Here is a 72,089-nt window from a genome sequence, read left to right on the forward strand (position 1 = left end):
CGGTGAAGTATTTATTTCATACAATAATACTAGTATGGTGAAGTATTTATTTCATACAATAATACTAGTATGGTGAAGTATTTATTTCATACAGTAATTCTAGTACGGTGAAGTGTTTATTTCATACAATAATACTAGTATGGTGAAGTATTTATTTCATACAGTAATTCTAGTATGGTGAAGTATTTATTTCATACAGTAATTCTAGTACGGTGAAGTGTTTATTTCATACAGTAATTCTAGTACGGTGAAGTATTTATTTCATACAATAATACTAGTATGGTGAAGTATTTATTTCATACAGTAATTCTAGTGCCAAAAAGGTAAATTCATGCACTTAAAGACAAGCCAGATAAAGCTTAAAGACAGATGATAGTTCAAAACAACTCATATTTATTCGTTTCTCTTGTTCCCATGACGTCAGTGTCATATCTATTATAATTTGTTAATGTTAAGCACATCCAATAAATAAGGTGGTGTAAGAAAGCATCTTTTCACCTGTTTCAACACCAAACATTTGTATACCCTTCTTGTTATATGAGAGTCAAATTATCGACGTCAAAAAGTTTTGTCAATGGAAGAATATTGTCAGTAGAGGAGTTAGGGCTGAGTGTCTCATCAAGAAAAACTTTAGAACTTGCCAGTTAACACTACATACTACCAATTATTAGACTAATCTGTATCATCAACATATGACAACATCCCCTTCCCAGACAATGATTAAGTGGTCTCATGAATGTGCAGCGCCCTCTAATCCTTACTTGTTTTATCACTGGGAAAGAAAACAATACAACCAAACGAAACAAAGTTTGTTTGTTTTGGAATTTCGCACAAAGCTACTCGAGGGCTATCTGTGCTAGTCATCCCTAATTTAGCAGTGTAAGACTAGAGGGAAGGCAACTACTGATCACCGCCCACCGCCAACTCTTGGGCTACTCTTTTACCAACGAATAGTGGGATTGACCGTCACATTATAACGCTCCCACGGCTGAAAGGGCGATCATGTTTGGCGCGACGGGGATGCGAACCCGCGACCCTCAGATTATGAGTCGCACGCCTTTACACGCCTGGCCATGCGGGACCAGACGAAAAGAAACAAGAAACACACAAAGTAGTTTGCATTAATTTATTAAGTCACCCATATTTAGTCGCAATGAATAGTAGCAATGAATTATTCTTTTCTACTGTTATGTGGTGTCTAGAGACAATAAACACGTTCCTATGATTATCTATGGGTTAAAAAATATTTAAAATATCTGTTTAAGGTAGCTGAGAATCAGTTGAATTGCAGGTTAAAACTTAACTGGATCCAAATAATCCACAGTTACTTTTCACCCCTTTCAGCTAATTTCGCTGCGTCTGAACGTGTAATGATATAATTGCTTATATCTCTAACATGGCCTTTTTCAGATGTTACAGAGAGAACGATTAAAGTCCTATTTTATTACAAACATCAACCGTGGAAGATTAGTTTAATAATTATTAAGTAAATTAGAATTTCAACTTAAGTTGTCCACACACATCTTTATATTAACAGAAGAAATGTGTGATTTTGTTTACCACATGAGAAAGATAGGTCTGATCTTCAGTAAAATGACATTGAGCTCGATATAAAGATATCTTATTTTTACAGGCGGCGTTCTTCATTGTCACTCTGTTAATAAATTAACCTGTAGTTTAACCACCTTTCATGGTTTGGAATGACTCAACCAATTATCATGAGAGATAAAAGTTCAGTTTATCTAATACCGTCCTGTCAGCGACACAACATTTTAAAAATGAGCAAGGGTATGAGAATTGTGACTCTGATAGTGGAAACTATGAAGCGTTCATTTAGTTTCAACCTATACCATTCATTTAGTTTCAACCTATACCATTCATTTGATTTCAACCTATACCATTCATTTGATTTCAACCTATACCGACACAATCAATGCAACAACGTTCTTGGAAATCACCTGTGATACAGAAAAGGTTTTAAAATTGTGCGGTAATTCGTTTTCTAGTACGAAGTAACAACACCAAAAAACATTCTCATTAAATTACTTTGTAGCTCTTGACTTGATTTTGAATTAAATAGAAAACAATGGAGTTTTGGCTAGAGCCACAAGCTTTCAAAATATCATAAATTGAGGCACTTTCTTTCAATATTAGAAAACTTCTAAAACCACATAATGTTATTTTATATTACTCAATGAAACGGCTAGCATTTTCGGTGACGGGATTCAAACCCACACCATGCAGATTACGAGGCGTGTATTCTAACCACCATCTACGCCGAACCTTTCATGGGGAGTTCTGGGCCTTGGAATTTTCCTTAGAGTCACAAGCTTTGAAAATACTGTAAATTAAAGCAGTGTCTTTAAACAATGGAAAAACTGCCAAAACCACATAATGCTAAGTACTGTAACCTCTTTATATCAATGTTTGATCCTTGTTTATCAAGAAAGGCAATACACAGAACCCTCATTATAATGCTAAATATTAAGGCTGAACGTGTGTGAGAGAAGGAGCATTTTTCCTTTCTATTTTCTTGATTTTATGTCTCCTAACTAATTAATTTTGAATTTTGGTAAAATAAAAAAAAAATGCCATAAAAAAAGCCCTTGTCTTGAATTGGTGATAAGTCTTGGGAAGATTATTGGTAAAAGGAAGCTTATGGCTAGCTACATATTTAATTAAATCCAAATATCTAAATGAACATTAAGAAAGATTAAAATCATTTATATTATGAGAAATAAAATCTGGAATTGGCAGTTGAAGCTGGTTACATACGACATCACTAATGGATTCGGTGTTTGTTAACAGAAAAGCTACGCAATGGGTTATCCGTGATATTGAAACCCGATTTTATACGTCGTAGAAAGTACTGCTGAGCTATTGTGGAGGCTCATTATTCGGTAAGAAAAATTGATTTTGAGAAACCAGTTAGAACCGAAAATAACCACTGTGACTTGGTTCCACCAACAGAGGTTAGTTAAACTTTTTCAAATCGGTTTTCTGATGCCATTAGATAGAAATCTATATTTCCGGATCTGATTTTAGACAGTCTGATATAAAACGCATGGTCTGATCTTTCCAAAGAATTAAACCGATTCTCCCGCTTCGTTAACTTATGAATTATGTTATCACTTTAACAAACATCCGAAATAACGTATGTCATTCTTACAACTTACAAATTTGTCGCCTCTCTTAGCTAATTCTTAGTAGTTGTCACTATTTTAAAAACATACAACTTAAAAATTACGACTTCATTATCAATTTTATTTATGGAAACAAATCCATTTTAATGCAATTGACTATTAGTTGTTTTGTGTATTTGCTTATTGTAAAACCCATGGCTACACAATAAACTATGTGCTGCTTCCATTACGGGAATCAAACCCAATTTCTAAACTTACCACTGAGCCACTCACGAGCTAGTCGTTCTTGATAATATTTCGAACCAATAAATAGATACTGTTTTATCATTTAAAACTTATGGTCTATCTAAAATAAAATTCTGCTGAATCTAATAGGTAACAAATACATAATTTTCACTAAACATGCCCAACATGGCCAGGTGGTTAGGATGCTTGACTCACAAAATCTATGAGTCGCCGGTTTGAATTCCTGTCACACCAAACATACTCGCCCTTTCAGTCGAGGGAGCGTTATAACATCACAGTTCATCTACTATTCGTTGATAAAAGGGTAGCTCAAGAGTTGGCGGTGTGTGGTGATGACTAGCTGCCTTCCCTCTTGTCTTACACTGCTAAATTAGAGACGACTAGCACAGATAACCCTACTGTAGCTTTGCGCAAAGTTCAATAAACAAACAAACGTACTACATACTAATTTACGCGTAAAAGAAAGCTTTACATTATACGTATACCTAACAGCATATTTTCGCAAAATGCTAAGCTCACGTAATGTTTTTATTAGAATATTGTGAATAATTATTTTTTATTATGTTTACGCTAAAAGCGTGCGACAGCTTTAATTTATCCGTTTTTTACTGGAACCTAAAATAATAAACAATTTAGTTGCTCATCTGAACGTTTTGAAAACACTTAATGACATATTTTATAAAAAGTTTAACATAAAATAGTTTCTTCTTTTAGCTTGTAATAAACAATAGCGAAGTTTATGACCACGAGATGGGTGAATAAATTTTAAAAACCTGGTTGAGATTTAAAATTAGGCATCAGTTAGTAAATCGCCTACACAAAAAAAGGGAGTCGTAAGGAAATGTAATAACTTTTAAAATTTTAGGGTTATAAAACTATTTAATTTAAAACAAAAAAATTTCACACCGAAAATAATTTTTCACAGGAAACATTTAATGGAGCAGAAACTTTGTCGACGACTTTATTTTTCCATTGCTTGATGAAATTACAAATGCGTTTTGATAAATTGGTGGATAGTAAGTTTATTACTTTGCAGTTGTTTGAGTCATGTCTTCTTGGTTCTTTCAACGGTAACCAAGCGTTTAAGCTAACTTAATGTAATGGAACTATAAGTTAGAAAAAGGACTTCTGAATCCATAAGGCCTCAATGTATCATTGTTACGCACGTAAATGTAATATATAAATTTGTGGTAACAAAATAAAACAGAATAAAAATTAACTAAAAAAAATCTTTGAAAGTTTCGGAGATGTTTCTATTATTTCAGAAGCATTAAGTGAATTTTCTTTTTTAAATTTTACAGTAAATGAGTTGTCATTTTGGAGTTTTTAAGTATATCATTAATACGCGGTTTAAAGATTTTGTTACTTTTATGAACTCGTTAAGAATTCTGTACTTAATTGAATTATGCAATATTCTGTTTTTGCATGAGTTATGTTGTGAATATTTCTGTGTTTCTATAACTAATTAGAACTATGTGATAATTCTTATTTCTATCATTTATGAATATACACACATTAATTTGATTCGTACTCGTAAGGTCGTTTAAATATAAATACATATATGCGTAGTTAAGGAGATACTTGAATACTTCTGTTTTTAATAAATTTATGAGATAGCAAAATTTATTTTTTGTGACTATGGTTGTCTTTATAGTTCATTTACGAATGTTTAGTTGCACTGCAGTGCAACTCGCCTTTTATAGAATCAATTATATTTTGAGTAAAATTATATGTCACGTACATATACTATTAATATAGCAGAAGAGTAAGTAAATTTATGATCATATGAGGTGACTTATTCTGCAAATAAATATCATACTGGTGAAGGTATAGTTACTGCTGCTTGCCACGTTTTATTGATATATTAAAACGTATTGTTTGAATATTGTATCTGCTATATATATATATATAGTTTTCCTTTCTGGTTTTTTTCCTCATTCCAATATTATAGATTTATTAATATTTATGATAAACTGTTAATTAATATTGGAGTGAAGTTATGGCTAAGCACTTTTATTAACTGTGTTTTACCAAGCGTTGACTTTATTTATAAGTACTGTTATTGTGAATATTTTTTTGTTCTTGTTGAACTCTGATTGTCACGGGATATTTTTTATACCTGTAAAAATTATCGTATTTTTTACCACTTTTTTGCACTTTCTATTTAAGATATTACTTTAAAAAACTACTGATTACAAACTAACATTTGCCACGTTAGTTGTATATTAAGTATTATGTTTTTTCCTAAAGTTTCATTTTGGTTTCTGTGAATTAACTCATGTATATATTTGTTTCATTGTGCATGTGACATTAATTACGTTAACTATTGGGTTGAGGAATAATTCGTGAGCGTTTTTTCAAGTTAAAAATATATATTCATAAATGAAACGCTTTCGCAAAATATTTTATGTCATTTGGTAGATAATTTTTTGCTCTAATAGATGGTGTGTTTGATTTTCATATGTCTTTAATTTTTGCTTTCATTTTCAGCTAATTAAATGGAATGTCAAGTGGACAAAATCGAGCATTTTCGACACCATCTGCTTTTCGCATTTAATTTCTTGCAATTTCGTTTAAAACAATGCATACTATATACCTAGGTATTACATGAAATAAAGTATCATAATAAATGTTTTGGGTGTAATGTGTTCATGCATTGAAGTATTGTATAGTCTTGCATGTAATGCTTGAATAAAATTATTTAAAAACGCTCACGAATTATTCCTCAACCTAATAGTTATTCGCAAATTGATATATTTACTGTAACGACCATAACTTATATATATTTCCATTTAAACAGATTTATTTTGTATTTACAAGTAAGTCGTTTTGTTGTTCAAGCATTCACCAGTAGCCTAGCAGATAACACCACACTGAAGACCGCCACCTAGCTTTTAAAAAAAAAGTGATGTTTATCAAAGTCAGCGTTTTCAACAATCTATCATTCCAGCCCGGCACGGCCAGGTGGTTAAAGCGCTCGACTAGTAATTCGAGGGTCGGGGACTCGAATCCCCTTCACACCAAACATACTCGCCCTTTCAGCCGTGAGGGCGTTATAAAGTGATAATCAATCCCACTATTCGTTGGTAAAAAAGTAGCTCAAGAGTTGGCGGTGGGTGGTGGTGACTAACTGCCTTCCCTCTAGTCTTACACTTCTAAATTAGGGACGGCTAGTGCAGATAGTCTTCGAGTAGCTTTGCATGAAATTTAAAACAAACCAATTTATCATTCGGATTCAGTATTTTTTTAACTAATATAAAAACATTTATTAGAAAACAATCATCACTCTAATTCTGCAATTAAAATTTAAAAGTGTATCGTAAACGATTTTGAAGAACAATAAGTAGTATTCGAAATATATCAGGCAACATCAATACGATGAAAAACATAAAATATGCAGAAGCTCTGTATTACATTCTAATAAACTATTATTTAATTAAACTGATTATAATTTGATATGGGCTTCGACAGATGATTTACAAAACTTAGGGATATGAGCTGGAATGATTTTGAATAAGACCTGATTATGATAAATTCTTTTCGTGACTAGATTAAATGGAAATGCGTTTTGTTACAGCAAAACAACAGCGGGGTATCTGCTGAATCCACCCCCTGATTTTAGCGTTGTAAATCCGTAGACGTACCGCTGTACCAACGATGGACTAAAGGAAAATAAACATAAAACTATTCCAAACATAGTATGACCCGATAGGTAGTGTGTCGAAGCGTGGCGTGGGAGGTCCATGGTTCGCCTCCTGGTGCAACAAAATCACGTTCTACGCTATGGGGCAGTGGGTACGTCACAAGAGTGACGGTCAGTTCCGTTATTCGTTGGTAAAAGAGTAGTCCAAGAGGTGGCGGTGCGTGGTTATGACGCTGCCTCCCCTTTAGTCTCACACTGCTAATTTAAGGACGGCTAGAGCAGTAGACCTCGTGTAGCTTTGCGCGAAATTAAAGAAAAAAAATCCATTCCAATATTCAGCTTTCTACTTTTAGTTTTATTGGGAGGAGCATGTTTTAATTGAAATTAAAATAAATGAGTTATTAATTTTTCGGTTTAACATGTATCTGAATTATATATCAACAATAACCGTTGGGGACCATAATAAATCTCTCTATGATACCCTTATCTAAGGAGTATTTCACTACAAATAATCCCTCCAAGACATGTTGGCCCGAGGGGCCGCCCATGAATAACCTATGCAAGGCATGCGTAACCTGAGGATGGTAACTGCAATTTCTTTATGACATGCTTATCCGAAGTATAGCGACCACGAGTAACCCAAGACATGCTTACCTTGAGAATGGTGACCATGAGTGCATTCTCCAACATATGTTTGCTCTGAAAGCATCTGGAAGATATGCGTGACCTAAGGCTGGTAACCACGAAAAATCTATTTAACATATGTTTATCTTTAGTAATCAAGTATACATCAGTGAGCCAATTTTGTGGAATGTTGATATTTCTGTAACCTATCCGTAGGTGAGCTAAACAAATAAATGCACGTATCTACCATTTTCATGCATTATTTTTAATTAAATAGTAGGGATATAAAACTAATGAATTTACGATTGTTTGAAAGCTAATAAAATAAAGTGATTTTTTCTTCTGTTTATTGAATTTGTGGATTTTATACCTTGAAACTGGTGCATTGAGCCATAGCCACTAATGTTAATTAGGGTTATTAACATTGATTTTAAAGCTAGAAGCAGAGAACACAAACTCATGAAAGGAAATACTTTTTCTAAATATTAAAAAAAAAAGATTCTGTCATTTTCAGACGAACGATAATTAGTGAAGATGTTTAATCCATAATGTATTTTAAAATGACTATTATGTTTACTTTGAAAACGCCCTCGCTCGTCTTATTTAACATTCAGCGGTGTGAGGTTTATTTCCTGACACAGGAGAGATAGATGAATGTGACATTAAGACGTTCGTTAGTTTACTAAGTATTGGAGACGGGGCTAAGAAAAGGTTTGCTAAACGTATTTAGTGTCAAGGTTCTTAACAGAATGTTTTACCTTTATAAAAAAAAAACACCAGCGATGAAAATTTTTTTAAAGAATTAGTTTAATTTATGCTAACATGTGACAATAATATTCGTTCGCGAATCGTAGAAGTTTACCACTGGATAAAGATTGGGTTTGCCTTGAATATTTTACAAAAAAAGAAAACATGAAGTTTTGGTTTTAATTTCGCGCAAAGCTACACGAGGGATATCTGCACTAGCCGTCCCTAATTTAGTAATGTAAGACTAGAAAGAAGGCAGCTAGTCATTGCCACCCACCGCCAACTCTCGGACTATTATTTTACCAACGAATAGTGGGATTGACCGTCACATTATAACGCCCTCACGGCTGAAAGGGCGAGCATGTTTGGTGTGACGGGGATTCAAACCCGCGGCCCTCGGATTACGAGTCGAGTGCTTTAGCCAACTGGTCTACTCTTAAACAAATACTTATGTCTTAGAAAAAAAATATTATTTTCGAAAAAAAATTATAAATGAACTATAAGTTTCATTACTATTACAAAAATAACCACTAAACTTAGTGGTTTTCCAGATTTAATTTAAGAATAGTAATTTTCAGTGTGTTACTTTGAATAGCCGTTTTAATAGTTTTTTCTTTCCCTGTAACTTACAGAAGACTAACTATTCATATCCTGTTTAAAAATAAATTTATTAATGTTACCAAGTTTGGAGATACATCCATGGTTACGAAGCTTAGGAGAGATTTTAAAAATTTTAACATGCGTTTTCGTGCATTTAAATACGCATGATTGTATATTATTTCTAATTATCACCTTGAACTAAAGTTACTAGGAGTGGGTGGTGAAAGAAATACTTTAGAGTAATATTTCTCGGACTTTATTAGTGAATGTGTATAAGAGAAGACAGAGAATAACGTCCAATGACTTGCTAGCTACTTTTGTGAAGTAATCCAGAAATAACGTTAAATAATTTGCTTTACTTGTGTGAGGTCAAAAAATAAGATTCAGTTATTTGTGTTAAAGAAAGAATGAAATACAACTTGACTTGGACGACACAGAATCTAACCCTGAACTTCATGCACTGCTACTGATTTCCTCTCCATAGTGGTATGTCTGTGGACTTACAATACTAAAATCCTGGTTTCGATCCCCTTTGTGGACAGAGCACAGCGTCCTTTTAGGAGATCTTAAGTTTACACATTCATATTAAGAAATTCCTTTAAAATGTAGAAGTTGTATGTATCTTCACCAGTAAGGCTAGAGTTTAAGAGCTCTTTAATAAGAATAATAAACCTATAACGGACAAAAGAAGTAGCTTTTAAACACTGACTCAAATCTGGTAAATGGACATGACCACACTTCTTATATAGCCTAGTTTTTAAAGGTTTCTCATGAAATTCGACCGGAAAGACATTTTTATTACCTGATGTCCAGTTATCATGAAATGTTTATAAATTGACCAATAACTTCAGGTTTCATCATTATATCAAAGATATTTTGATCATATTTTATTACTACATTTCTTTATTTTTGCATCACTATAGTTGCTGAAATTTCAGTGTCTTGTATGTCTTGTTATTATTACACTCTGTAACAAACAGGAGTAATATGTTTTAAGCATTGAGTCAAATCTGACGGACTTAAATGACTGAGCTAAATTCATAGCTCCCTTTTCAAGGGTTGGTTACTAATCTGAACTAAAATTTACAAATGACAGGAAAAATATATAAATAAATAAAGTTAAACCACCCTACTCTTATCACAGGCTTTTAGGAAAATGCATAAATTATACTGACCTTTCTGGCCAACGATAATAAAGAGTTATTAGTTCACATTATTTCGAAATTGATGGGCTATTAAAGATGTTTTTTTTACAAATCGTTGCTGAACTTTTACCTTAAAATGTTACAAAAGTCTTTCGTCATATTAACATGAGTGATACCTTTAAAGATAATTATGGTTACAGATTTTCAAACTGACCCTCCACATATTTCAAACATATTATATATATATATATATATATGATTGGTATTATGGTGCAGATAACCGTGTATGTTAACAAACACGGTTGACTTGCACTTAAATATCATTACTACATATTGTTAGAAATCGAAAACCTGCTTAGGAAAATAAATAAATTGTATTTGTTTAAAATTGTTAATTAGATTTGTGAGTAATCACTAAGCTATCCCATGAGTTATTTGTGCTATGTCGGTCACGAGTATCGAAACTCGGTTTTTTAACGTGATATATCTTCAGACTTGACGCTGAGCCACTGGAGGGCATAAGTTTGTGAACGTTCTCATCATTTTGTGTAGGAACGTAATTGGTAGAAGTGATATTATAGAGGGATATACGACGCCACCTAGATAACTATTTTGAAAGATACTTGAACATAAATCCTTTAAATATTTTATGATTTAGTAGCAGTTAAATTAAAGCATAAGCTTCGAAATTTAGACAGTATATTGTATCTTATCATTCTAAGAAGTAAATAAAGTCACTTGGTTAATGTCAGTAGACTGTGATAAATATAAAGTTACGAACATAAAATGTTAACATTTTAATGAATGATTCTTGGAGACATAAATAGTAAACATATAAAACGAAACCTAGAATATCATAATTAATTACACCATGAATATGGTCCATTATGTACGTGTGTTAGAGTCCATCACTAAGAGTGGGTTGTCTTACGTTTTAGTATTGTAATTGGAAAATGTTAAACGGTGAACAAAGTTTACTTTATTTTAAGATTTTTTGTCCTTGGAAGTTGACAAAAATGTCTCTGAAACAGGACACGTTTCCTTTATTTTTGTATTCACTTTTGTGTTTGAATTTAAAGACACGAGTACTTAATCAGTTAAACGAGGTCGCACGCCTTAACACGCTTGGCCATGCCGGGCCTTCCGCCAAGTATATCAAACGACATGCCACTGTTCCACTGGGTGACAGTGATGTTTAAATAGTGGCACTAAGATGTTCAATAGAAAATAATTATTCAACAAATATCATGGAATTCAATTGTCTAGTTCAATAACATGAGGATTATAATATTCTAAGTTATAGTAGGAGTTTAGATTGTGAATGCATTTTACAAGTTTGGTTTTTCAAATCTTATTGGTTCGAAGTTGACATTGACTGAACGACTTATTCTTGAAATGCTTTGCCTTTACTGTCAAGTTGGCCCGGCATGGCCAGGTGGGTTAAGGCGTTCGACTCGTAATCTGAGGGTCGCGGGTTCGAATCCTGGTCGCACCAAACATGCTCACCCTTTCAGCCGTGGGGGCGTTTTAATGTGACGGTCAATCTCACTATTCGTTGGTAAAAGAGTAGCCCAAGAGTTGGCGGTGGGTGGTGATGACTAGCTGCCTTCCCTCTAGTCTTACACTGCTAAATTAGGGACGGCTAGCACAGATAGCCCTCGAGTAGCTTTGTGCGAAATTCAAAATTCAAGTTACTCTCAAGTCAACATATTGAGTTTATAAAATGATGATTGTTTTACAATTTTACGCAACCAAGTAATTTCTGAGATCGTGACTCATCTCTCTCTCTCTCTATTTGTTTTTTATTTAGAAACACGTGTGCGTTTATAATAATGTGGGAATAATTATTAACTTTTTCTTTGCTACCAGCAACGTTTCTTTCGTAAAGTAACATTGAGTATAAGAAAGGATCGAATCGACAAAACCGACTGAAGTCTTTGAAGGTTTTCAGTGCCCAATTATCAGACAATTTATCTCACTGTAAGTTAACGTTACTACTCTGCAGATAAATGTGTTCAGTTATAGAATATCAATATCAATATATATATATATATTCAGGGTTATTTATTAGGGATTCGATAAAGTTTATTTTCAATACTTCAGATGAGACATGTTAGTGACTAAATGACAAAAAAGTTGTAATTAACGTAACTCTAAAAATAAATCAAATAATAATAATAAACGTAATTGAAACTGTAAAGGAATTTAGTATGTATGTTCCACAAAAGTAAATATGAATTGTAGGAAAAAACATCAAAATAATTATGGATGTAAGTTTCTTAAAATAACTTTATTTTGTTTGCTATTACAGTACTGTTAATTATTAGACAATATGAGTATGGTGTGACTGATTATTTATAAAAGCTATTTTAACGAAATAAAATTAGATCTTTTACCGACCTAACGCAGAATAAAAAAAAATGTAAATTACCTCCACATTCTGTGAGACGGAAAGCTGTAAAGACAAATTACTTATTTTTGATATTTAAATTTGAAAGGAAATTTTATGTCAAATGAAATGAACTTCAGGCATTTGATTTTTTACAAACAAGTCTAACAATGTTCGTGCCAGTAAAACTAATATATGAAGTTTGAGTTCAACATAAAACTGAAAGAAAAAACGAACCAGAATGAATAAACATTGCGAGATATTTTGTGGTGTTTGTAGACCCAAATATTACGATATGTGTCATTCCATAGTTTATTGGATTTCAGGGGAAAAAAATATTACATTACCTGTCATGATAAATCGAGAGACAAAACAATGGAAGTGAAAACAACAACAACGTAGAAGGACGTAACTTTTACAGAAACTGAGAAATGAACACGGAAAAAAAAATACAACAAAACGAAACTCGAGTTGTTCTATCAAAGATGTTTGTCTTTCGTGTTCATACAAGTTCTTCTGTGATAACTTTTCCACAAGGTTTACACGTCACACAAACGAATGACTGGCACCTATACGTAACCTGATTAATTTCGAGCATATTCAGAAAAAATTTCTCTTACCATTTTATTAAAAAAAACAACACACACGTAACTTATTAGAACTTATCACTTAGTCACTTAAAACTGAAATGATTGTAATATTATATTCTTACAAAACTGATAGTTATTAAATAAACGTGGCTCTCAAGTTTTATTGCCACTTACTCTTGGGCTGTTTATCTTCCAACTTCACCTATTAAAACTGTTCCTGGATTTAACAAAAGCTGATCAACATTGAGAATTTCTGAAAGTCCATTTGTTGAAAACAAAATTTTGAAGCTAGAAAAGTACCTCGAAAAGTCTATACGTTGCGTCTTTCCGAATTCAGCAAAAACAACATATTTCTTGTTACCAGGAAAATGCCTTTCCAATACAACTAAATTGTTGTCAATATGGTGGAATAAAAACGTTGACAATTCCTTGCCACTTCGGACACTGTCGTGTTTTAAAACAGCCTTCATTCCTAGAGAACTCGAGTTCTGTTTGATGGAGATTACTTGGCTTATTAACGATACATTGACGTTGAGTTGTGCTACGTTATTTATCAGAAAATCAGGACGGACCGGTAACCATGATAATGATCCGTTACCAGTGAAATTGGCCTCAAATGCTGGTTCCCATTGCATCGGGCACAGCTGACCTTCGTTGTATGTCTATAAAAATACAGAAATACACCGGTAAGTTTAGAATTAACCATGAAGATTACTCTTTATACAAATTGTCCGTACCAGTTTATTCGAAACGATAACATGTAGCTTTATTGTTCTTTAATAAACTATAAGTTCAAATCAGTACATTATTTAGGAACAAATTACAGTTTACAACAACATTTTAATGAAGTCACTAAAGTATACCAGTGGTAAAGTCTAACCACTTATGAGAATATAGGCATACGTTAGCTATTTTTTCTAATAGTAATAGTTAATTTTATAAAGTCTGTTTTTGTTGTTGTGTAGAAAGCTATACAAGGAGCTATCTAAGATGTAACCACCACTGGTAATGACACCCAGTTTTTAGTAATATATGTCTTCAGACTTACCGCTGAGCTGGGGAAGTTTATGAAGCTTTTCTTATCCTTACTGTTAGTATAAATCCATTTGACGAAGTTTCCTCGTCGATATCAGTGGTGGGTAAAACACAGATAGCCCATTGTGTAGACTTCTGCTTAACTTCAAATAAACAGACCTATCTCATGTGATATGACCTCAGTCTCTTATAAAGTGAAATTTATTGACCACAGCTCTAATTATAGTTTTTATTTAAGTTTTTGGGCAATATTATTTTTGATTATTACTCTTAACTGAATGAAATGTTTCATTCAATAGAGAGTGTAGAGTTTGGTACGTATTACAAGAGATTGCAAACAATATGGAACAGAAAGATATAAACTCCAAAATGTTACAACATTTCATATGTACGTTAAAAACATTTCTTACCTTCCCAGTAGTGACATCTATCGAATTTTGAAGGTTAATTTCATCTCCATAAAACAGTGAAATTGAACCAGGCAGCATGAGTAAAAAAATCATCGCACCAAGCGTGTAGCTAGAGCCTATTCTTGTTGCTAGTCTCGACGTTTCTGCACTTCCAAGATGCCAGTGAGTCCACGGTTTAATAGAAATACTACTCCATTCGGCAGCTTTAAGAACTTGAGTTCTAATGGAAGTTGTTTGGTTCAAAGAAATGTGCAACTGGACGTCTATGAGATCACACAAGTCGAGAATCAAATTAAGGTTCGGGGACTTTTCATTTTTTAATTTGTTCAAAAAAATATCTGAAACCACCATTATTTTCTTATTAGCATCTTTACTGTAAACATCCAACAGATGCCGCCACCGTTTCATTATAAAATGGAGTCCAGTGTGGTTGTCTTGACGAAGTTGGTCTAACCCTTTCATATAAAATCCGTCCACGCCTTTCTGGAGCCAGAATTCTAGAACATTTTCCATTTCCTTCTGGACTGCAGAGTGTGACCAGTTGAGAAAGAGCTTGCTCCCAAAAGGACGACTAGGATTTTCTTTTTCGTTATTTTCGAACTCGGAGATGTTTTCCTGTAATAATGTATAACATAGGGCCCATTAAGTTATTCTGACTTTATATGAGACAATTTCACGCAATAGTCCTTCGTCATGACAAATATATATATAGAAAGTCAGTTTTCTTGTGTCACTCAACGTCAACGTATAAGTATTATACCAGTATCAAGCAACTAGTTTCGTGACGATATTTTATTGAGAAATTTCAACTAAAATCGAATTAGTATCAGAACTTCTTGTTTTCATTATATTGTACGCTTCGTTAGAGTAAATTATATATAGTCACTGTAATATATATATATTACAGTATTGTGCAGAAGTATTAGGACAAGAAAGTATTTTGTCATTCTTTCCATTTTTAGGGCTAATTCTTCCATGACATTATAAAATGTAAATTTCAACACTGTGGTAATACTTCACTGATCTATGTTGACAACTGAATGATCCATGGTGAGAATATTTATTATTTTTTACAATTCCCATATACTTGTACCAACGGCATGTCATAAGAATTCTGCTTGAATAAACATATTGATAAAATTTAGGGTCTGAAAAAACTGTCATAGTACTCCCTGCAGTGTCTAAACTATATAGAAAGGAGCTGTTATAGAGCCTGGATATACTACTAGTATGTGCTGGAAGAAATTAATCTGATAGCAAATAAACATTGATAAAAATAGTGTTTAATATTATATGTTAAATTTTGTTGTCATTCCACAGCTCCAAAAAAGCTTAGAAAACTCTCAGTAGGGTAGAGAATTGACATAAAAGATATACATGATGCTGGTTGTACTCTCTGATAAATATCTGAGGGCTTGAAACGCTCCCCAAACACTGTTAAGTACACACTAGATCGTGAGACAGATAAATTTAAAAATAGGAAAGGAAGAGGTAGAACACCTAAACTCAATGATACTGATGTTAAGTATCTTTGTTTATGTAGCCTTCGGGACAGGACAGTAGGAAGACTGCTACTGATCTCAAACATGAGATAAACAACAATGTACCAAATGACATAAAAGTGTCCACATCTACAGTACCAAGAAGACTCAACTATAATGAAATATTTGGTCGTGTAGTAGTTAAAAAAAATTTACTTCGATCTCCAAATGTCATCAAAAGACTAAAGGTTGCTAAAAAGTACAAAACCGAACTTTTGGCGATTGGAAAAGTGTGTTATGGACAAAAGAGTCCAAGCTTAAAATATTTGGCTCAAAGCGTAAGTTGTTGTTAAACAGAACAAAAAAGAGTGAAAGATATTTAACTCAATACGTAGCACCTACCATGAGGTTTAGGGTGTTGTTGTTTTTTTCTGCTGAGATAGGTGTAATAATAAGCCAGCACAAGTACCATCAGATAATGATTCGTCATGATATACCCAGTGGTTTTTGTATTATTGTTAAAGAATTCTACTACCAAGAAAATAAAACCCCAAATATTCATCCATCCTGTGCAGAAATTACTTAGTTAAGAAAGAAGCTGCTGGAGTCATTCAAATGATGTAATGGTTCCTATAGAACCCCAATCATAATTCAATTGAACAGATCTGGCATTTTGTAGATCAATAACTTGACAAATCAAAAGTTACTTCCATAGAAACTTTATGGAAGGGTATTAGTGACATATCAAAGGACGCTTTGATTAAATATGTTACAACAATGCCTGAAATACTGTTTACAGTTGTTACAGTAAAAGGAGGACACACAAAACATTAACTGTTTGTTGAACTCAATCACTTCCACTGAGTTTCTGTTGTACTAAACATGAAGATTAATAACATGCTGATGTTTCACCTGTGGTTTACCTTCTATTGTTCTTTGAAAGTATCCAGAACTCTAATTTTTTACTTTGTCCTAACACTTTGTCACAGTACTGTACATGCATGTAATGCCTTTACGGGCTATTTAGTGTTGTTCGAACTCTACTCAACGGGTAGTCAATGTGTGGGTAATTTTTTGTCTATACTTTAAATGTTTTAAAACATCAACGAATTCATAGAGTTATGAGATAGCGAATTCTACTTTTCTGGTTTTGTTTACTGCTCATTTATTAGTCGTTCAATCGTTTATTTAATTCAACTGTAAACTTTTACTTATATTAAAGCGCTAACTTTCCTTCTATCTAGACCACGCTGATTTTGAGTGCCCATATAGTATGAAACTGACACAAGTTTCTCTTGACAGTGCTATACAGATGTTAATATTGTGAATGATTTATGGTAATAGCTACTCTCACGAGATGTAACCTCGTGATTTAACCACTAAATATCGGAATTAGGTTTTCCTAACAACGTATTCAAATTAATAACATCAAGATCTATTGTTAATTACTGGTTGTACCTAGTCTTAACCATTTAATTAATAACATTAATAACATCAAGATTTATTGTTAATTACTGGTTGTACCTAGTCTTAACCAGACACGGGGTTACTAATTGTTTTTTCTTTGTTCTTAGTGATAAAAATTGTATTCTAGTTATTTGAAAGTTTGTTTTGGGTTTCTGTTATATTTTAATAAATTATTTTTTTCTTTTACCCTGATTGAAGCGCCGTCTTCTTTTATCCGTTACAAACTTAAGTGTGAAAATTTAAGTATGCTTAGTTTCATTAAAAATCTTGGGAAAGAAAAGAAAAAACTATTTTGACATGTAAAGGTACAAGCGTAGAAAATTGAAGATTTTTGAGTGCTAAATTTGATCATAGAGCTGTGTGTGTGTGTGTATGTGTTTTCTTATAGCAAAGCCAAATCGGGCTATCTGCTGAGTCCACCGAGGGGAATCGAACCACAGAGTGATCAGGTTCGAAATATTTTCACAATAAAAGAGTTTAAATCTTGGTGTGTGTGTATACATATATATATATACGCTAAATCAACACATGCATTTTGAATTTCATGCTATAGGCACGTTTTGACGGAAATTTAATAGTTTCACGTTATATGCATATTTAGATTGAACTTCAATAAAAATGACAAGAGAAAAATATATTTAATGTGTTACACGTTACGAGGCTGTCTCAACGCACTATATACTTATAGTTACGATACAGCCAGAACCCTTTTCATCCTTTCTTTTTAAAGAACCGCACGAGTGGAGATTGACAGAGAAGTCACGTATGTGGATTATAATTTGATTTATGTTGCAGTATTATATAAGTACCCTTATCACGTGTTTCTGTTTCCATCCAGATATTCTAAGGGTATAAATTTCTCAATATTTCTGACATTCGAACGTTGCAGTATTGTTTTTTGTTGTTCTCTAGTAATATGAGAACCGTGTGAATATCAGACAATAAAATCCACAAAGGTTTATGAGAACAGCTATAAACGTTCGAATGAAATACAAAAATAAAATAAAATAAAGATAAATCGTAAATTCTATCTTCATCTTTTAGCCATTAAAATGTGTTTTTCTTTATATTATCAACTAGGAAATTTTTATTCGTATTTACAAATCTGTAAATATAATTGTTTGTAAATATACAAAGATGGTTTTTATATTTAACTGAGATATAAACGTATGTAACTTACTATAGAATATAACTATACAGGTAAAATACCCGTCCCCAATGATGGGCAAAGTTAAAGTCAATCTATCAATTTAAATTATATCACGGATTTCAAAAAAAGGTAATGTTGCTTCACTCTTAGTATCACTCGGAGCCAAAGGTTTGAGCAACTTCTACTACCAACCGCGAAAAGTAATTGTTGAACAGTTCACTCATGCTAAGAGCATTCTTTAAATTACGTCACATTTTGATATGTGGATGACAGTGTGATTAATTACTAACAACTTAGTGTCGAATATTCTTCTGCTTTCGAAATAAAATGTGGCATCAACATTACCCATGTTTGTTCTTCTGTTATTTCTAGTCATTGTTGAGAAATTTCTTAAGCTTTAAAATGAGTATATGGCCCGGCATGTTAGGGCGATAGACTCGTAATCTAAGAATCGTGGGTTCGAATCCCAGTCACACCAAACATGATTGCTCTTTCAGTCGTGGGGGCTTTACAGTGTACGATCAATCCCACTATTTGTTGGTAAAAGAGTAGCTCAGGAGTTTGCGGTGGGTGGTGATGACTAGCTGCCTTCCCTCTAGTCTTACACTGCTAAATTAGAGAAGGCTAGCGAAGATAGCCCTAAGGTAACTTTGCGCGAAATTTAGAACAAACAAATAAACAAAATGACTATAATAAAAACAACAATAAAACATGAAAATAATAGATGTCGCTTGTGTAGCGGAAATAGGAGGGAATCCCAAACTTTCATTGCTTTCCTTTCCATGACAAACAATGCATCATGCTTAAGGTAATTTTTATGTTTATAATTTATTTTAACTTTATTTTTAGTTAAAACATACAGATATTCGGTTTAGGCTGTCTTAAACGAAAATCGACTGAAAGAATAGTTGTTTGGTTTGAAACCAATTATAGCAACACTGTAGCTAGGAATGACTAGGTTTGTCTTAAATCTATATTTATTGCTATAATTACGGCGTCTTAAAAAGCGACTGATAAATGAACTCCTGAAACCAACTATCCAAGTCCAAATTCGTTTGTGTGTTCCAATATACGCTTCTATATTTTTTTTTTCCTCAAACAATCACAATGAGCACTTTTAAAATATCTGCCGCTGTGTGCTTAGTGATAACTCGACTAAGGTTTCAAATCCCATAATTTGATTTTGTACGAAACAGGATATTCTGATTTTCATGACATCATTAATTCATAAAACATCTGTTAGTGTACATGTGTATAGACATAATAAAATAGGTATAAAACGAAATAGTTTTGTTACAGCGGAAATTCTAATAAGTACTCTTCAAAGACGGGACTTTATAGCCGCTTTGATTTAAATTTGATAACGGTCCAGTATTCTCGTCCTCGTGTGTTTTCGTTATCTTGACATATAAAGATTGAGAGAGAAAAAAACGAATCTTTGATGTTGTGTCACATGAGATGGATGTTTTAAAAATAGATTAAAGACATAAAGATTACTTTTAGCATGATTTATCGTTCGTAATGAAAAGTGAACAAGGAAAGTTTGGGGTTCCACCCCTTGATTTTTCAAATAATCAAGCTTCCTGCTTTTGTATATTTGCATAACGTACATAGAATTTGTTCTTTTTTTGTATTTTAATGATAAAATTGAATTGAATTTATTGAATGATAAAAATCATCCCCCAAGAATAAAGTTAAATTAAAAACCGACCAAAGATTACCTGAAAAGTATAATGGAAGGGGAGTATAGCAGGCTGTAGTAGTTGTTCATTACTTGAAGGGGAGTACAGCAGTCTGTAGTAGTTGTTCATTACTTGAAGGGGAGTACAGCAGTCTGTAGTAGTTGTTCATTACTTGAAGGGGAGTACAGCAGTCTGTAGTAGTTGTTCATTACTTAAGGGGAGTACAGCAGTCTGTAGTAGTTGTTCATTACTTGAAGGGGAGTACAGCAGTCTGTAGTAGTTGTTCATTACTTGAAGGGGAGTACAGCAGTCTGTAGTAGTTGTTCATTACTTAAGGGGAGTACAGCAGTCTGTAGTAGTTGTTCATTACTTGAAGGGGAGTACAGCAATCTGTAGTAGTTGTTCATTACTTAAGGGGAGTACAGCAGTCTGTAGTAGTTGTTCATTACTTAAGGGGAGTATAGCAGTCTGTAGTAGTTGTTCATTACTTGAAGGGGAGTACAGCAGTCTATAGTAGTTGTTCATGACTTAAGGGGAGTACAGCAGTCTGTTGTAGTTGTTCATTACTTGAAGTATGTGAAGTCTTTACTTAACCAAAATATTTGTTGTATCAATATCACTACAATTTTACTATTGTAAAAAAATACAACAGCAGCCGGTTATGAACATATATTCATTAAAACAATAGGTTTTTTTCTCTTATGCCAACTAGTTTATTACAGTTTATATTGAGATATTATTTTTGCTTACGACTATCATGTCCGCGCTATTTTATGAAGATAATAGTTCTCTCTCTGTGTATGAGTTTCACTGAAGTAGAAGTAGGACTCAAACATTTATCAAGCTGTCCTTTTCTTTTTTATTGGCTTGGGAGTGAGAATCTCTGGCCGCGAGATCGAACTGTCACGCTTCCGGGAAGTTACGCACTTTCAGGTGTAAGCATGTTATAAATGGAAGAGTTAAGAAATTTGTCATCAAAGGATGAAGAAAGTATTTTTGATTGGAAGTGTTACTAGTTTATTACCTTCCCTCTGGCTAAAGGTTTAAGTTTAGAAACAAAGTATTTGTGGAAACGAGTGTTACTGATCTTCCTTCTCGCTCGTGGTTCACATACGTTTGTTTGTTTTGAAATTCGCGCAAAGCTATTCGAGAGCTATTTGCGCTAGCCGTCCCTAATTTAGCAGTGTAAGACCAGAAAGAAGGCAGCTAGCCATCACCACCCACCGCCGACTCTTGAGCTACTCTTTTACCAACGAATAGTGGGATTGACTGTCACATCATAACACCCCCTCGGCTGTGAGGGCGAGCATGTTTAATGCGACCGGGATTCGAACCCGCGAACCTCGGATTACGAGTCGAACGCCTAAACACGCTTGGCCATGCCGGGCCGGTTTCACATAAGAACATCTAGACATGTAAATATTTGTTGCTCGGGTTATAAATTTCGAATAAAATTTCTTCTCCCTTTATTGATTAAGTATTTATTAGGAATAATAAAGTAAATGCACTATGTTAGGAAGTCTAGCAGTAGTGTGCGTAGTTTGATGATGCGGAAAAGTTTGAATGATAAAAATCATCCCCCAAGAATAAAGTTAAATTGAAAACCGACCAAAGATGACTTGAAAAGTATAATGGAAGGGGAGTACAGCAGTCTATAGTAGTTGTTCATTACTTGAAGGGGAGTACAGCAGTCTGTAGTAGTTGTTCATTACTTGAAGGGGAGTACAGCAGTCTGTAGTAGTTGTTCATTACTTGAAGGGGAGTACAGCAGTCTGTAGTAGTTGTTTATTACTTGATAAATTGAAAATTATGTTGCCAGTCTCGATGCATGTTTTTATGTGGCATACTTTTAAGAAGCCAAAATTGTAATAAAAGGTTAGATTGTTTAAGAAAGTTAAATATCACTGAAAGACAACGATAAGATTTGTAAGACGTGCAGAATGAATTACATGTAAAAGAACTAGAAACAGTAGTGGGAGAATGAATTACATGTAAAAGAACTAGAAACAGTAGTGGGTGCCTGATAATCTGTCGTAATTAAATCAGTACTGTGCCTGTGAATTAACAACTGCAGTTAAACGTTATTGTTTTTTAGAGGGATGATGGGAAACAGATTTTAATGAAGCCCAAGCGTAAACAATCTTGAACGATTTTCGAACTTTACTAAAATGAAAATGCAACATTTTGTGTCCTGGTAATGGATTGAACTAAACATAATGCTTTATTTTTATGTCCTGATTTTGGGAGGATCCCTCTACACATTTAACTTTTTTTTTCCTGTTTTGAAAAGATGTAGTTAATTAAATTCGAGATTGACTAAAATATATGAAGCAAGCTGTAGTTTTGATATATAAAATATTCGCTAAGAGCTTTGAAATTCGCGCAAAGCTACATGAGGGCTATCTGCGCACTAGCCGTCCCTAATTTAGCAGTGTAAGGCTAAAGGGGATGCAACTAGTCATCACCATCCACCGCCAACTCTTGGGCTACCTTTTTATTAACGAATAGTGGAACTGACCGTCACATTATAACGTTGCCACGGCTGAAAGGGTGAGCATGTTTGGTGTTACGGGGATTCGATTCCGCGATCTTTGGATTAAGAGTCGAATGCCTTATCCACCTGGCCATGCCGGGCCTCACTAAAAGTAATCGTGTTTGGTGCGAGTGATATGAATTTTTTCTAATCATCTAGTCGTTCCAGAATTTAAGGGAAATTTCAGGACTTAATTAAAAACCTAGAATCATTAAGAAAATACTTTGAAAAATTCGAATATTTTATTTTAGGATGAACTTAACCATATTCTATAAATGAAGCTATACTGGAAAAGCAGAATAACCTTATAAATATGCTTATCATTTCTTCTTCTTAACCTTTTATGATACAACGTAAGTAGTCTGATACCCTACACTAACCAGTTGTTGTACTACACCTCTCCTACTACATCGCATTCGTCTCCTGATACAACATGCTTAGTTCGTTTATACATTGCAAAACCTTACCTGAGACAGCGTGCTGTATAAGTCGTAGAATTTAATATGTAATAACGATTTTCCCAAAAAGTTCGTGAAAGAGACAATCGTTGCTGTTAAACCACATATTATTGTTATTTTTACTATCTCGTAAATCAGTAGTTCTAACTACAAAACTAAGTAACAGACATTATGAAGGTTTGAAATGGTAACGATTTTCTTTCTGCACTATCCAACATTATCTACTTGCTGTGTGTTCATATAAGAAAACACATGTGTATATATATTAACTGATTTGAGCTAGAACACATCTCTGTAGCGTTACGATTTTGAGAATAAAAACAATGATTTTTGTCCGGTTTCGTTGTAAATGTTCATTAACATATTTACAGAAATTAAACTGACAATAATAATTCTGGAAAATTATTCGCAGAGAGTCAGTTGTGTTCGAATGTGTATTAATATATATTATTGCTTTTCTGCTAAAATCAGAGTAAATCGAGACAATTTAAAATTAAGTATCATAACTTATTTTAGTATTGTTTACAAAAACGAATTAAACTTACCAACGTTTCATTACCCACATAATAATACCTGTATTGACCACTACTGTTCTGAAGCCAATGGGCAGCCCAAGTGTGTTGGTCACTTGTCACTGAGGGATTAATATCTAGAATAAGACGCAAATTTCTTGTATGTAAATTTTTCACCAGCAGATCAAAGTCACTCATTCTTCCTAGGTGTGGATCGACTCTAAGAAAATCAATAATATGAGTGTATTCTAAAGGATAATCTAACGCACTGAAAATCGAATTGAGCCTGACAGATGCAACATTCAAACTTTGGATGTAATCCAGTCTTTGGATCAGACCTCTCAGATCACCAAAACCATCACTGTCCGAATCCTGGAAGGAAGCAGGAAAAATTTCGTACGAGACTGTTCCTTGCCACCAGCCTCTCCTTAAGACACCTCCAGTTTCGTTTGAAGCGACTAACCTAATTACCACGCATAACATGCTGACCATGGTGAACACAAGCGTCATGAAACAACCAAGCCGAACAGCAGCCCAGTTCCAGCGAAGGTAAAATATAGATGGACATTTAGCTACGGTCAGTTGTCCGATCCTAGGAGTGTAGCTAGGAACTGACTCGTGCGTCCGATGAGGCTGCCGAATATTGTAAGAAGGTACTTGGCTGTCTGTTTCTAGGAGGTGAGTACACAACCCAGGCTCAATCCCTGTTTCGCTGTCAGTGGAGGAATATTTAGGTATTAGACACATGAAAGGATCGTCAATGTCTAACACTTTTTGTGTATGTTCTTCAGGTATTAGAACCGTATCTTCACTGATGTCCAGATAAGGATCGCCATTGGAGATGCCTCTCATGCAAGCCACCTCTCCTGCGTTACCTGCCAGTACCAAACTTGTATCTGCTGCAACCGAACTGAAAGTAGGATCCATGTGGATTTGGCCAAAGTCCACTAAGATTTCCGAACAATCTGATGGTTCTATGTCTGGCTGTTCTGGAGAAGAAAGTGCAGTGGTGAAACGGTCATCTAAAGACTCAGCATCATGAAGCATAGAGATTTTCTTTACGGCAGGTACAGAATCCGTCTGATTGCTGTTCATCTAGTTAAAATAAATAAAAAAAAGGAGAAAAATGATAAATAGCTGACCAACTTCTTCCTATCTTATTTAGGCAAATATTCTAACATCTCTAATAACATTCAGTCGGCCACCTTCTAGAGTTTTGAATGAACTGCAAACACGTAAGTCAGGATTTACGAACAAAATATTTTAAAGTATTTGAACTTGCTGACAGATACCAGAAATGAAGTATAAGATTTAATCAAACTCTTTTTTTTTCATGTAAACTGTCGAAAAGAAAATTAAAACAATTATTTCGAAAATTTTAAAAGAATGTTTTTTTTGTGAACATTTTTTCATGTTTCTGAAGGTGTAAGAAATTCATTATATTCTTCAAACAGTGTTTATTTGTTTGTTTTATGATTTTCACGCAAAGCTACACGAAAGCTATCTGCGCTAGCCGTCTCTAATTTAGCAATGTAAGACTAGAGGGAAGGCAGCTAGTCATCACCACCCACCACAAATTCTTGGGTTACTTTTTTACCAACGAATAGTGGGAATGACCGTAACATTATAACGCCCCCACGGTTGAAAGAGCGAGCATGTTTCGTGTGACGGGGATTCGAACCCGCGACCCTCGGATTACGAGTCGAGTGCCTTAACTACCTGGCCATGCCGGGCCTTACACGGTGTTTATGATACAGATAACCATATCTACTCTTTCACTTTTAGTTTTTAACCCGGAAAAATTAAGAAACAATGGACGTATCGAATTATTCATTTCTAAACTTAACTCCAAGATGAAACAAAACTGAACATACCTAATTTATCACCTCTAGTTTTAACCCAAGAAAATAAACCAACAGTAGAAATTTGCCATAAGAAAATGAACCAACAGTGGACATAACTAATCTTTCACCCTTTGTTTACAACTCAAGAAAATGAACCAACACTAGACCTATCTAACCTTTATTGCCAAGAGTTTGTTTTTGAATTTGGCGCAAAGATACACGAGAGCTATTTGCGTTAGCCGTCCCTAATTTAACAATGTAAGACTAACGGGAAGGCAAGCAGTTGTTACCAACCGCCGTCAAATCTTGGGCTACTCTTTTACCAACAGATAGTAGGATTGACCGCCACATTATAACACCTCCACAGCTAAAACGGCAAGCACATTTGATTTCACGGGGGTTAGATCCCGCGACCCTCACATTGTGAGTCGAGCGCCCTAACCTCCTGACCATGTCGGACATGCCGAGAGTTTACCTCCGAGAAAATGAACTAACAGTGGATATAACTAACCTTTTTACCTTAGTTTACAACCCAAGAAGATGAACCAACAACGCTCCTAGTTTAAAACTTTAGACTATGAATCAATATTGGAGGTACCTAATGTTTCACTTTTAGCAGTAAAGTTGAGAGTATTTGACAAACCTAATATTTCACATATTGCTTTAAACTTGAATATAAGAACCAACAATGGACGTATTTAAAACTTTGCTGTCAGTTTTAAATTTGAAAATATGAACCAACAGTGGAATACATTTTTTTTATGCAATACCCAATGCTGCATACGTTTTATGTTGAGGTAACCAAACTGAGTATGGTAGAACTTACGTTTATTTTCATGTTGAAAATATGTAAAGAAAACGAATCTCTAATAATTTAAATTTTTACATAACTTTTTTTTTCCACTTGAAAACTGGAACCACGCTGTAATGACCATCTTATAATGTATAATATCAAATTACTTTCTACCTACTTGCCTTTTTATTACTAAAAAGGGAAAAATAATTTAAAAAATTATTGACATTTTTGCTGAAAGCTTTAATATATCTGCGTTAATTTTCTGTAAGAATAAAATTATTTTATTGTGTTCACATGATACGAAGATAACATACTATCTTCTACCTGAACTAACGTCCTAAGCATACTAAGTTTTAAATTGATATGTATCTACAGTTAACGTTTGGGAGTATAGTAAAAAAATAAAAACTGATGTACGAGTAATTTTCTTTATTTTTAATTTACATGAAGTTTTTATAGAAGCTTCAACTGAATCGCATAATGCTTATATCTTATTCTTACTTTCATTCTAAATTCAAGCAAATCAGTACAGATAGTGGGGTGTTGTATAAATTAAAGCAAGCACAAACACGCAAGCGAATTCCCACTTCACTAAATCCATCTATTTAATCACGAATTTTTTTTTATCTTATAGACAAACAAAGTAAAGTATAGTTAAGCTTTCAGCTAAAATTTCAATAACGTAAGCTTTAATTTTTTTTGCTCTTTTCAATAATAATAAAAAAAAGAAGCAAGAAGGAAGTAATTTGATATTATATATTATTCGGAGTTAATTAAGGCACAGTTTTAACGATCTGAAAAAAAACAAACATGGGAAAACTCCAGAAAACGTATAAAGTATGTGTGCTATATAACTCGCTATAGAAGGACTTAAATCCATTACGAACCGATTTGTTTTCTGCTTATTTATTTTTTGCTCTTGTTGTTGTTCTCAAAGAATTATGTTTAATTATTCTACAGAATGGTGGTGTATGTATATATATAGTATGAAATGAAAGACGTAAGTGAATTTCGCGCAAAAACGTTCCTTCTTTTCAGGTAACTCAGTGGAAAAGTTTCACACTGATGACGTTCTTAAGCAGTTTAGGCTTAAGCCACTGATGAATATTTCGTATTCGGAAATAGACGATTTTAAACGATTTCAACAAAAAGTGTAATACGTCAGCTAACAACAGTGCTCACTAAGAAATACTTTCATTATAATTGAATAATGTAAGTAGAACCTGAATAAGTAACATACACTGATATCGACCCAAATCTTCTCTACAATCAAACTAATGGGCGTGTTCACTTAATAACTGTCCAATAGTAGAACACATCTACTTTGACTAGATTAATTAAGAGAAGTCAAAGCTGCATTGTCAGTATTAACGAGAAACTTGGCAAACGTATAACTCCTTTTAAACCAAATACATGAAGAATGTCTGACGATTTTTTTTTTACTTTTGCAAGCGTTTCTGAGGACTACAATCTGAGATAGCTCACCACCGTGGACTCGGTCGCTTAAAAATGTTCTTTTATTAGAAAAAACGTATTCACTTACGATTAGTGAAATAATCATTCTATGATTATGATTATACTATGAAACGTATTCTAATAATCTCATACAAGGATCAGACAGTAGGCGTAAGTCAATTGCAAAAAAATTCATTGACGATTCTAACCACTCTAGCCAAATAACAGTGATTTTAGTGTTTTTGTAAAGTAATAGAGCAATTATACCAAACATGCTCGCCCTTTCAGCAGTGAGGGCTTTATAATGTTACGATCAATCCTACTACTCGTTGGTAAAAAGAGTAGCCTAAGAGTTGGCGATAGGTGGTAATGACTAGCTGCCTTCCCTCTAGTCTAACACTGTTAAATTAGGGAAGGCTAGCGCAGATAGCTCTCGTGTAGCTTTGCGCGAAATTCAATACAAAACCCATTGAACATGAGCAAAATCTGAAATTTTAAATCTGTTTCATCAGAAAATCAGTTAACAACTCAAAGTTTTAAACGGCCATGCTGACCTCATCTTTTAAATAAAAAGCAAAAATGGAAAATTGCCATTTATATATGGTGTTGTTACCTAACCAAATACGTAGAATTTCCGTTTTACTATTATATTAATACTGTAACAAACGCTGCTAAGATGCGTATTTTTGTAAAACTTTACTCCAGAGGAGCCTGATCAGTTACGTACAACTAACGGTCTTAGGCACGTGTGATCTCCGTAATGAAAAGTGTTTTTGAGAAATTATTTAGTTTAGTTTGAGTGGCCATTTCAGACGAACATTTTCTGTATCAAACTCAAAGTAGTTTTTGAACCTAGATGTTAATCTTAGGTTTTTGTTATAAGCTATTATTAGCTCTTTGTTTAGGAGTATAAAGAGATTGTAAGTTTAAGATTTAGTCTTAACTTCATGGTGTTTCTGAGAACTGTCGAGTTTCTTCAAAATATCGACAAGTTTTGGTGAAATTGATATTGAACTTTGTAACTGTACATCTAGTGTGAATTTCAACTTTGAATTTAAAACTCGAAGCTGATTTTTGACTTAATAAGTTAGAAGTGATTGTGTTGAGTTACAGAGATAATTCCTACGTGGATCTACCAAAAAGAGTTTTTTTTTTATTTTATACCTTTGTAAACAATTGTATAAACGGTAACATTTTATGTTGTGTTTTTTATGTTATAATATGTTATATATCTATAAAATCACAAAACTGCAAAGTTCTAATTTTGGTTTTTACTTATGGTATAGTATGGTAATACCGGATCATAACAATGCATAGGATTGCTAATTAAACAATATATAATTACTGCAACACATATGGTTTGTTTTAAATTTCGCGCAAAGTTACACGAGGGCTATCTGTGCTAGCCGTCCCTGATATAGCAGTGTAAGACTAGAGTGAAGGCAACTAGTCATCACCACCCACCGTCAACTCTTGGGCTACTATTGTACCAAGAAATAGTGGGATTCACCGTCACATTATAACGCTGAAAGAGCGAGCATGTTTGGTGTGACGGGGATTTGAACCCGCCACCGTCGGATTACAAGTCGAGTGTCTTAACCACCTCAGAAATATGTACAACTCTCTTTTAAACATTATATTATTACCATAACAGATATGTAGAACTGTCATCTGATTATTATATTGGTACTACGCAATAAGCAGTGAGCCAAATAATTAACGAATCAATAAGGACGAGAAACCGGTTCTTCACTGTTTAACCAGTTTCTTTGTTGTTATTTAAAAATACATCATTACGTTTTTAAATATGAAATGAATTTAAAAGCTACGTTATATTAAAACAAAAAGTTTGAGATATTGCCATTTAATCTTTCTGGCACTAAATATAACAGATGTGTCTGTTTGCGTGTTATATAATTTACTACAAAAACTGAACAAAGTTGGAGTACGAATTTCCACTTCACACGATATTTTATTACATGAAGTCATGTGGATAATAGAAACGGTGTTATTCACGACTTTACCGAGTGTCATTTTTAATATACGATAGTACTGTGATATCCAAGACTCATAGATCGCGATACTATGCTGAAAAACAACACAACACGTTCCTTATTGTTCGATTACGTTCCATTAGGATCTCTAATAATTTTATCGCACTTCTGTGTTCACTGTTAGCCAAGCTCTCAGCGACACGAGTAAATTACACAAGTAAGAATTACTTTAATAATTTAATGAAATTTAAAATTCGAATCCATAAACAATACAAAGAAAAAAGATTTAAAAACTATAATGAATTGCGTTTTCGTTAATGTGTTTGCTTGTTTTAAAATTTTCGTACAAAGTTATATTAGAGCTGTATTCACATAATCGCTTCTTAATTTTAACACTGGTAGACTGGAGAAACAGAAATAAGCTGGTCTAGCGCACCTGTGAAGCTAATGTTCTGGTAACGAGACGCAAACAGTGAATCTACGGAATCAGAGTCCCGGTTCACTAGCTATTAGGCTGGCCCACCATGGCCAGATGGTTAGAACGCTCGACTCGTAATTTGAGGATCGCGGTTTCGAATTCCCGTCGCACCAAACATGCTCGTCCTTTCAGCCGTGGGGGCATTATAAAGTTATGATCAATCCCACTATTTGTTGGTAAAAAGTAACCCAAGAGCTGCCTTACCTCTAGTCTTACACTGCTAGTGCAGACAGCCCTCGTGTAGCTTTGCGCGAAATTGAAAAGAAACAAACAAGCTATTAGGCTATGTTCAGTATTTTCTAAAAGAAAGTTTCATTAACGTGGGTTTGGTCTACACATTCTCTCAGTATTAAGATATTTATACTTTAAATTATTTGTGTTTGAGCTTTCAGTATTTTGTTTACTAAGTAATGAAGTTAGTTACAAGATTAACTTAACAACTCTCCCTCTTTTCACACTAAAAACAAGTGTATTTGGTAAGTCGGTTGTAAAAGGTTAATAATTTGGTACGTATGTTAAAATGAAAACAGGAAGTAGAAAGATCACTTTTATGATATGTTTTCCGTTACACGTGAAAGTCCACTTAATCTAGTAGCATTATATATTCCCATAAATTAAGGACATTTTATGAAAGTCTTTCTTTCCAACTGTCAGTAAAACCAATAGAAAACTGTAAACTAGATACCAAAATTTAAGATTCACACAGTTACTCGTGTTTCTTTCTTTCCTGTATTATCCGAGTTCCAAGTTATTTTCTGCAATACATTTCCCGAATCTGCATTTTACAGATACTGTTATACGTATCTATTAGATATCAGTTGGACAGGAATGGGGACAACTTTAATGATAAACAGTAGAACGATGTGAGTAACGCCCAACATTTGACACGTGTGTGCATACTAACATTTAACTCCTGAATGTTTCAGAATATGCATATTAGATCTTTAGCAAGTGTGAAATATTAGGTACAAAAATAATGAAGTTCAAATATTCTATAAAAAGTAATTAAAATGCAGAATTAAAGGATGAAGTAAATTGAAATACAACCATTATGGTTTGAATTTCGCGCAAAACTACACGAGGGTTACCTGAGCTAGCCGCCCCTAATTTAGCAGCGTAAGGCTAGAGGGAAGGCAACTGGTCATCACCACCCACTACTCTTGGGGCTATTCTTTTACCAAGAAACAGTGGGATAGACCGTTACTTTATAACGCCTTCACAGCTAAAAAGGGGAGCATGTCTGGTGTAATGAGGATTCGAACCCGTGATCCTCCAATGACGAATCGAGTGCCTAAACCACTTGGCTATGGCGGGCCAAGTAAAATTCTGTCAATGAAGAATAAGGTACTGAAACAATTGTAACAATATTATACAACTTATTCAGATCAGACTTGATTGTAGTAAAGCTGTGTTTTTGTTTATTTGTTTTGAATTTCGCGCATAATTCAGCAGTGTAAGACTAGAGTAAAGTCTATTCATCACCACTTATCGCCTACTCTTGGGATAATCTTTACCAGCGAATAATGGGGTTGATCGTAACATTATAACCCCCCTTTCCTACAGCTACAAGGCCGAACATGATTGGAGTTACGGGCCTTAACCATTTAGCTATGCCGGGCCATAAAGTTGTGCTATTATTTAAAGTTGGGAATTATTTATAATAGATAAACGTTATTTAGTTAAAAGTTTGATATTAGATGATCCAGATAATATGACTTTGAAGTTCGTTATCAACATAGGGCGACTTGTTTTCACTGTATGTGCGAGTTGTGGGATATGGTGGATTTTATAGTTTTTTACCAGTTCTGATCGCATAATTGTTGTATAGTTTTGCTAGTGCAAGTGGCATTACAACCACTTCGTTTGTGTTTATATACGACCCTGGAACACATAGGGTTGGATAATAAGTCCTTATATAGGAATAGATTTTGTATTATGAAAGGTGATTTAAATATCATTTGTAGTTGAGCTTGTGACTTTACCATGAAACTTTTCTTACCTGAAAAAGGCTTGAATACATTGTAAGGGATAGCTGTTTGTTAAACATCTGCACCGTATATGTATCTTTACAGTTTAGCAGTACACTCTAAATATTCGTATGAAATAAACAAACAGCTGTATTTCTAAAATGAATTTTGTAATTACTTATAACACCGTGGCGGACATATTTGATTCCCCTAGATAGAAAAAAGGAAACCACACCCACGCACATCCACAATATGTTCTTGTAACGTGTTCAGTTTGTTTAATGCAGCATAAATGTTTAAACACTTTGTTCATATGAACATACAATATATCTAAATAAACATCTTAGTTTTAAACAAATTACCCTTCACGTAAATATTTATTTGTTGCCAAGCATAAAACTACACAGTGGGATACTTGAACTGTGCCCACTACGAGCATCGAAATCCTGTTTTTAACGTTATCAGCCTTCAGACTTACTTTTGAGCCATTGGGCGCATTTACTTTTAATCTAAACACTTTGATTCAGCAATCAAATAACAACATATCTAAATAAATGCGTATCTAACGATTATTATATATATATATATATCAGATTATCTCATAAGTAATGCCCGAAAATTTAATACAGAAAGTGCATCATCATTTCTGTCTTTGTAAAGGCTTTAATTAGTAAAATATGTGGTAGGAAGTGTATAAAAATGTTCAGTCAAAAAACTAACCCATCTATACTTTTTCAGATCATTAACCAAATAAATCCTTATGAAGATGGATGTGTCTGAGGAACACATTAGGCATATAATGCTTTAGGAGTTTGAAGAAGGCAATAGTGCATCAGAAACTACACGAAACATTCATGGTGTTTATAGTGTGGAGTCTCTCAATGAAAGAAAATGTCGTAGGTGGTTTCAAAAGCTCAGATGACGTGACTACAGCTTAAGTGATGCGGCACATTCAGGTCGTTCTGTTGAGTTTAATGATGACTTGCTGCTGGCTGCATGTGATGAAGATTGTGCTATAACGGTTGAAGATAGGTTGACTAACACAGAAGCTGAATTCAGCCCATTAAACAGTTCAACGTCATCTGAAACAGCTTGGAAAGGTGTCAAAACTTAGAAAATGGGTCCCACATGATTTGATAGAAGCCAACCTTAGAGCAAGAGTGGACATTTTTACTTCTCTGCATTCTCGTGAACATTACTCACCTTTTTTGGACAGGTTAGTGACTGGAGATGAAAAATAGATATTTTATAAAAATATTAAGCACCGCAGACAATTGCTCAGTGCAGGTAAACTGACTAAAGCACAATCCAGAATGGACCTCCACCCTATGAAAGTCTTGTTAAGCGTTTGGTAGGACATTGTTGGTGTGATCCCCTTTGAGTTGCTGCCACTCAGTATAACGATTACATTAGACTTCTATTGTCAACAGTTAGAGTGCTTAAATGTTGCACTGAAAGAAAAGAGGTCTGCTTTGATCAATTATAAAAGTGTTGTGTTACACTAGTATAATGCACGGCCCCATACAGCAAGGATCACATCTACAAAGGTTGAAGAGCTAGACTGGGAAAAACTTCCACATCCTCTTTATTCTTCAGACCTTGCCCCATCTGATTATCATCTATTCTGAAGCTTGCAGAACTATCTTAGTGAAAAAATATCTTGGAACACATGAAGATGTTAAAACTACCCTCTTTACATTCTTTTCCTCCAAATCCCAAGACTTTTATAGAAGTAGCATTTAGAAGCTTGCGAATCGTTGCCACGAAGTAATTAATAACAAAGGAACATACATTATTGATTAAATAACATTAAAAGCGTTTAAAATCCTTTCTCTTTTTCTGAACCTAAAATCGGACATTACTTAAGGGATGACGTGATAATTGCTAACGTTTACCAATCACCTTTAATTATCCATAATATAGAGACACACAAAAGTTCCACAATACATTCGGTTACTTATTTCTGACATTTTCCGTGCTATCATTTATCGTATTATAAGTAAATACAAGAACGTGCATGGTTTGAAGTCTCTTAGCTAATAGTATAAATTCGAATGCTTTTCTACACATTTTGTTGTTGCGACTTGATATAAGGGAGTGAAGTATAACAACGTACATTACAAAGGGTATTTAACTTATCAATATTTATTTACACTTTTGCAACGTTGAATAATGATCTTACAATTTGATTATTTCCAATAATATTCTTGTACGTGATATCTAAGATGACTTGTTAATTTCTATAAACAACATATTTTCTTTATATCACAAAACATTCATCTATTCTCTTTTAATGTTTCCCTGCTTATACGACTCTATAATTTAGTAGATCCCTATTCACTTTTGTAATTTAAACTTTTTAATGAAAAACACAGATCTCGTTTGTTTTACGTTACAAAGTTGTTTTATATATTGTGGAAGTGAGTTACAAGTATCATAATATTGCTTATAGAATTATTCTAAAGTTAAAAAAAATTATTATTCATGACATATCCAATTCCTTCACGAGGTATCATCCCAGTCGTGTTATCATTACACGTGCGCTGTGTGTACAATTCTAATTCGTTTTCTCTCTCTTGAACGATAAAAATTTACGGTTTATATTTGATAAATTTTGGATAAAATATTTCTGACTTGCTAGTTCCAATTTACGTTACGTCCCTAGCGAGAGTTTCTTTTTTCCGTCAGATACTGTATTTAAACATTTCATTTTACACTGTCTGAATTAATATATGTCATAAACCTTATTGAAATCCCACAAATGAAAAATTTCCAATAATTTTGCCTCTGTACTGGAGGCATGGAAATCCGCAATAAGATCATGATTCTTGTATACTTGCTTCTGATTTAGCATCATATCAGGAAACAAGCTGTTTAAAAAGCATTCGATTGCAGTGTTTTGGTCCTTTTAGTTTTATCATGTTTAAGACTAGTTTTAGGGAAGATAAAGACATTTCGAACATATATATATATAAAAAATTACGACAACCTTTTGAGTCAGTCAGGTGGATTCATTACTTCCGATAATTAATTATTAACTATGACTGTTCTGTTAACCTTGTAAGTTATCCTGTGAGTCCACAGTTACAATAAAGTATAGTTCTCAATTTTTGGACTGAGTCGCCGCGACTGATACAGTTCAAATAACCCAATGTTGTATGCTATGCGCTAAAACAAATAGTTTGTTTATTTTGAATTTTCGCGCAAAGCTACACGAGGGCTATCTGCGCTAGCCGTCCCTAATTTAGCAGTGTAAGACTAAAGGGAAGGCAGCTAGTCATCACCACCCACCGCCAACTCTTGGGCTACTCTTTTAGCAACGAATAGTTGGACTGACTGTCAAATTATAGTGCCCCCACAGTTGAAAGGGCGAGCATGTTTGGTGTGACGGGGATTCGAATCCGCGACCCTCCAATTTCGAGTCGAGTGCCTTAACCACCTGGCCACGCCGGACCGTAAAACAAATGGACAAACGGATTTTAAAAAGGTTTTGGATTACAAACTCCGTTCGAGCTTAAAAATGGACTTTTACAACGACAACAACTAGTGAATACATGTTTCAAACCATCTTTATCTTCTGAATTCGAAATTAAATGTAAAGCGTAGGAATCGTGTGTATATATATATACATATGTATATAACGCAAAGGACATAAATTTTGAGCTAGTGGTGTTTTTTAAGTTGCTAAATGAAAGGATAATATTACTTGACAAACACTGAATTGGAATTGGTACTTAAACAGTGAATAGTATTCTATAATCAACAAAAAATCTAGTTAACAATTGGAGTGTAAGTAAACACATATTAATGTGATTGAGGTATATTAAGGATATGAGAATTTACATAGCTGAGTATATGACAATTTACGTAGCCAATATCAAATGTTCTAATATTTTTACATTAATCTTACCGATTTCTGCGTCTATAGGTCACAAAAAATTCGTTATTTTAAGAGTTTAACAAAATTTGGAATTTTCAGAAATTAATCAACTCGAAATAAAATAACTTAGAATTCTTTTATTTTGCTTGTCTTAAGTCACGTGTGTAGCCGACAGAATGAAATTAATTTCGCTGAAAACGCTGGATTATTCATCAACCTATTAAATAGTTGTTAAAAACTGCAATTCTACTTAATGTTGGAACCGCTTGAGGATGACAACAATGGTGAGAAATATGGTTCATACACGTTTCTTTGTTTGAGAAGTAACAAAACGGCAAAATGCACATTGGAAACAAATTCGAATATTACTTTAGCTCTTTGTGTGTTTTCTTTCAATAAAATTCTTTCCCTCGTACATATAACTGTTACACCTATAACGTCTCAGCCACTAGCATAGTACGACGATCAGGAATTCCTTCTGACAAAATATGGTTTGCTATTCACTAATAATTCGATTACTATCACTCGACACTCTTTTCAAAAATAAAGAAAATTCTTGTCGTAACACGGATGGATTAACAGCACATTTCTTTATGAGAGCAAATACGGTGTTTTGTCAAATCTAGTTCAGTTTCAAACCCTTTACCACGTGCCATCAGCTTAACAGAACACTGTTAAATTCGTCAACGAAAAGAATACAAAGAGTTTGTGTAGGAAACAAAAATCTGTTTTATGTGGATATGGTAAAAAAGCGATTTTGGAGTTTGAATCTACTTTGGGAATGTTTAATATTATTTTAAAATATTTTTATGAACTTTATCTGGTAACAACTGCTGGAATTTAAACCAAAATAAATATGCTATTTTCATTTTTGCAGCGGAGTACTAATATTGGAAAATTTCTCTTCATGGTTTTGGTTTTGTTCCCCCATTTTTATATATACCACAGTTTGCGCTTTTATGTGGAACAGAAGAAATGCAATATTCACGAAATCTTTGTGTCGGAAACACTGGAAGCTGAGAGACGGGGGTCGAGAACACATAAAACAATTTCCGCCTGGATTTTTCCTTTCCTTTTTATCACGGAGTTTCGTTCTCAGTCGTGGCCGGCGGCAGCAAGTATTTGAGCTGACAAACAGTCGTCTAACAACGGGAACCCTCTCCCAAGAGATGCATTCAGGGACTATTTTTACCGCATCGTTGGCTTTATAGAGAAGACGATAAAGGTGGTTAATTGGATTTTGTGCAGCCGAGCTGTTAGTAACAAGTGAAGTCATCAGCACTGCTTACTCTTGGGTCCTCTATAGGTTATCATAAAGAAATTACTTATATAGGTGAACATATTCCATCAAAACATCTTCTACCTGTGCAGCTGTTAGTTAACTAACACTAGTGCAATTTATCTACCTATGAGTGTATCTACTTAATTATTAACTTAGAGTACGAATACAGAATAGGCGTTGCATTTTGCACAACGTTGTCCAATACGGCAGAAAAAAGAAAACATCTTTAATAACAACTCCAGTCTGCGTTACGTAGTAGCCTGAGGCCAGAATCTCTTTAACTATGATCATATTTGTTTGTATATTTAAATACGTGTTTGATATCAGTAGAATAATCAGTACTTTTCATGTACTCGTTTATATGATGATCATATAAGTAGCAAATGTTCACTGTCTAAAATAATATACATGATTTCCAAACTGCTCAGAGAACTGGAATAACTGAGAAGACAGTCATGGTTGACAGTTAATCATTTTTCATAAATTTCCTTATGAAGTATCTAAATCCCCAAAATTATTTCTATGTTTGAAAAGAGCTTTCACTCCTTTCTAAATAAGTTACCAAACTGTGACGTATATTGTTTACATTGTTTTAATATAGTTCTTGCTAAAACTTCCTTTTTTAAGATTAGTTTTAAAAGTTGTCTTCTGCTAAGTTAGCAGTAAGTTTACGGACTTACAACGCAAGAATTCGGGGTTTGATTCTTAGCGGTGGAAAGAGCACAGATGAACAGTTTACGATAAAAACAAACAAACTAACTAAAATGCGTTAAATACTAAAAAGAAAAAATTTGCTTAAACATCTTAAAGCTAACCCACAAATACTGTGTTTCACCACATATTGAAACCACTCCTGTAAAAGCGAGCTCACCACCCTAATATTCGGGACTTGATTTCCAGCTGTTGACACAGTAGATAGTCCAACGTAGCTTTGCTCTTAATATAAACAAACAAACAGATTGCAAAAGTATACAAGTATCTTATTAAGCGAGTGCTAAGTAATAGTTGTCTCGCAACCCACGTGAGTTTACAGTTTAAAATTAACCGATACGCAATAGTATGCTTACATTTTCCTTCATAAGTTTGCCACAGGACAACATCAGCGAAGAATCGAATGCGGGACTTCTCGCATGCTAATCGAATGAGCTAAAGAGTTAACTTACTAGAAACTCCAACTGAGACATTTTTCAACAAGCTTAGGTATCATATTCTTCACCTCTTACAATCGAGGCATATGCGTATATTAGGATTGTGACAAGTTGCATTTTTGTATCTCCTACCAGAATAATTTGAATCCGCAATCGCTCATGCTACAGATAAGTGCTCTAAACAAAAGTGTTACCGACTAGGGATTGCTATTAAAGCATTTTATAGTGACTAAAATTACTACCAGCTTAGGGTTGACTTCCATCATTACGTCATGGTTAGGGTGCTCGACTCTCAATCTGAGAGACAAGGATTCGAATCCTTTGACCACCAGAAATTCTCACTATTTCAGCCATGGGGATGCTATAGTGTGAAGGCCAATCGCACTATTCGTTGGTGGAAGAATACTCCAAGAGTTGGCGGTGGGTGGTGTCGATTAAATCCCTGCCCTATAATCTTTCACAAGCAAATTAGGGACAGCTAGCGCAGGTAACACTCTTGTAGCTTTGCGTGAAATTCAAACCAATCAAGCGAAACAAACCATTTCATCACTTTAACTTAGTACAAAATTATTTATAAAAAATGTATTCATATTTCTCAACAGTTGGCCCAGCATAGCCAGGTGGTTAAGGCACACAACTCGTAATCCGAGGATTGCGGGTTCGAATCTCCGTCACACCAAACATGCTGTCTTTTCAGCCGTGAAGGACGTTATAATATGACGGTCAATCCTACTATTCGTTGGTAAAAGAGTAGCTCAAGAGTTGGCGGTGGGTGATGATGACCAGCTGCCTTCCCACTAGTCTTAAACTGCTAAATTAGGGACGGCTAGCTCAGATAGCCCTCGTGTAGCTTTGCACGAAATTAAAAACAAACCAAACAGTTGCGAAGTGATGGTTGTTGGAAAACTTGTGTTAGACCACAATTGAACATTTAAAAGCACCAGTGCTACTGAGCTAAATCTGGCGCAGTATATTCTACAATGCGTTCTGTGATGGATATACTATCATATATCTGTTTTAATATTAATTTATGTTTAAGTTAAGTTTATGATCAGAAATATACATAACTTCTGTTGTTAAATCTCTTTTACGAAATTTCTGCGTATTCACTAAAATTGTAAAAAATTCTCGAGTGTAAGAATCAACAATATATGTGTGTAAGTAAATACTGGTGTATTCAGTTTTACTGTACAAGTTGAACCTTTTAGACACTCCCCTCACGCCTATAAATATAATCATTGTGACGCATCAGGAGATAATATACATTACTAGTTTGTTACATTTGGGTGCTATAAGTCTTGAAAGTTGTAACTGTGATTGATTTAACGCTTATTAACTGGTAACTTCAGATATTTGACCAAGAATATTTATAAATTTTAAATATCAAAAGCCATTTACCTTCGGGGATTCACATCGAACATTAGTATTTTTACGAAACCATTTACTAATTGCAATTAGATTAATTAGAAGTGGGAACGGAGAAAAGGGAAGATCACAGAGCTAGTTAACCCCTTGTTAAGTGAATGGTAGCTATATAAACTCAAAATTACTTCGCTTATCGTAAACCCTCGATAAGATATCGAGGAAGTCCAGACCAGATAGAGGACTATATTGTTTGTAAGGCAGTAAAACATAGGCCCGGCATGGTCACGTGGGTTAAGGCGTTCGACTCGTAATTTGAAGGTCGTGGGTTCGAATCTGCGTCGCACCAAATATGCTCGCCCTTTCAACGATGGGGGCATTACAATGTGACGGTCAATCCCACTATTCGTTGGTAAAAGAGTAGCCCAAGAACCGGCGGTGAATGGTGATGACTAGCTTCATTCTCTCTAGCCTTACACTGATAAATTAGGGACTGCTAGCGCAGATAGCCCTCGTGTAGCTTTGCGCGAATTTCAAATAAACAAACAGTAAAACTTTTGTACGTAAATCATTATTTGTAGTAACCGTTAATGTAAATCGTGTTTTTATTTTTTTGTATATCAAAATATATTTTGATTCTAAAATAAAACTGTGTGTATCAATTTTGTTGGCAAATTTAATAAAATGGATACATATCAACATTTATTCAGCTTTTAATTCTAAATTATCATTTAACTCAGTTCCAGGCCATTAGAATTTAAGACGTTGCTTAATAAATTGGGGGATCGTTTGGGATGGATTGTAATACGTAACAATTTACATGGGCTATATATATTCAGTTGAAGTAAAGCTTTTTGTACGTACTCTTTGTTGAAAGCAGACATTGTGTGGACATCGATATTCCACGTACTGCTTACGGAAACCTTAGACAAACACTGATTTACAAGGTGTATGGGGAAGGTAATATAGCACAAAACTTATACGGATATTTACACTTAAAATATCAGAGAAAAGGCTTACCGTCAGTCTTCTCATGTCTTATTATAAAAACAGAAAAAAATTGACAAAATAGGCTTAAGGACATGAAAGTAATTCACAGAAGGACACAATATAACAGTATACAGTGTTAGCGGTTGGACTGAGGAAATTTATTAGTGCACAAAACTGTAAATTTTGGTGTTTATGATACGAATTGGGATTTTGGACTTGCACTAATATGTTTCTGATGTAGGTAGAAATCCCCTAGGGAAGTCTTCCTGAATAGCACTTAAGATATCTGTAATTATTATAGTGTTAAAAGGTAATTTAGTTAAATCCTCAGGTACGTAACGAGCCATTAAAATTAGAGACAGCAGCTGATGTATCGTGGTTACGATTAACTGAGACACTTTATTTGTTCATTGTCGTTTACGTTTGGTGTGTGTTTCTACAGATGAACAATAAAAAGGCATACTGCAGTACGTGACATAGTAATAAAAGAAAACAAACTGCAGAAATGCCTTTGGTTAGAGTTAAACACGAAAGGAATAAAAAGGGGTATCTTCATAAAATGTTGCTAGCAAACGGAAATACGAGGAGTAACAATTAATTAATGTGGGCCAATGAACAAATTGTAGCTGGTTTGATTTTTGAGATCAGTTAGGAATACACGATTATTGAGCTAGATAATAAACTATGTCATTATATTTTATAAAGTTGGAACAAATAATAAGTTACTTCAAACTGTTAGAAAAATCGCTGGAGTTTCTTACTAGAAACTCATGTTTGCTCAAAACTCTCACAAGTTTTTACTGTAATTACTCACAACATACAGTAACTTTGAGTTATGCTTCCTCCTTCACTGGTTTTAATATCATTTGGGTATTCCTTTTTATATTATATTCAAATCTACTTTCAATTCAGTAAACTTTCAAAAATGAGTTGTTTTTTTCTTTCTTCTGATTCAAAACAGAAGCTTCCACGATGAATTCTCCCTTTTTTGTTTTTGCTCATGAGAATGTTTGGAATAATAACGCCCTCAATCTTATAAACATATTGGGATTATAATATTCTGCTTTTTTATGTAAGGGTTTCAGGATAACACTTCTTTCTGTTTCATGAATATTTCAGGGCCGGCAGGTCTCTCTTTCTAAACGATATTATCGTTATTCATCGGAGTAAAATTCCTTCCTATTTTTTATAGCGACTTTATTTTCACAAACTATGACGATGAGGTATATATATATATATATATATATACTGGGAAAGTTTATATTCAATTATTCTTATATTTATTCCGCTGGTTTAGCTCTAAAAATCCTATTTTTAGGCATTTATAAAATCTATAGCAAACTCTTAATATCCTTTTAAATATATATATCAGGAAGATAAGGTAAAGTATTCTTTTAATTTGTAAACATTAAAAACAATGTTGTATTATTAACAAGTTCGAATGTTATAGCTCAAACATCTTGAAAATTTGGTCTTTTAAAAGACAAAATGGGATATTGACAGACACTCAGTTATCGTAAAATCCAGTGTTCTAAAAGAGACAGAACAAGGCCCGGAATGGCCAGGTAGTGGGGCGCTTGATTCGTAATCTGAGGGACTCGAGTTCACATCCCCGTCACACTAAACATGATCGCCTTTCCAGCTGTGGAGACGTTTTAAAGTTACGGTCAATCCCACTATTCGTTAGTAAAAGAGGAGCCAAAGAGTTGGCGGTGGGTGGTGATGACTAGCTGCCTTCACTCTAGTCTTACAGTGCAAAATTAGGGACGGCTAGCGCAGATAGCCCTCGAGTAGCTTTGCGCGAAATTCAAAAACAAACAAACTACCCTGCCATCAGACAAACAACAGCAGCTAATTCTTTTCCTCCTGCAAGTTTTCATTTGTAGGTGATAAGTATAACACTACAAAACTCGAAATGTGAAAACAAACAGTATTGAAGAATTACTCAGATGGTCAATAACAGGAGCAATGACAGCTCGGTTAAGATACAATGAGATTAAGATACAATGAGGTTAAGACACAATGCCAGAGGCAGATGAAACATTTATCAATTGCAACGAATTCGCTCAGAAGTAATGTATCTTTTGATCAATATAAATAGTGTTTGGAAGCTCACATAATAATTTAACTATGCATTCCTTAAACGCACGCAAATAAATATGTAATGAACATGTAAATATATGTATATAATTTTTCAAATGAATCATATCCTCCGATTAAATGAGCCTAAACAACATTTTCATATTGTAATTCAAGAAAGGCTTACCTTTTTCTCCTTTAAAAACTCCTGAAGTAGAAAAGACGTTAGTTATAAAACAAATACGTTCTCACTCCTTCTCTTGTTCTGTTAAACTGACCTCTCGTGCCGTACCAACTGATTTCCCGTTTCGATCACAAAAGCACGCGCCATCTCAGTTGACGCATCATTCTCTCAACCAATGAATTTTAAGGAAACAGAGGCACGCGCTTAAAATTTAGAAGCAAGTCTTGTTTTACCAATAAACCATGTTTGTTCATATGTTCGGTTTGATTGATTTCTTTGACATGCAAGTTAGACTTCAAATATTATTTGATGACAGGTTGGCAGTAAACGTGAAAGTACACTGCCCATTGGGTAATATGGAAGTCATATTAAGATATGCTTTCAGAAATGTTGCATTCCCTAATATTGAGAATGTAATGAAATTTCCACGTGTGAAATATAAAATATAATGGATATAGAATAACGAAGCAAAAACCTGTTTTTTCTTCACTTCGGTTGGCTTGGCTACTGTTAAGCACAAAGCTGCATAATAAACTGTGTTCTGCTCACCACGGGTGTTGAAACCTGACTTTTAGCGAATGTAAGTTCGCAAACTTTCCGCTGAGTCACTGAAGGGGCGAAGAGGCTTTTTTTTTGGTACTGTTTTATATTCACAAATAATGTTTTTCTATGCATACAGAATGAACTCCATCACTTTCGGCCTCGTCTCTCTCTAACACAATAATCATTTTTATTTTATTATGTGTTTATTAAGAAATGTGATAGTTTTTGTTGGTTTTAGTTTCTTTTATTGTTATAGAGTACACCCTCTTCTTTCACACTTTCACCCTATCACATTTTTTATACTCTCAACTACTTGTTATTGTCCATTGGTCTTTAAAATTTCTTTGCTTCGTTTAACTCATTCATTGGTCAATTCGTAATTTTCGGAATATATATTCTCATATTCTCCTTTTTTCCCGCCCTACACCCTTTCTTATTCCCCTGTTTATGATAAAATAAGCTACAAACTTGTAAGCTAATAATTTTGATTCACGAAATTATTATTTTTATCACCTTGTTTCAATGTGCGCCGGCCCGGCATGGCCAGGTGGGTTAAGGCGTTCGACTCGTAATCTGAGGGTCGCAGGTTCGACACCCTCTCATCTCTCATACCAAACATGCTCGCCCTTTCAGCCGTAGGGGCGTTACAATGTTACGGTCAATTCCACTATCCGTTGGTAAAAGAGTAGCCCAAAAGTTCGCGGTGGGCGGTGATGACTAGCTGCCTTTCCTTTAGTCTTACACTGCTACATTAGGAACGGATAGCACAGATAGTCCTCGTGTAACTTTGCGCGAAATAAAAAAGAACAATTTGCATTGTGTTTTCTTTACTATTTTTCCGACTTTTTTAACGAATTCTGATTTTTCTGTTGTCCAATATTCTTACTCAGTCTACTCCTGTTTCTTACATTTCATTGTCCAATATTCTTACTCAGTCTACTCCTGTTTCTTACATTTCATTTTTTATTTACTTTCACTTGCTTTTAGTTTAGTCATTTTAGCTTTTTCTTTTCTCTTTCTAGGTTATATCACCTCGACTCTTACAGTTGGCTTTTTTTTGTACAATATTCTCCAAATTTCTGTTTTGATTTACTAATTGAAACTGAGGAGCTTACATTCAGATAATCTTGAACTCCATTCATTTGCAAACACGTCAAAACAAATCATTATTTTTTTAAATTTTAAACTTTCTCTTTGTGAATATTTAACTTATTGGTTATAAAATACAAACGTTAAGAGACATCTCCCTTGTGTAAAGTACTACTATAAATGCTTTTCTTATCTTCGAAATTCTAAATTTGGCGATAAAGAAGTTTCTTACTGAAATATACCAGTTGCTGATCGTTCTCATAAAGTAATCACTGAAACGGGAAACTAGCAAACAAAATTAAATTATCTTATGCTCTAATCTTTAAAGTGAAACAATATCTATATTGGCATTTCAAAATATGTAGTATTATCATTGTTAATTTACCATCTTGCTTTTTAAGGTTTGTTTTGTTTGTTTTGAATTTCGCGCAAAGCTACTCAAGAGCTATCTGCGCTAGCCGTCCCTAATTTAACTGTGTAAAACTAGAGGAAAGGCAGCTAGTCACCACCACCGACCGCCAACTTTTGGGCCACTTATTTACCAACGAATAGTGGATTGACCGTAACATTATAACGCCCCCACGGCTGAAAGGGCGAGCATGTTTGGTGCGACGGGGATTCGAACCCGCGACCCTCAGATTACGAATCGATCGCCTTAACCCACCTGGCCATGACGGGTCACGTTTTAAGAAATTCTGTTTTGTTTCGTTGATCGTTGGGTGGTTTGGAACCTCCTACAACAGGCTTAATAACTTGACTATATGTAACAAATCAAACGATAGATTAGATTTTTCTCCCTCGCTAAAAATTACATTACTGATGAAGAGAAAAGAAACTTATTATATTCGACAACTCTTGAATAATCAAAAATAATAAGTTAGTGCAAATAATTGTAGGATACTTAGATATATGTTCAGTGTATGTGTTCTCTTATAGCAAAGCCACATCGGGCTATCTGCTAAGTCCTCTGAGGGGAATCGAACCCCCTGATTTTAGCGTTGTAAATTCGTAAACTTACCGCTGTACCACCGAGGGACATGTTCACTGTGGTCAGTGGATAAACAACTCAGATTGTTGTTGTTTGTAATTAGGCAAAGCTCCACAAAGCGCTATCAGTGCTTTGCCCACCACAGGTATCGAAACCCAGTTTTTAGCGTTGTAAGTGCGTAGACATACCGCTGTGCCACTAGGAGGCAAGCATATCAAAATAACGTTATTAGAAACTTGCAAGTTTGAACTTTTGGAAGTAACTACGTTTATATTAAACAATATTTTGATACAATTTGCAATACTAATTATGACTTTTGTTCATTTTTGTTGTTAAAATAAAGATTTAATGGATTATGTTAGTGGCCTTCTTTCGGTTATGTTTTGATTGGTCCGAGATAGTTTCTATCCGTCATATGCTGAAATGAAGGACTCCATAAAGTTAGATACATACTCAACTGCACAATAGATTTTATAAAACTTAGGTAATAATAGATGCCTTGAATGTTAAAACCTAAGTAAATATCTTTGTTTGAGCATGGATTTAGTTAATACGAGGTGTATTAATGAGTTTAGTTAATACGAGGTATATTAATGACTTTAGTTAATACGAGGTATATTAATGACTTTAGTTAATACGAGGTATATTAATGACTTTAGTTAATACGAGGTATATTAATGACTTTAGTTAATACAAGGTATATTAATGACTGTAATTTCTTGACAACAGAATATTGTTGCTTTCGTCATCCCAATTTTACAAAAAAAAAAAAAGTTCTCATATAATCTACAGAGAAAGATTTTAAGCAACTAGTTTCTACAAAACTCAAAACTATCATTCAGTGGTTAAATTATATTGGTATTATCTAAAGATTACGAGTTTTCCAAGAATTCATGAGTTTTCAAATTCAAATATGGATTCAATTTTTTACCGACAACAGAGTATTTTAAGCACATTTTCTCGAAATAAATTTGTGAGTCTACTTAAAAGATCAATCGGAGAATTAAGAGTTGAAATTCAAGCAATTTGAAATACTATTTTTAAAGGATAAATCCAGAACGAAAGATAACAGCAGTATCTACTGCTCCTATACAGGTGCAATAGTCGTAAAGATTTTACTGGATATTCAAAATCTCTATCTGGAGCTGGTACTTTGGTGTCTGCGCTGCGCAGTCATTATGTTTCCTGGCTGAACACCTCAGTTGAATTAAAATTTTCTGGTGTCAGGGAAACGATCGCTGTTCTTCTATTCAAGACACGAGATTTATATATCACATAATGCTGCAATAGACTGCTAACCCTTATCATTTATTATCCTGACTGAGTTAGGAGGAGTTTATTATATGAGCGACCAGTTCAGCTCGATCTTTGAGCATCAGCTCTGCACACTGGTTCTCTTCACATTCCACATCGTTGCCAGCCTTAAATCAGTATTTAAGAGACATTACTTCTAAAATATGAAAGAAACGTTAAAACTAGCAAACACGGCTGGAGTTTCTGTCAAACCTAACTGACGCGTACGTTAATACCCAGAAACCTATTTAGTATAACACTGAAATACTAAATGAAATAAACTTGTTAAATATAACTGGCACAGAACTGAAATGCTCGCAAAAACTCAGTTAATATGATACTGAAATACTGCCAAAAGTAGCTAAAATATTACAATAATTTAGTAAAGTTTAAACTGACATAACATAAAAGTATTGGCAAAACAAAAACTTAAGATAACACTGAAATACCTTCTAACACAATACATTTATCACTAAAATAGTGTTAAAAACCTAATTAACATATGTAAAACACTGACAAACCCAACTAGTACATTATTTACATAACTAGCATACATAAGTATATAACCGTTACACCAAACTTGCTCGCCCTTCCAGCCGTGGTGACGTTATACTGTGACGGCCAATCCTACTATTTGTTGGTAAAAAGAGTAGCCCAAAAGTTGGCGGTGGGTGATGATGACGAGTCTTAAGTTTACAGTGTGAAATTTTGAAATAAGATGAATTAGTCGGTAGTCAATAGTCCACAATAACTGGACTTATAACTATTATGACAGAACGACAAACCAATAAAAATAAGAACAGTAAACAGTATGATGTTGAATGAAATAAAAACTAAAATGAAATGTTAGATCAGTTGAATTGAACAATGTCAAAATAAAAAAAACAATTTTAAATGTGCACATATCGACAGACTGGTATTGCACCATACGATAGAATATCTAAATATCATGATATCAGTGGTGGAAATCAAAACAAAAAAAGTGTTAAAAAACGAAAACCCTAGACACAGAAGTTATCATCAAAGATACAGATTCATAGCTTGACCAGTAAATCCAGAAAGCCTAAAATCCTACTGCCTCTTCACGTGTTTAGGACAAAGGTATGACGGATAAACATCAAAGGCTGCCATGACACTTACAACCTTGGAAAAGTTTTTGTGTGCCGATTTCAGGTGTACATGCTCCTAAAACGGAAACATAGAGTGATATAAGTAGATGTTTTTGTTTGTTTTTTAATTTCGCGCAAAGCTACTCAAGGGCTATCTGCGCTTACCGTCCCTAATTTAGCAGTGTAAGACTAGAGAGAAGGCAGCTAGTCATCACTCCCCACCGCCAGTTCTTGGGCTACTTTTACCAACGAGTAGTGGGATCGACCGTTACTTTATAATGACCCCACGGCTGAAAGGGCAAGCATGTTTGGTGTGACCGGGATTCGAACCCGCGACCTTCAAGTTACGAGTCGAACGCCTTAACCCACCTGGCCATACCGGATTTATACGTAGATATGTATTACTTTGCATTTCAGTATATATATTAGTTATGAGAAGGTAAAGTTGTACAGATAAACCTATCACAGATCTTTCTTATTTTAGGTTGATTTGTTTGTACAAAGCAAAATCACACTGGGCTATCTGCAGTGTTTACCTCGGGAATCAAACATCGGATTTTTGCATTGTAAGTCCATAGACTTATCGTTGTTCCGTGAGGGACGGTTGACTTTATTTAAAATCGGCGAACAAAAATAAGATGTAACTTTTTATCTCCATAAGAACTTCAGTTCTAGGTGGACAACACGGATTTAAGCTTCGTTATTCATCTCTGTCACGCGATGTCATTAAGCAATCTTAGGGCTGCAAACACATACTTTTCGCAGAATAAATTAACTTGCTCTTCTTAAGCGAAAGTGAAGAGAAAACAAAGCATCTAAAGATAAAACTGTTCACATTACATCAAAACACTTTTCCGTTAATAAATCAAAGCTTTAGTAAACAACGATGGAAACAACAGTGTTGAAGTGTTTTTTCCTTATAGCAAAGCAACATCGGGCTATCTGCTGTGTCCAACGAGGGGAATCGAGTCCCTGATTTTAGCTTTTTAAATCCTTAAAATTACCGCTGTACCAGCCAGGTGGTTGGGAGCGCTGGACTCGTAATTTGAGGGTTGCGGGTTCGAATCCCCGTCCCACTAAACATGCTCGCCCTTTCAGCTGTGTGGGTGTTATAATGTTATAGTTATTCTCACTATTTGTTGGTAAAAGAGTAGCCCAAAAATTGACGGTGGGTGGTGACGAATAGTTGCCTTCCCTATAATCTTACACTGCTAAATTAAGGAGAGCTCTCGCAGATGGTTTTTGTGTAACTTTGATCAAAATTAGAAAAGAAACAAACAGTTTAAGTCAAACTCACAGATAAAGACATTATCTTTATAAAATTTGCAAGTTACATAAAATAATGGAGTAGAACTTAACATAGGCAAGTTTATTTCAAAACTCTTTCATGAAATAGATGAGCAAAACCAAAAATGATTTACAGAATTATTATAATCTGTTATTAATCCTGTCGGTGTCTTCTTATTGCAAAGCCGCATCGGACTATCTGATGAGTTAACCGAGGGGAATCGAGCCTCTGATTTTGTCGCTATAAATCCGTAGGTTTACCGCTGTACCAGCGGGAAACTCTCTTACACGCCTTCAAATACATAATACATGTAGTTATGGTAACCCTAATCCACACACACAAACGTAGACGCTGAACGTTCTAATTAAACAACAGGCTGATACATACTACTTGCCTTGTTGTCTACCTTGTTCCATGTAGCATAGTTGAAATACATAAAGTATCAAGAATGTTCAAAACAACTGTACTCTAAAGAAACACGAAGTACAAGTAACAAAGAAAACTGAAATAATAAAACTACGAATCAAGTTAAGTTTACAGTTTGCAAGTTATCAACTGAAAACTAGTTGTTTGATATTTCGATCACAAAACTATATAATGGGCTTAATGTAATGCGTCCATCACTGGTGTTGTAAGTTTTCAAGCTTACTGTTAAACTAAAAGAGGAATCACAGGGATCATGATTCCGTCTTGTAATCAGAAATGTGAAAATAAAATACAATACAAAAATACAAGTATAGGGCCCGGCATGGCCAGGTGGTTAAGGCACTCGACTCGTAATATGAGGGTAGCGGATTCGAATCCCCGTCGCACGAAACATGCTCGCCCTTTCAGTTGTGGAGGTGTTATAATGTTACGGTCAATCCCACTATTCGATAGTGAAAGAGTAGACAAAAGTTGGTGATGGGTGGTTATGAGAAGTTGACTTCCCTCTAGTCATACACTGTTAAATTAGGGACGGCTAGTGCAGTTAGCCCTCGTGTAGCTTTGCGCGAAGTTCAAAACAAACCAAACTAATTCAAGTATAATTGTAGAATGGAATACAAAAAGGGTATATCAGTGGCACAAGATAACTCCGTTTTTACAAGGCTGTAATCACAATTTAAAGTAGCTAACATAATTAGTGTTCATTAACTTTAAATTGAATCTTAGTTTAAAAAAACAGCATGAATTGTTGGACGTACCACATGTTTACTCATCACATATAATGCACTAGATAAAACGAATTCCAACATTATAGTCCAATATTTACAATGCTCTCCAATTTTAAACTCAAATAAAACAGCGTAACCCTCAGAGAAAATTAAATGCAATGCCTTGATAGATCTAAGTAAAAAAATAATAAAATAAACGGATTAAAGTCGAATCAAAGCATCGCTTTTCGCTTTACACTTTGAACTCATGACACGTACAATCCCGAAGCAAGAAGATGAAGTCTATACACATTCTGCACTACGTATACATGTATATAAAATTACTTTAAAATACCTAAGGACATAGCAAATTAACAAAAACATTATTCGATCATTTTTTTCACTTTAGACCCAAATATATGGAAGAAAGAATCCGATAAAGTTTGGCTTTGAAATCACATTTGTACAAACCTTAACACGAATGGAGGAAGCAATAATGCAATGAAATGAGACACCTCAAAATAAACGAATGACAGACGTTTGAGCTTTCAAAGACTAAAAGTGCGCATGAGCGTGTTAATTTAAATGGTCGAATAAAGTGCTAACAAAAGATGCAATCAAATCCTAACACATTCCACGTTTACCTAGACGTTAAGTATTTTCGTTTTTAGTGGATATTCATATACTGTTTTTTTCTTTGTTTTGTTATTTTTTATATGTGCAAGTAGAATGCTACAAAAATACCACATATGCACATGAGACAAGATTGACAAAAGAGTGCTGGTGTCAATCTTATTTTCAGGGTATAATTACTTATCTCACTTTCCAGGGTTGTCAGTGGCACATGAAACTCCTTCGTGTTTTTCTCTGGCAGCGTAGCTTCAGATGCTTGTGGAAGTTCGATTAACATTTGAATTGAAAGAATGTTCGATAGGAATACTGTTATCATAGTGAAGATACGTTTCAATTAAATCTCCTTATTTGGAAAATAATGTACGTGGAAAACGTGTCGAGAATGAGATTATATTCATTGGAGTTGTGCTAATTTTTCACACATGCCAAACAGTATCTCCATCAACCATTGGTAAAGTTGATTTTGATTTTCTCTTAATATTTATTTCATGTAAGGTTTTTATTAAAAAAGCTAAAATTAGCACCTCCTCCAACCAAGTTATTTGGTACAAAACTAAAAGGATTAGCTCAGAGTAAAAAAAAGTAAAGATATGTACTACATATACTGACCTCAAAAGCTCAAAAGATGTGGTCAGTTTTAATTATCTGCGTCTGTCATAGATCAGAATCTAGGCTTTAGTATAATATACAAAATAGTTAACAACTCGGTCTGTTCGTCAGCTGCTAACAACAGTTTTAAAATGACTTTAATAAAATAGCTTTTATGACATTTACAAGTTTCAAAAATATTTTTGTCTCAAGTCGTTTTTTCTTGATTTCTTATAATTTCAAAACGTTCAATATCTTTAAAATTTTATAAAACAAGCAAGGTACCATGTGACTGTTCACATCTGCAAGAATAACAGGCTTAGTAACAACCAAACCTACAGAGTAGCCACACAAAGATCATCTGTATGTCCTCAGTTCTGTCGGCTTCTCACACACTCAACCATCTTCTCCTGATTCCTACAACAGTCATCTTCTCAACCATCTTCTCCTGATTCCTACAAGAGTCATCTCCTCAACCATCTTCTCCTGATTCCTACAACAGTCTTCTTCTCAACCATCTTCTCCTGATTCCTACAAGAGTCATCTCCTCAACCATCTTCTCCTGATTCCTACAACAGTCTTCTTCTCAACCATCTTCTCCTGATTCCTACAAGAGTCATCTCCTCAACCATCTTCTCCTGATTCCTACAAGAGTCATCTCCTTAACCATCTTCTCCTGATTCCTACAACAGTCTTCTTCTCAACCATCTTCTCCTGATTCCTACAAGAGTCATCTCCTCAACCATCTTCTCCTGATTCCTACAACAGTCATCTCCTCAACCATCTTTTCCTCATCCCCGAAAGCAAAACAATAGTGACCAAAGCTGTTTTAGTTGTTGCACATAGTTTTAAATAACACTTCTGGTCTCCTGACAGACACACACACCCAAACTTCTACAGCCACATACATCAACACTTACACACCACACATACAACGACGTTTTCTCAGATAATATATACACACACGCAACAACAACAGTAAATACATAATGACTAAATCTACACCTAGTTGCTAGTCCAGTATATGTATATTCTTCTTTAACCTTCAAACTACCTACACGTTTTTATACCGTTCACTAATTGAGTCAAATTACTCATTTCTATGTAAAATACATTGGGGACCAAACAGCAATTAACTGGAATATTTATATTTTTTTTTCTGTGTGGCTCATACATCATGAGTGAATAAACAAACAACTTGTTACATAAATACGAAACAAATAAAAACAAAACGATGGGGTTAACGTTGTTTTCTGACGTAAACTTAACGTCTGTAAATACGAATGCGCTCATTAACACGTTGTACTTTATAAACCAGACAACACCGCAAACAATCTTCATTTTCATATCGTCCATTAATAACTCGCTTATATTAATAGTGGCTGCTTTGTGAGTGATTGCATGCTTGCTTTATAACTGGTTGAATGCGCTGGAATATCAAAAGTTCTGAGGGTCCATTTATGAAGTATAGTCTGTTCCTATGGCCGTGTTTATGACGGTTATTTCTCATTAAGCCATGAATATTACCAAATGTTTTTCTTTTATGAACAAAATGTTTTTAAAATTTTATTAGATAATGAAACAGTTTGCTTGGAAATATATTTAAATAAATAACATGGAAGGGAAAGCTAACAGCTTCAGAAAATTGTTATTTAATTATTTACTAAGCTTTAGTAAGTCATCAAACTTTTAAGCCTTGTTGATAAATCTACGATTAACTGTTCTTAGCTGCCACATAGCGGCTAATAAAATGGCTCTATGTTTAATCAAGTGTACACACATTTATATTTATATGTATATATCAATAAGTAAATAAATACTGACTGATACTTATAGTATCTTAAAACTTATAAATAGATTAATTAAAATATTAGTTAACTCAAGCTAATAAGTGGTTTTTGAAAAAAAGATGAAAGAAAACAATAATTGTGATACTGTTTAACGTATTCACACAACTTTCGGGACTGTTGTACATCCAAACGTGAAGCTGAATGAAATAATGGTCTTTGAGGTAACTTTTAACTTATGCAAAATCTCTTATCAACTTTGGGTTTGTAAGTTTGTTTGAATTTGCATTTTGCATAAATTAATATTAGGGAAATCTGCGATAGTTGTCTCCATTTGGTCCTGTATGGTTAGGATGCTCGACTCTCAAACTGAGGGTAGCGGGATCGAATCCCCGTCACACCAAACATGCTCGCCTTTTCAGCTGCGGAGGCGTTATAATGTGACGGTCAATCTTACTAACTTTTGGTAAAAGAATAGCCCAAGAGTTGCCGGTCAGTGGTGATAATTAACTGTCTTCCCTCTAGACTTACACTTCTAAATTAGGTACGGCTAGCGCAGATAGTTCTCATGTAGCCGTTCGTAATAACTGAAAAACAAACAAACAAAAGCAAATCGTCTCTAGATTTGAAATGATAAATAAAAGTAGGGGTCGCCAGTCAACTACACTCACCGCTAGTTTCTCGGCTGCTTTTTCGTCAAAAAATTGTGGGATTAATCGTCATTCATAGAGCCTCCACGGCTGAAAGAGCGAGCGTGTTTGGAAACTAGACGAGATTCGAATTCAAGATCCTCACATTACGAGTCGATTGCCTTAATCATCAGATCACAGACCTCTGAGATAGTTGGTTCTTAAACATTCGTTTCTGTATATATATATATGAATAAAATTTGTGGGATTGGTTCTAATTATTATGATGTTTTGTGTCTAATATGATTCCCATGTTACCAGCGAACCAGTAATTAACTTGGCGGATAAATAACTTACAGAAGATTGACGTCATTACGTTGAAACAATTTTGAATGCCGAAATAAATAAATCACAGTCATAGCCCACATAAAATGGTATGGTATGTTTCAGAACTACATTTTGACAATTTTTGGTAATTTTTTTGCAGTATGATATCACCGAAAATTGATCGCTTTTGATAAGTGTGTGTAGCACTACTTTCCGACACAAGATATTCATACACTCAGATGTTAAAGATAGATCGGGGATACTGAAAATGTCTAAGAAAATGTCAAGGATATTCTTTGTACTGGCACTAAAGAAATAGGGATACGGATCAACTTGGAGCAACCATTCACAAAAGGATTTGCAACAATTCGTACCACATCTGTGTTAGGACATGTGAAGCCTTTTATATAACATGTGAGAATCCACGAACAAAAACATCAGAGGCAAAAATCACTCCATGTGCCACAACAATACGAAACAGAATTTCCTTCTGTAAATAAGACCAACACAGTATTAGCTCACCAAAATAAGGCTTCTAGTTAGGCTTCTATTCCCCTGTATTATCTCTCAAGCAGCTAGAGAATGAAAAGAGTATACATGCTATAAGGATATCGATCAAGTCGCTGAATGCAGTATCTAAAGGCTTCTGTGCCATCGGACTGTTGAAATAGATTCAAGATGGATTATGGAAAGCATGTAGAGAAAAGTTGAATGATTTAGACATGATGAACAGAGCAATTCTGTGAAATATACTAATGTAAAACAAATATTTTTTTTTATCTTACGAGTTACTTTACACCATAACAATATACTGCCATCGACATCTATGACGCTACAATTCAGGATTCGGTTCCTACTATCAGAACAGTAAAGACAGTGCATGATATAGTTTTAAAATAAATAAACAAACGTAAGAGGTTGTTTACAGTTTTTTACCACTTTCATAATTGTCTAAGGTATACCCATTTTTATGAACTCCATTAAACTCTGTAAACATACATATAAAATGGTGAAGTTTCTGAAGAGGTCTTATCGAACAGTAGCGAACATAAAATAAGAGCTAGGAACAGAAAATAAGTGTTTAATTCCACACTTCAATACTTTTACAAGCTACTTATTGATATCAAACGATGCTCTTTCACAATATCGTTAAAAGCATATATGTGCGCTCCAAACCCTTCCCAAACTTTACGATGGAGTCAACTACGCTGCGAGATTGTTCTCAAGACACACGGTCGTCGAATAAAAAAACGCACAAACGTGGTAACGTAAATGTTTGTTTGATTTTGAATTCGCACAAATCTGCACGAGGGCTACCTGCGCTAACCTTCCTTAATTTAGCAGTGTAAGACTAGAGGGAAGGCAGCTAATCATCACCACCCACCGCCAACTCTTGGGCTATTCTTTTACCAACGAATAGTGGGATTGACCTTACCAACGAATAGTGGGATTGACCGTAACATTATAATACCCACAGAGCGGAAAGGGCGAGCATGTTTGGTGTGACGGGGATTCGAACTCGTGACCCTCAAATTACGAGTTGAGAGCCCTAACCACCTGGCCACGCCGGGCCGTGACATAACGGCATAATGTGGCTCCAAAATCACTTTAAGGTACTCAAGCTATGCATATGTATTAATTAACTAACTTGAAAACAATATCAAAATAATAAATGTTTCTAGTCATTTATTATCTTCATCTATATTTATTATATTCATTCGTATATTAATTATGTTCATCTATATATTTATTATGTTCATCCATATATTTATTATGTTCATCCACATATTTATTATGTTCATCAATATTTATTATATTCATCCATATGTTTATTATGTTCATCCATATATTTATTATATTCATCCATATATATATTATATTCATCCATACATTTATTATGTTCATCTATATTTATTATATTCATCCATATATTTATTATATTCATCCATATATATATTATATTCATCCATATATTTATTATGTTCATCCATACATTTATTATGTTCATCTATATTTATTATATTCATCCATATATTTATTATATTCATCCATATATTTATTATATTCATCCATATATATATTATATTCATCCATATGTTTATTATGTTCATCCATATATTTATTATATTCATCCATATGTATATTATATTCATCCATATATTTATTATGTTCTATAGATTCAATAAGTAAAACAATACAGTAGAGCATTTCTATAAAACATCGAGAAATAAAAGTTGTTTTTTGTGGCATTTTACAAGAGTTGTCATACTTTTGTTTGTCATACCCCCCTTCCCGAACTCAAACAGTCTTGTGGCTCAGCGGTAAGCTTGAATATTTATACACTGAAAAGGGATGCTTCATCCTCGTGATGGATACAGCACAGATAGTGTGTGTGAAGGTTATTTCGTCAGTGTTTGGTTTACTCAAACCGACTATACATTTTTACTACCTTTGCTGGTTTCAGATCAAACCCCGGATTATGGTGTTTGTAAGTCCATAAATTTACCGTTAATACACCAGCAGGCTTTCACTACAGACGAAAATAATTTGGAAACTACAGTCAATGAAGTGATATTCCTAGTAATTAAAATTATATCAGATTAAAAACTGATACTAAAATATAATGTTTAGTAGTTTTGTCTGTTTGTTTGTTTTTGAATTTCGCACAAAGCTACTCGAGGGCTATCTGTGCTAGCCGTCCCTAATTTAGCAGTGTAAGACTAGAGGGAAGGCAGCTAGTCATCACCACCCACCGCCAACTCTTGGGCTACTCTTTTACCAACGAATAGTGGGATTGACCGTACATTATAACGCACCCACGGCTGAAAGGGCGAGCATGTTTGGCGCGACGGGGATGCGAACCCGCGTTTTTGTTTTGAATTTTTCGCAAAGCTATACGAGAGCATCTGTGCTAGCTGTCCCTAATTCAGCCGTGGGGGCATTATAATGTTACGGCCAATCCCACTATTCGTTGGTAAAAGAATAGCTGAAAAGTTGGCGGTGGGTGGTGATGACTAGTTGCCTTCCCTCTAGTTTTACACTGCTAAATTAGGGACGGCTAGCACAGATAGCCCTCGAGTAGCTTTGTGCGAAATTAAAACAAACAAACAAACAAGAAAATGGTAAGTGATATACTGTAACAATCTGAACAAAAGTACCTCTTTCAGTACATTTATTGCATACGTTACCTTTGGAGCTAAACTTTCGAACGTCTATATTGTGTACTGTAATAAAATCCATTATAATTCATTGACTATACATGTGTTGCGAAGAGTTATTTTCAAGTTAGATTTTTAAAAGGTTTCATAATATATTTCTCTACCAGCTGTCTTCATGTATTCAGGTTTTCAACCTCACAAGAATATTAAGGGTATTTTAAGAACAGTTCCAATTGAGTGTAAAATCTCAACAGACAAGCACCCCCAAAGTCATCGTTTAAAATGAAGACCAGTATTCCATTGAATACATTATCTTAGACTTTGCTTCGAATGTTTTAGGCTTAAGTTATGTATCTTTTCCTTCTTCTTGAGTCTCTGAAGTTAATTTTAAAATGTCTGGATATATTGTTTTTTCAAAGTTGTGCAAATAGAAGATAATTTTTAAGTGAGAAGTATTAATGATTGTAGGTAATTTAACGTACTTAACCTGTATAAAACACTTTTTAAGTATAACAAAATACGGAATATAAACATATCGTTTATTTAGAGTCATAGGCCTCACGACAAATACACTGAATACCTTCCAGGCCGGTAGAAATAACTACTTTTGATACCATTCATCAGTAAAGATTTTCATTGCTAGATAACTCAAAATAAAAATGTCTAGTTTGTTTTTGTAAACCCTAATTATAACATTTCGTGTATAATGCTGAAAACTAGATTCAAGAAATATAATAATAAGAACACTAAAATTTTATTCGCTGTGGTTGAACTTCTATTATACCTGAAGTATATAAAATCAATTTCAGGTTTTGATTTTTCTTTCAAGTATCGCGTCTTTCCAGTTTTTTTTTCTTTTGAATTACCGGAGGTTACAATGTTTGCTTTCTTCACTTTTGGTTACGAGAGATCAGTATTACTCCACAAAGAAAAATAGCCAAGAGCAGAAACATTTCGTTTTAACCGGATGAAAGTTAATTAAGAAACGCCAACGCTAGTCTTTTTAAACTTAAAAATGAAAATCACTAACTATCTTCGTTAGAAGTTCTTTCTATAACTAGTGCACGTTACGTCACTGAAGAAAGCCTCTATCGTGTAGCTGAATTCTTACCCTGAAGGACGAAGACGACAATATAGTTGATTTAGTTGACGTTTCTTTTGTTCAAAGCCCAGGAGGTAATTGAGAAAAAAACAGCTTTTCATTCGTTCTAAATACAGTAAAAAGTCCAGTAGTTGGGACTGTTCAAACGAGAGTCGTTACTAGTGCTTGTTCTTCTGACTAACTTGTAATTAAGCACCAGTATATAGTTCTATCCTCGCGTATCAAAGCGTTCGCTATGTTAATAACACAGGATTCAAAACTCTTGGGGAAATCATACGCAAGTTTATCACGTGACTTCATTCCAGAATATTTTAAAATTAAAAGTTACCAATCGACATTTAAGACGGTGGGTCAGTTTCTTAAGTTAGAATATTCTAGATATATCTTCTATTAATTGCACATTATTTTCCTAAAATAACTACATGAGTGATTAATACGATATACGATGGCAGAATTATACTGTTTACATTATTTACATAATTATTTCTCTTTTCTACCAATAGATATGTTTTGTTGTTTTGGTTATTTGCTTTTCAGGTTAAAACTACATATTAGGCTCTCCGTACTCTGTAAACTGCGAGTATCAAACCCAAATGTTTTTTGTTACAAGCGCTCAGAATTGCTGCTGAACCAACAGGGGGAATTTTGTCGATGTAAGGTTAACACAGACTAAGCCTACTTGATCATTAAAAACACTGGAAAAAGAATGGAGGGCCATTTCAACACTTGACAATTTGGAGAGAAAAATAACAAACGTGTTGAATTTCCAAATGGACATTTTATTTAATGTTTAACATTTTATTTAATGTTTAACATTTTATTTTTAGTGTATTTAATGTTTAACATTTTATTTTTAGTGTATTTAATGTTTAACATTTTATTTTGTTAGTGAATTACACTGAAAAGTGATACAAACAAACTATCTAATCAACAGTTGTTATCACATTTTAAATTGTTTTGAAGCTAAGTCCATCAAAAATATATAAAATTAAATTTTAAAAATCTATTTGTATTTTTTTTAGTATAAACAACAATTTTAATTAAAAGTTTATATGTTGCAAATCTGTCTGGGTTTCTTTTTCTTTAAATACTTTCGGTAAGATTGCGTGTTCTCTGTTTATCAAACATGAAATTAATTTTACTTGTTTTTTGTTTCTTTTGCGTGTGTGTCGTTTTTCAAACTGTCACACATCTGGCTGGATTATTAGTGAAATGACACAAACTAGACTGCTGTAGGAAGAAATAAAAAATATTATATTAGTAAGAGGATCACGGTTTGTTTCTTTTTTTGAGAGATCAAGGCGGATTAAGCTTCCTTTTAAAGAACAAATCCGTGTATGATCCTATTAGCGGGAAGTGCTTTGTATAATACCAACCATAACACGTGAATAGTGTATCAAAATATACGTTAACGCTTAGAACTTTTCCTTTTAAAACCAAATCGCAAGCTTTCAGGATATTTAGAATTCTGCGAAATCCTTCTTTCAAAAGAAAAAGAAAAAAGACTAGATGTACATGAGCCATATGAAACCCACGAAAAAAGACACATATCTCGACGAACAGAACGAAATGTTGTATTTCTTTTGCGAATTACATTAGTGTTATTTGTATTTGTGTTCTCGTATTTAGATTTATTTATTAATTTTTATTTCTCCGAAAGGGGTTCAAAGGAAATTACCTGCTTTAACCACTCGCATTACTATACAATCACGTATGTCTGGCTTTTAGTCAGTCAGTAGAAAGTAAAATGACCTTACTTAAAGGATGCTTAAAGTTGCAATTTTTACTGTGGTGACGTCAGTAAAATGTGCGAATTACGGAAAGAATTAGGCTTCATAACCGCATAACATATGAACTTCATAAGCAAGAAATAAAAATATTTGTTGATATTAATTTTCGTTATGGCCTAGCGCGTTAAGGCGTGCGCTTCGTAATCTGAGGGTCGCGGGTTCGCGCCCGAATCGTGCCAAACATGCTCGCCCTCCCAGCCGTGGGGGCGTTATAATGTGACGGTCAATCCCACTTTTCGTTGGTAAAAGAGTAGCCCAAGAGTTAACGGTGGATGGTGATGACTAGTTGCCTTCCCTATAGTCTTACACTGCTAAATTAGGGACGGCTAGCACAGATAGCCCTCGAGTAGCTTTGTGCGAAATTCATAAACAATAAACAATTTTGGTTCTAGTTACTCTTGAAAAAATAACACTTTCTGAGACCCTACAGACGTTTATGTAGTATTTACATCTCTTCTTCATATATCCTGTGACAAGATAATAATGATTATAGTTTTCGTGGACCCAAAACACATTCTTGAAAGAGACGCCCTTGTCGTGAATAATTCAGTAATAAGTTTTCTACAAATAGATGATACTGAAGATATTTTTCAAGTTTGAAGGGAAAAAACAAACTAATACCTCAGAAACTTTAAGTAGAAAAAAAATTGGTAGTCTTGACGTAAAGAATTTTAATCGTTTGTAGCAACGTTACTTGCACCGTGTAACTCATATTATCATCGTTTCTTTGTTTAAAAATATGCTATATAATTTTCCGAATAACATATACATTCAGAAGAAAAATTTAGAAAGCAGTCTAGTTAAGAAGACACTACTGAAGTCATAACTTAGCTTTCCAAACTTTACATTACTTTCACTAACATGAATACCCACGTGCCTAAAATGAAAGAGGAGCCAGTTGAACCACCAGGACATAAGTTATAGATGTTTAATACCTGAAACCACAAACCTTAAATTACATATGTGAAAGGATTACATTTTTAAAAAATTCGACAGAAGCACATGAAGAAGTTATAAATGTTGTACAGTAACTTTTGGACTGAGTACAGAACGTTTCCAGTTATATTAAACTTAGTTCGTAAATAATTGTACTCGCAAAATATCACCGGTCTTTTTTTTAATAATACAGGTTTAATGATTTGAATTAAATGCATGCCACTGTATAGGATGTTGTTAGGCTTAATAACCACTCTCTACAATAGACAGTGCTTCAAGTAGCCTCCCCGAGGGATGAGCTTGATATGTTGATTGAGAAAGATCGAGAGCATGTTGGACCTTCTGTGACAGTTTATGTACCAGGTCCAAACTTTTACATATAAAGCCTGTGATCTTCACCGCGTCTCTAAAACTAGAGTTCTCTTCAGACAGTTGATTTAAAAAATACGAGAATTTTAAACATAAGATTTTCTTTGTAATCCACTGTATATGATGACTCTTAAAATCAGACCATAAGTAGTGGCTCAGTTGTCAGCTTGGTCAGCTGCAAATCTGGGAATTCAGATACGCTCCGTCTATTCAAGTGCGTCATTAGAGTAATATTCAATCCTATTATTAGTTTTAAAGACAAAAATAACCTTTATGGTAATTACTGCTGACAGGCTGTGGTACGTTTAGTCAATTACTCAATACTAGGGACAATTATGCTTAGATTACGGTGTTCTGTGATCTGTACATTTAGACCATGTGTCACAAAAACTGCAAGTCAGTCACTAGAAAACTTCAGAACTAATATTTTTCAGTATATCTCACTGTGTTTTTTTTTTGTGGGTGGTGAACCTGTGGTAGAAATTTAGATTTCAAAGCTGGCAAACTAGGCCAAATCTGTGCGATGCCACAAATTATTCCCTATACTTTAAACTGTCAGTGCTAGATGGTAGGGGGTGTAGTGATTGGCTTTCTTCCCTCTGGCCAGTAGTACGCTCATGTCACCGGGTTAGATACAATATGTTTTTCTCATTCAGATTTAAAACAAAGGAAGTTAATCTTGGTTCACTATTCTCAGGCGTTTAACAGTTTAATTGATGCTTTAAACTTAAATAAGTTTTTTTAGAGAAAAGAGAATTAAAAACCGGATGGAAAAGGGTTAACTTGCTAATTCTGCTATTATTCGTCTAAATAATAAATCGATAAAAAGAAAATTTGAATCACATAGAAGAGTTTTTATAGATCATTTACATGAGAAACAGAAGTGTGGACTGGACATAAACTTAGTCCTGGATGCTTCTTCTCAAAATATTTATATCAACTACACATGAAAAAATGTAACTGCTAACTGCTATTCCCTGGAAATATCTTATGACTTTTATTTTAGCGCCATCTCTTACCCAAAGGGGAACTATGTAATTTCTCGCCAGAAAAATAAACACTCCATGAAGTATATTTTATACCCATTGATATGCAAAGCACATCCCTTCAGTATTCAATATTTAGCCACATATGTAGCTTTTTCTACACGTATAACAACAATACTTCATTCGTAAATGCTGTAATGTCTAGCATGGTAATACCAAGTGCTTTTATTTACTCAGCGCAACTAATATCAGTAAAACAAAAAATCTCAGCAATCCTATGGTAAATTACTTGTTTATGTTAAAAGGAAAGAAGAAAAATGATGGAATTTAAGTTGTTTTTGTTTCTTCATAAGTAACTCAAACATAAGGACAACAACTGGAATTGTTTGTACAGTCTTGGCCAAAATGTTTGTACAATGTTCTGTACTGATGTTATTGTCTACATGAGTAAATACCCGAGTGGTGACAGAGAAGGTAGCGTATGATCGGACAAACATGTACGAGCTGGTATTCTGGGCTGTTTTTTTCATCAAAACACAAATACACACTTGTTTTATAGAAAAGAACAAATCAACGCCTTCTTTAGATAAATTTTCTGTACTTAATGTACAGTCATGTCTTATTACATACCAGAAGTATAGGTAGTCAAACTGTTCGACTGTCCAGAGATGGTGTGAAACAAACGAACATTGCTAGAACAGTAGAGTACCCTCAGTGCACTGTATCTAAAATCCTGAAACATCACCATATTGCATTAAAAGTTAATCCAGAAAAATATAGTGGTAGATGCCTTGAGATGACCTATTTTGATCAGGTTAACACGTGAGGGTCAAAAGAAGTATTGCGACACCTCGTGACAGGAATGGTATGAACACATTCATTTCGTGGTATCCAGAAAAACAGTAAATAGAAAAATGAACAAACAAGGTTATTTTTCTAGGAAGAACTATCTACAAACCAATATTAACCAGAATTCACCTCCGTAGCCTGGACAAGGCAAAATGCTAGCTTAACGTTAGCACACTGGCTCATATTTTCAGATGAATCCTATTTTCGACTTGTTAAAGCCGATGGTAATATTGATGTTCGTCGTTTGCCTGAAGAACAGATGAGGGAAAACTGTTTTCTTACAGGAGGTGGCACAGTACATGTTTGGGCGGCTATTCATCATGGTGGAAAAACTGCACTTCATATGCATATAGAAATTTTTATGGCGTCTCCTACAGGCATCACAGGTAAACAGTATTTCTACCATATGGTAGGACAACGTTTGTCAATAATATTGTGTTCCAGGCTGACGATGCCATTACCCACAGGGCACGTATTGTAAAGAAGTATCTTAGCCAGGAGGAAGTTACCAGATTGCCATGGCCGACAAAATCTCTAGATTGCAATCCTGTTGAGAACTACTACACAGCACTGAGCTAGAAAAGCATCATTCACGACCATGAAACCAACTACATTAGCTAAATTGCAGCGAATTTTAGAGACAAGTTTTGATGAAATTATGAGTGTAATCTCTCATGATTTCATCAACAGTAATACACTTCACCTTCTGGAGGTTATTGGAGTACGAAGACTACCTATAAACTACTAAATGTTTAATATGGACTGATATAAGGTTATAGACGCTATTGGTAATAATTCGATGCTATATTATGCCATTATATATGTATTTAGTAAGGTGTTGTTGTGATTGTTGAAATCCTGAATAATACATATTTCTACAGGTGTCTGATAAAATTTAAATTTTTTCCTGTTCTATTAAATCGTTCATGATGGCCGTAGAACTTGTCTCGTTATACAAATTACGTATGTAAATATTTAATATCATGTATTTCTAAGCGTATTTGTATTCTACCTTAAGAATGATGATCTTATTTGTTATAAAATATGCAATTATTTTGGCCAAGACTGTAGAATTCATTTCGAAAACTGGCTCGTATAGGCAATAAACCAAAACTTTAAAGAGGCAAAAATATAATACGGTCTGGAAAATCACGCTTGGATTCAGTTCCTAAGATCAATATGCCATTAGTTACGTGAACGTTTGACGAGTTCCATGTTACGTATGGAAGACGAACATAGTTTTGTTTTCATATTCAATCATTTGCGTTTTGCGTTTTGGTGTTTGCTTCAATTTTGGTTTTTTTTATGTATACTTGCGGGACAGTTTATCCTTCTATGTAACGTCACTGACTATGGTAGAGTCTGAAGTGATTCGTGAATGGAATAATTTTATTTATTGTTTCTGTATAATTGTGGAACAATTTATCATTCTATGCAACATCGCTGAATATAATGTTTCAATAGCGCTTCTTGAATAGAAAAATTTCGATCATTGTTTCTATATAATTGTGAACAACTATCCTTTTGTGCAATGTCTCTGAATGTAATAGTTACAGTAGTGGCTCATGAATACAGATATTACTGCTCTTCTGAGAGGAATATGGATTTAAATATATTGGCATGTTGATGGAGTGTATCCAGATAAGATTTTATTTTGTCCATGTCCGGTTTGTTTGTAGTTAAGAACAAACCTATACAATGGACTATCTGTGCTGAGCCCCTATGGATATCGAAACTTGGATTTTAGCGTTATAAACTTTTAAACTTGCCGCTGAGCCACTAGAGGGATCTTCGTTCCGGATAATGTCATAATCCTAAACTTGGACTGTCTTAAATAATAAATCGTAGAGGCTATGGATTAGCTAGACAGAAGCTCTGATCTGCATCCCACAGAACCGATCACATCATATGAGTCAAGTGACTGAAGAATTGGACAGAATGTCATACATTAGTAGAATATACTATCAAGAAGATAAAACAAACTAAATGCTGAGGAGGAGGGGATCACATTCTTTTAACAAACTTGAATCTTCCAGAGAAGTTAAATCACTTAAGTTCCAGTTCTGACATATTTATCTTGAAGGTAATGTAAATCCGAGAGTTCATGGTTTGTGTCCTGCTGCTACATAAACACTTTCCATGTCTTTTGGAATAGATTGTCAATGAAACCGATTCTTTAACCATTTTAAAAATATATACAATGTTTTTCCTATGCAGCTCATCTGATTAAACAAATAACTATAATTTTTCCCCATTTTAATTTTTTTTTGTTCATCAAAACATCATGAAATAAGTGTTATTGTTTGTTTATTTTTCACGTACCAGTTTGCAACGTGCAAGATAGTACATACATAAAGAAGTTTGAAATTTTCTCTACTCAATCATTAATCAAATAAAGGTTCCAAGCGATCGGTGCAAAAAATCTATCTTTTATAAAGATATCTCTCATCATGTGGCGTTATGATAATTGAATTTCATACTTTCCAATTTCCAAATGATTTATGGTCTCATAACTGTGTGTTTGAATCCAATCAAAGCAGTTGTCTATATTAAAATTAACCACGACTAACGTATCCAAATTTTTAACGTCTACCCTCAGATTTAAAAGTTTTTTTTTTATCATTTGAAGAAAAAGTAATTAATTTTCCTATGAACAAAAACATTAGAAAATTAAATCATCTACGATAAAGTTTTTCTTTTCGGTGTTTGTCTTTACTTTACTTTAGAGAAAAGTTAAAAAATAAACCTGTTAGTTAGCTTAATGTTAAGCCTAAGGGTTTATAACGTTAAAGTTCGAGTTTCACATCCTACCATGGAGACAGCACACAAAGCTGTCCAGCTTAATAAAATATAAACAGCCAAAAGATAATAAAAATTGGGCTTAAATATTAATGTTGCATTTTTTGTCACTGTCACCCACAAATTCCATTATATTCTTGTTTAAACAGAGTATCCTGTAATGTCCTATAATTTCTCTTAAACAAACAGAATATTCTGTAATGTTCTATAACTTATCTTAAACATAAGAGTATCCTGAAATGGTGTAAAACTAATTTTAAACAGGCAGAGTTAAATATCCAGTGATGTCCTATAACGTATTTTAAACAGGCTGACTATCCTGTATTGTCCTATAACGTATTTTAAACAGGCTAAATATTCTGTGATGTTCTATGACGTATTTTAAACAGGCAGAGTATTTTGTAATGTATTATAATGTGTTTTAAACAGAAGGAGTATCTTGTAGTGTCCTAAATCTTCTCAAACATATATAATCGGTAACGTTTCGTAAATTATGTGTCGTTATTTTTCAAAATGTCACCTTCACCTCAGTTTTAACATAATCAAAACTAATAAATGACTTCCTAAATCCTCATAATCAGTATTTTCCTATAATATTTCAAGTATCATATGCATCACTGTTCTGTAAGTTCAAATATACCCACATATTTCAGTTACATTTCAAAACTTCCAAGGAGGAACATTAGCTTTCAAAATCAAATAAGACAAAACATATGAATCTTAAACTTTGTGATATATGTTCTAAAAATATATATTATTAAGAACGAACCGGAATATAAGTAAACGTGTTAATATAATTTGTTCCGTCTGCTATAGTTTGTTGTTATTTGAATAGAGTAACATGTTTGACATCATACATGACGTGAGTAATGGTGAAATTAGATTAATGTTCTCATACATCATATTTGTTATCACCTACATTACGGTATTACTTCTGACAAGGAAATGTTGGGATAATCTTAAGAACATTTCTGGGTGTTTCTCTTTTCTGGATTAGAATTTAATGTACCGCGTAAATCACACAAAAAAAACATTTTTTCTTTAACACAGACTTCATAAAATACTATATACAACTTCTAGTTCGCCATGTGCAGGGAGTGATAAATGTTGAAAATAAAAACAACAACTACAGAACTTTAACCACTAATATCGATGCAACCGTATTTCGTTATTCTAGAGAGAACAAAGTTTCAGTCACTTCTCTAAGCTAACTTTGTTTAGAGTGCGTGTGCAAACTGTAGTGGAACTGATGGGTAATTAGTTTTGTTTTTAATGGAGATTTATCTGTATTGTATAAACAAAGGAACTCGAGTTAAAATTCTTCATCTGAAATAACCTAACGCTATAATGTTATTGTTTCTTACAGTTACTGACTGGGTGTTTCATCATGTCTTGAGGCTTTAGAAATATCAGATTACTACTCTAAAACTTAAAAGTACCAGTGAAGTTAGGCACGCAGTTGGCTGACTGCAGTATTTTGATTACAAATATGGCTTAAGTGTAAGCCCTAAAACCTGAACTTTCCTTGAGTTTTGTGTCAAGTCAACCTCGTCGTCTGTTTCGTGACTTTTCTGGTAAAGATGCTAGCTCATATTTCACCACAAAAGAAAGATATTTGTTTCCGTTATCGTCGTCACCGTCTTTCGTTTCTTTTTCGCAAACATGTTTAACTTTCTTCACTGAGAGAAAGCTGGAATCAGAACTCGTGACCATGGTCCATGAGATGCGTCATCTGGAATTTTATTTATGAGAGGTCACTGAGAATAAAATGTTTCGTGCCAAACTTACCATGGTCTCAGTCACTATATACCTCAATGTATGTCACTTCCCTACACCAGTGCTACTTCCAAGTTACTACATGTTTCTAATGTTGCTACAGGAAAAAAGTGGTATAATGGCTTTCGTATCTGGATAGTGGTTTGGTTTTTGAATTTCAAGCAAAGCTACACGAGGGCTATCTGCACTAGCCGTTTCTAATTTAGCAGTGCAAGACTAGAGAGAAGGGGCAGCTAGTCATTAGCACCCACCGCCAACTCTTAGGCTGCTCTTTTACCAATGAATAGTTGGATTGACCGTCACTTTATAACGCCCCCACGGCTGAAAGGGCGAGCATGTTTGGAGTGACGAGGATTCGAACCCACGACCCTCATATTACAAGTCGAGTGCTTTAACCACTTGTCCAAGGCGGGCCCCTAGGCAGTGGATTCATAGGTTCATGGTTCGCGTCTTATTTCGACAAAAACTATCTCCGCACTTTAGAAACATGGGTGAGATATGAAAGCGACGATGATATAAAACTATTCAGAGAGTTTGGTTGTGTACAGACTATTTTTCTTCTAGTCTATCAGCTCAAAATTATCCCTTGTGTATCTTTTCGCGAACATTCCAAACAAACAAATAATGTTGCCACAGAAGTTTAAAAGCCAACTTCTACGACATTACGTACCAAAAAGAAACTATATGCGTGATTCTTCGGTTAATTAAACTTGAATTTTAACCTTAAACATGGTCCGTGGGAAACACCAAACGTTGCACTCAGCCTTTAACGATACAATAGGCAAGATATTATATTCTACTTGTGTTCTAGCAAGCAAACACAAGAAGTAAAGCCTAATAATCAGACACGAGCTAATTGAGCTACACTGATCTTATCAAGGTTTAGAGTTGGTTCCAAAAAATCCTAGATCAGCACATTTCGAATCTAATATCGAATTAACTTTTAAACTGGTCGTCAAAGTTGCTTATTTTAACGATGGTCTCTTAGTATTTTTGTTGCGAACATATTAAAAAACATAGATATTTCAAAGAAAAAATAAACGTTTTAGCAACGGAACTACTACAGGATATTTTATGGATTTACAACGCTAAAATCAGGGGTTCGATTCCCTTGTGGACTCAGCAGATAGCCCGATGTGACTTTGTTACAAGAAAACACACAAACCAGTACAGGAAATTGAAAATGAACTAATTAATAGATACCTGAATTACCATTTTAAAGACTCAAGACAATAGAAATTATTATTTGGGAATAGAATTATTACGATTTCTTTTTTTTTTCTTGGAAAGTTCCTTTGTCTTATTTTCCTTCGGTGTCCATTCCATCGTCATCACATCTACATAGATTGCGGCTGTTGTGCTTGGAATACAATGAAAGCACAGAATTGTCTTCTTATTTAAACACAGTGTTTCAGATTAGTTTTGTATATAATAAAACTGGAAATAACACAGACAGGAAGCATTCGAATTTTGGTTAGAAAAAGAAAAATATTGGTCAAAGGAAGGGCAACCAATGTTGGATAATTCCAGGTGGGTCTGGCACGTCCAGGTGGTTAAAACTCTCGACCCTTTCATCTGTGGGGGCGTTATAATGTGACAATCCCACTACTCATTGGTAAAAGAGTAGCCCAAGATTTGGCGGTGGGTGGTAATGACTAGCCACCTTCCCTCTAGTCTTACACTGCTAAATTAAGGACGGCTAGCGCAGATAGCCCTCGCGTAGTTTTGCGCGAAATAAAAGAAACAAACAAATAACTCCAGGTGGGCATAGTTACCGTTTACTTTCTAGAGTGGCCTTAGTCGCGATTTTAGGGTTAATGTATAAATTTCATTGGAAGTATTATAATAAAGTGAACAAACGGTTTTTTACGTTCCTGTATATAACACTTACTTCCATTATGGCATAGCATGACCAGGTGTTTAGGGCGATAGACTCGTAATCTGAGAGTCGCGAGGTTCGAATCCCCGTTGCACCAAACATGTTTAGCCTTTCAGTCGTGGGAGCACTATAACTGACGATCAATTCCAATATTCATTTGTGAAAGAGTAGCTGAAGAGTTGACTGTTTGTGATGATAACTAGCTGCCTTCCCTCTAGCCTTACACTTCTAAATTAGGGACGGCTAGTACAAATAGCCCTTGTGTATCTTTGCTAGAAATTCGAAAATAAACAAACAAATTTCCACCTTAGTATTATATTTTATTTCTTGTTAAAAATATCTGCTTGACTTGTTGCACCATTTGTGTGTGTTTTCAATTTTATGCTGCAAGAATCAACAATAATCTCCCATCATCGCAAAATTCCATCTTGCTTGATATCATTGTTCTATTGCAGAAATATCTTGTTAGAAGTACTCACCATGCTCACCACTCACTGCACCTAGCTCGTTTAGAAGTTTAAACAGGAGTGTAAGAAGTACGACTTTGTTTAAATAAATAAATACTTGTTTTTATATTGTTGTCGTCATATTGTAATAATCGTGATTAGATTTAAAACAACTTTTAGAAACTAATCTTATGATATCTCAATTTAATAAGACATTTTAAAATGGAAAAAAACACATCTCGTGAAATTTATGGTAAGATTATCCATCTGTCTAATGCTGATTAAAGAATATTTATAAATCAAAGAACTTGTATTCTCTTGTTGAGTTTCATAAAACACGATATTTCTGTATTCAGTACAAAAAATAAATCGACAACTTGGCTAAAAAGTAAAAATGGTATTTAACTTTATACTATTATAATAACTGGATAATCTCATCCTGATTAACATTAAACACATCGCGATTTTATACAAAAACCTACATTTCTCCATAATAAGGTAACGTAATGTTATACTCACTAACTTATATACAATAAATTTATTACGATCAGTACGCTATAAAAATATATATTTATCTATATATTGGTTTTATTTTGTTTTTAAACGAGAACGTATACTAAAAGATCTGAACTACAAGAAATTATTGCGAGATTTATGGCGTTTCTGTTCAGTCCGTCGCTGGTACAGCGATAAATTTCCGTATTTCGAGAGCTAAAATCAGGAGGGTTAGATCCCCCTCGGTGGACTCAGCAGATATCCTAACGTGACTTTGCTATAAGGAAACACACACACTTCTGTTCACCCTAAATATAAGAGTTTCGATTTGTACTTATTACTCGCTATCAGTCTATGAAGTATTTCTGTTGCTGAGCCTAATAAGAAACTATTCTAGAATATTGACTCACAACAAACATCCTTCGTGATATTATTCTTTCTTTCACACGAGTTGTTTTAAAAGCTACAGTTAACTCTTCTATTAAAACTGTTTCTCTTGATCTTGTCAAATTAAAGAGTGTAATGATAATCAAGAAACAAATCGTTTATAAGATATTTCTTTAAATAATTTATTTTAGTTTCAACAGACAACGTTTGGTTTAAAACGGCAGACGAAAAAACTTTACAATGGAAACAAAAGAGCGAGAATACGTAAGGAGATTGACAATTGTATTTTATTAAATAATTTTCCTGTGAATTCTATAAATAATGCAGTTTTCATATCCATTTTGTAGTTTATTCACTAAAAAAATGAAACGCCTTTGTTATATCGTGGTATTGCTT

At 34.2% G+C, this 72,089-nt stretch overlaps 1 protein-coding gene across 1 annotated transcript; it reads right to left on the reverse strand.

Annotated features, from left to right (window-relative positions):
• Positions 1-12,451: 12,451 nt before the first annotated feature.
• Positions 12,452-43,418, reverse strand: LOC143252247 (amino acid transporter heavy chain SLC3A1-like). Its single transcript, XM_076504092.1, has 4 exons — positions 43,318-43,418; positions 23,889-24,950; positions 14,573-15,187; positions 12,452-13,789 (listed from the first exon to the last, which is right to left on the reverse strand). Exons 2-4 carry the CDS (start codon positions 24,948-24,950, stop codon positions 13,313-13,315), a joined length of 2,154 nt encoding a protein of 717 aa, XP_076360207.1. The 5' UTR covers positions 43,318-43,418; the 3' UTR covers positions 12,452-13,312.
• Positions 43,419-72,089: the final 28,671 nt, after the last annotated feature.

Source organism: Tachypleus tridentatus, chromosome 6 (genome assembly GCF_004210375.1).
Source record: "Tachypleus tridentatus isolate NWPU-2018 chromosome 6, ASM421037v1, whole genome shotgun sequence".
Lineage (NCBI taxonomy): Eukaryota > Metazoa > Arthropoda > Merostomata > Xiphosura > Limulidae > Tachypleus > Tachypleus tridentatus.

Coding starts and splice junctions, on each gene's coding strand:
- LOC143252247 (XM_076504092.1), bottom strand. CDS start 24,950: ATGAACAGCAATCAGACGGATTCTGTACCTGCCGTAAAGAAAATCTCT. Junction 15,188..23,888: donor ATGTGGGTAATGAAACGTTG/GTAAGTTTAATT, acceptor ACATTATTACAG/GAAAACATCTCCGAGTTCGA. Junction 13,790..14,572: donor TAGATGTCACTACTGGGAAG/GTAAGAAATGTT, acceptor GTATTTTTATAG/ACATACAACGAAGGTCAGCT.